Source organism: Magnolia sinica, chromosome 3 (assembly GCF_029962835.1).
Source record: "Magnolia sinica isolate HGM2019 chromosome 3, MsV1, whole genome shotgun sequence".
Taxonomy (NCBI): Eukaryota; Viridiplantae; Streptophyta; class Magnoliopsida; order Magnoliales; family Magnoliaceae; genus Magnolia; species Magnolia sinica.
In genome coordinates, this window is record NC_080575.1 from 30,353,298 (window position 1) to 30,425,386 (window position 72,089).

A 72,089-nucleotide genomic window follows, 5' to 3' on the forward strand; every position below is an offset into this window, starting at 1 on the left:
CGTTGTTCTTGATAAACTGCACCACGTGGGATGTTGTGATGGTAATGTAGGATGCTGACTCTACCTATTCATGAAGCAGTTGGACTGTCACAAGTATGTACTCATGACCGTTGGATGTCTTTGGGTTTACTTCTCCAATGATTTCGATACCCCACATGGAGAATGGCTAAAGCGTTTGTTGGGTTGTAGAGTTTATAAGCAGGCACATGGATCCAATTGATGTGCTATTGAAAGAAGTCTTTGTTTAGGATACTGCTCTTGAAACAGCATATCAATGTCCATAAATAAATATTATTAAAATAAAAATGGAGCTCAAGTATGACATGGCGATAGAACCTTAGTAATGTACGTACGAGCTCTCCAACCTTTGGTACGACAGCAAAGTTCTCACCATGCTGCACGAAGGGACCGCTGCACCATCTCCAGCTGCATGGACAGCATCCCTGAATTTGAGCCACATCGTCCCATTTCTTTCTGGTGAAAGCTACTACCAACAGGTTCATGTCAATGACACAGTAACTTCAGGCCCACACAATTTCAAGGGTGCGTTTGGTCACACTATTTCACAATCATCAAGCCAATTTGGTGTAAGATTTTATGATATTTCATTAAATTTGGTGCAACAAAATGCACCCCAATAAAAGACAATGAAATCTCAAAGATCATTCAGTTGGATCATCGAGTCGTTGCTCCAGAATATATCCGATGTGTCCTTTATACAATAATCCATTGAAAGAGCACATGTGGGCTGCTGCTCAGACAAGGCTCTGTCCAATGAATCAGCCAAACTTGCCTCCCAGAAACCCAATCTGCAGACCCTCCTATATGCTTCGTAGCCTGCTGCTTTTAGCCCTTCCGAGATCATCTCCCGTAGAGCACTCACACCAACTGCTCCAGAAGAACCCTGCATGTCCTTGAGGAATGACTCAGCAGAACCTGGCCTCTGGAAAACCACAACAGCACTGCTCTTGTCCACCAAGCGCACCTCAAAGTCCTCAGAAAATGCTTTGTGAGTTCCATAAAGAAGGCCTTTCAGCAATCTGGTGGAAATCCCACTCCTAAATCCCCACAAAAAAACCAAGTTCTCAGTACTCAGTTTCTTCGCAGGATATGCCGCCGCCCATGCTCCAACATCTCCATCCAATGGGTCAAGGCTAGAAGAACAGCAGGGATAGAATACGTTCGCATAGTCTTCCAAAGCTGCAGTGCGATGGCTAGCCACAGTTTCACAAGCAGGAGTGATCTTCAGTATAGAACAGAGCTTGGCAAATAGATGTGTTATCTTTAGAAGATTATGGTTCTTTCCTAGATTCCCTTGGTGTGCTGGTACACACGAAAGCAACATTAGTATAGAAAGAAAATTATAATTATAAAACAGAACAGAAGCAAGTAACTAGTAAGAACATCATCTTGCCTTGGTGTGGAATTTCCATATCCAAGGGTATGAAGAACTGTCTCTTCAAGTAGCTAACAGCAGCAGGCAAATTTTTTGCCTTTTTCAGAGGGCCAACTTCCTTCAACAAATGGTTAAGATCCAGGATGTTGGAGAAAACCATGCGTAAGGAGCACATGAACTCTTCCACGCTTGGAGGCAGGGGAGCGATAAATTTCGAATGAATGAATGTGAACTCTGCAACAGTAACGGGCCAATGCAAATATAAAATAAAAATAAAGCTTTGACATGGAACATGTCACTTTTTTGAAATGGTATCATGTTGACACATGTCAATTTGTGTACCACACATGAGAACACAGCTCACAGTAACTAATTTTTAGGTTTATTTAATACTATTTTACTCATCACCATCATCAATATTTAATCATTATTTTCTTTAGATTTTTTCTTTTTCTTATGAAGAACAGCACTTTATCGAAGAACAAGAAGTATTACATCAAGTAGGGGGATCAAGGGGATCAAGTCCACAATACAAAGGATATCCTTCAATCATTTCTATTAGCTAGCAAGTCCATGATGCCATTTCCATTCTATTAAAGTGGCAAGGTGAAACATTAGCCAAGAAGAGAACGGTATACTAATAAAATAATTGAATAATTCAACGTTTTACTATTTTCCCTTCTTTTTTTGTTTTCACATGCACTCATGCACACACGCATATTGACGATGATGGCACCAACTTCTCGAACCATCCACCTCAAACCATGTAAATCCATTACATGAAACCATCTAACTATAAAAATAATTTTTATAATCATGTACATGTGTAGGGCAAGAGGCTTCTAGAAGCCTGGTTCCAAACATTCCATACCTATCTATGCCTGACCAAATTACATAGAGTAGAAGGGAGGGATGTAATGCTAGAAGACAAGAGTATGTAATCACCAGTAAGGCAGTTGTAGGCAACAACTGGCTTGCATGAAGCCGTAATCACATCTATGACTTCTCGAAAACCGCGCACTTGCTTATCTTGTTCCTCTTCGAGATGCTGAAGCTCACTCTATAAAGGAGAAAATAATTGGGTACCAATGAAAAGTTGAGGTGAAGCTAATCTGATTACATTCCACGTGATACGCAAAGTCGTTACCTTGAGAAGATTCCTGTCCTCCTCTGAACTTGTCAGCACAACTCGTACTGCCTTAGGTTCCCCGCCCTTGTCTGGGATCATTAAAGGTACAAGGTCATCAGAGAATTCACTCAAGATCTGCAACCAACCAAAGCAATAAACTCCATAGTTTTATGATGAAAACCCACATAAATAATCATTCTGGAGATACAACTGCCCTTCAAAACTTCTCTAAACCGCTGCTTGGGGTTAAGGATTTTGGGCAGGGATGTTGTGAAATCCACGGATTTAAAATCTCCCCTCTTTGTTTCATTGTTGAGGATTTGTCAAATTTGTGGATATCCCAAATCCCCCCTCCCCCCACAACATAAATCCATGGATTTGGGGCAAATCCAAATCGCTAAAAGAACTTAAAGACTTTACAAATCCACAAAATGAGAGACTTGCTTAATAGCAACAAAATTATTCCATGCAAAAAATGCTCTGACATTGCCAATGCTACCAAACAATCCAAGGATTTGTAGCTTGATTCCAAAAGAGTGGACTTTGGTATTTGCCAAATCCAAATCCATGAATTTGAATTTATATAATCCATAGTCTCATTTCCCTGATCCCAAAAAAGGGCCTAAGTGACTTCATGAGCTTGTCAGTTTCCACTGTTATATGTGCATATGCAGACACATGACTGAGAGTGCATATGCAGTGCCTTGTGCAAGCGCATGTGCTTGAGATCTTGAACATATCAGAAATAAGTAATGAACATAAAAGAATCTGTACTTTAAAGGTGAAATTCTTCAAAAGGTCATTGACTAAAGGCAAACTAAAAATTGTGTTGCGTGTGAAGTCATACATCACCTCGTGTGTATGTGTGCGTATTACATGGGAGTTGTCTATCAATCTATATATCCAACCACAGGATCCAAATAAAGCAAATCACATACCTCTGCAACCAGAAGCACTTGGCGATCAGTAGAAACATCTATATTCATGCACGGCCTTGATCCATAGAATTCACCTCCCAAAATAAGTTTCCTCAGGGATCTCACTAAAGCCTCTGAAAATCACAGTAGGTATTCTAAATCGTGAAAATGAGATATTTTCATGGCCCCAGCAACAATGCAGTGCTTACCATCGGTCGTCTTGGTTGAGTCTTTACAAGCATCTCTCCAGTGCTGTACTCGTGACTTAATCCTTTTCATGAAAATTGAATCAGCCACAGATGGACTTGAAGAGGATTTCATTGTACAGATACTAGGGATTGGATTTTGAATCCGACCTTTTGCTGCGGATTCCTGCACCCTGGATAGGTACGAAATGCCTGTCAACCAAAAAACCATTTGAGCATTGAGAATTTCCATATTAGCAGTAGCACCAAAGTTTCCAACTCAAAGCCTCAATGTCATGACATGATTATCGACAACAATATGTTTCTTCTGGTCAAATGCATCATCTAAAACAGGATATCATCAATGCCCTCCAAATCAATGCTCACCATCATATATGCAGGCGTTGAAATCAAAACCTTCTCGTGCCATTGATGTCAAACATGATGTTTGACATGAAAAGCTGTACGACGGCATGCCTATATTCAGCTCATCTCTGGGGAACAAATGAAAATTGTACCTGTAAAACGGTGAATTTAACAGTTACCCATCAAACATACTTGAAACTTTAAGCAAATCAACAAATTGTTTGTAGGTAATAAGCAAAATAGTTAGTTGACTTTTAACAAATAGCAAGCAGCATGAAAGCATATTTACTACTCGTCGATGACTTACCAAATTGGTACGAGGCTTACATGATGATGATGATTGAGGACTTACCAAGGTCTATGATGCAGGTGCATTGAGTCCTCCAAATTCAGTCCACAGTGCACCCCACTACTTCCTGCTCAAAAATCAAGCAATTATTTAAGGTCGAATTGGGCTTTGGGGCCCACTGATCCAATGGGATGGACATATGATTGTCCAATTGAACTGTGGGATCCATAAAGTCAGCCAGATGGCTATAAACACCAAATGGTTAGACTGTGGGGTGTACTAGTCAAACCAGGTGCTACTGAAGGCTACTGAAGGACTTATAAACCAATCGGTTACTGGTTTGAGACTTTATACAAACCATGCAACCAGTATACTGTATACACAATATGGTTGTATATACACAGCCCATAGGATTGGTATATAAGTAATTTTAGCAAGATTAGAAGCCTTTATTTAATTCTATTTATTGCTTTTATTATTTACTTTCCTTTAACATCTTTCTTTTCATTGCAAGTTTGAGACGATTTCGGAAGGTGTTATGCATGGACCAATTGGCCTCAAGCCTTGGTTTCTTTGATTCCAAGTAGGATCATAAAGAAAAGCGTAGATAATGATGAGGAATGTAAAGTAAAACACATGTATGGAAAGCATGTCTGGATAAGATCCTAACCATTGATCATTTGAGAACAGGTGTATGTCAATGCCTAATATGTGCTTCATGTGTTAAGTTGTGATGACTGTGAAACCATTTGCTGATCCATTGGTCAATGGTTTCCAAAGTTTGGGCAGCAATTTTGAGGAGATTTCAGGTATTGTGGGCTTCCCAAGATCTATCATTGGAGTCGTCAGTGGTTGGTCAGTGAATGGGTAGGATTCAGTTCGCCGGACTCTTTGGGAAAAGGCAATTTTTGCAGTGTTGTGGACTCTGTGGATCAAAAGGAATAGGCTCATCTTCAATGGCGAAAGTAAACAGGTCTCAAATCAGCAAGGTATTCCAGATGATCAGAGAATGAGCAAAGACATATGGAGAAGATGATATTGAGATTGAAGAAGTACAAGAAGAAGATGCTTGACCATTAGATGTGGATGAGCAACTTGTGCGGACAGATGATGAAGAAAAGAAGAAGATGAAGTGTACGTTGAAGAAGGAGATAACTCTTATGATGATGATGATGATGATGATGGTAATGGTAATGGTAATGGTGGTGATGTGCCACAATGGGAGAGGAAACAATATATATAGTAAATCTATAGTTTGTACTTTGTATATTTTGTTTATCAATAAAAGTAAGTTTCTATTAATAAGTTGTTGACTTGTTAATTTTTAGTTATTAATAACTTAAGAGTTAGATAGTAATAGTATAGGTAATATTACACAAATTAGTTTGAAAATTTATTTTTTTTCAAAAGCAACTGAAACTTCATTAAAAGAAAGAAAGGAGAACCAACAGAGACGAAAGAAACAAAGGGAAAACAACAAAGCAAAGGAAAGAGGGGCACAACTGCTGAGATAGCAGACAGTCCCTAACAGCCTAGAAAACTAAAGTCAAAAGACCTAAGATCCTTTACATTAGAAGCCCATTCAATCACTAGCTTTTTAGCCCTAGATCCGACCACCGAAACAGACGAGGAGACATCATTAAAACAGCGATCATTCCTTTCCTCCCAGACAGCCCACCAGATAACAATAATGGCCATGCGCCAAATGATTGACTTGACCTTCCCTAATTTGAGCCCATTCCAAGAAGAGAGCAAGCTAGCGGTTGATCCTGGAACACACAAGAGCACAGAAAAAATCTGACAGAAGTCGGCCCGAATCTTAGACATAAAGGAGCAGTGAATCAACAGATGGTTGACCGATTCAGCATCACTCATATAGCACGAACAAATGTTCACAATCTGCATTCCTCGCTTGATCAGATTATCAACCGTTAGAATTCTGTTGCAACCTGCTAGCCAAGCGAAGCAGATAAACTTCGGAGGGATTGGGTACTTCCAAATGAACGGAGAAGCCTCCTGCACATGATGGAGCACTGGACACGAAGCGGCGTAGAGGGACTTAAAGGAAAAGAGGCCCGATTTCTCTAACAGCCAGACAAGCCTATCAGGATGATTACTGTGGGGGGCAGATCTTAGAATGCACTCCATGAGGGCTTCAAACTCCGTAGCTTCGCTGTCCGAGAGGTTTCTAGAGGTTCTGATGTCCCAGACAATTTGGGAAGACGAAAAGGAGTAGCAGTTGCTGATGGGGATGTCTTTCTTGGGGGACAGCCGGTAGATGAGCGGAAATTGGAACTTAAGGGGCCTCTCCCCAATCCACGGATCTTCCCAAAAATGAATTGAAGCACCATTTCCCAATTCGAAAGAACTGTTCTGAATAACTGGATCTTTCACTTTAAGGATCCCTTTCCAAATATGGGAAGCCTTATAGTAGGACGAATCTTTAGGCCACCAATCCCCATAAGAAGAGCCATACTTTCCTTTGATAATCATCGCCCACAGAGCCTCCTTTTCAGTAGCTAGTCTCCAAACCCATTTCCCTAACAACGCAAAGTTCATCGATTTCAGGTTCTTCACATTAGCCCCACCTTCCCTGAATATCTTATAGACTTCGCTCCAGTCAAGTAAGTGGAACTTCTTCTGGTTTTTTGTACCGAACCACAGAAAATCTCTTCTGATTTTATCAATTCCCTTGAGCACCCGCCCGGGACACTTGAATGGCGACATGAAATAGAGAGGGAGGCTAGATAGAGCAGCTTTAATGAGCGTCAGGCGACAGCCCGGGGATAAGTACCGGCATTTCCAAGAGGCGAGAAACTTGTGGAATTTGGAAATGATCTTGTACCACATGGATATAGGCAGCCATCCCACAGAGAGAGGAAGACCCACAAAGGAGGTGGGGAACGACCTAACCTGATAGCCAAGAGAATTAGCGAAGGCCTGCAGCGAAGGAGAGGGAACATTAATGCCCAGCAATTTAGATTTGGACATGTTAATCTTCAAGCCAAAGACCGCTTCAAAGCATCGCAGGGCGGTGAGGAGGTTGTCAATGCAATCCGCAAAGACTTCCGAAAAGATGAGAGTGTCGTCCGCGAACTGGATGTAAGGGGATCGGGGAGCCCAGGCACTGCAATTCCACGCAGGAGACCATGCTCCTGCCCACAAGATATCATAGCCGAGAGCGCCTCAGCGACTATCAGGAAAAGGAAAGGAGAAGAGGGATCGCCCTGTCGCAGGCCTCTCGAGCTTTTAAAGAATCCTTTGGGGGATCCATTGAGGATGATTGAGAAGTGAGCGGAACCGATGCAGGCGGCAATCCACTTTCTCCACTTCGCCCCAAAGCCCATCCGGAGAAGCATGTAGTGCAGGAAATCCCAGTCAACATGATCATAGGCCTTAGCCATGTCCAACTTACAAAAAATGCCTGTAGATTTAGTCCTGTGACAAGAATGGAGGACTTCATTCGCGATCAGCGCTCCATCCGTAATCTGTCTACCCTTTATAAAAGCATTCTGATTGCGCGAGATCAGATTTCTGATGACTTTCGAGAGACGAGTGGATAGAATTTTGGCCAGAATTTTGTAGGGGCTCCCAATCAGAGTGATAGGTCTGAACTCAGAGAATGAATTGGCTCCAGCCACCTTGGGAATAAGAGAGATAAATGACGCTCCGAGCCCCTTTGATAATTTTCCCCGATTATGAAATTCCTGAACGAAAAGGAGGAGGTCAAGGCGGACCGACTCCCAGAATATCTGAAAGAAGCTAATCGGGAAGCCGTCAGGGCCTGGCGACTTGTCCCCCTCCCAAAGCATCAACAACTGCTTTGATCTCCTCCTCAATATATTGGGCTTCCAACAGGTCAGCATTGGTTGAGTTCAGAGAAGGGAGGGGGGCGTTGTCCAAGCGCGGTCTCACCCAATTCTCAGCCGATAGAAGATCTTTGAAGTGAGCAATGGCAAGATCTTCGATCTCCCTTTTATCGTCAACTCTGCTCCCTTTATCGAAGATGCTGAGAATGGCCTTCAAGCAAGCATGCATATTGGCCATGTTATGGAAGAACTTCGTATTCTTATCGCCCTCAGCAATCCATCTAGCTCTGGACTTGATTCTCCACGAAGCTTCTTCTTCCAGGGCTCTGTTTGAAAGAATCTGAATAATGGCGATTCGCCTGGAGAGAGAATCAGATGACAAAGGACTGACTTCCGCCGCAGAATCAATGAGCTGGAGTTCCTTCTGCAGAGCTTCGACCTCAGCTTCCCTTTTCATAACCTCCTGCTGGCGCCACTCCTTAATTTTGGATTTAAGAAGTCTGAGTTTACACATGATTTTGTGACCAGCGAAGCCCTCTACCTGGAAACCAGACCACCAATCTTTAATGTTCTGCCGCAGATCCTCGGACTGGAGCCACGAGGAGTTAAACCTGAAAGGTTTCGGGCCCCAGTTCTCCTCCTCCACCGAAAGGAAGATCGGACAATGATCGAAAGTAGTTCTCGGCAAGGCAACTTGTTGGACAGTCGGGAAGGCATCGATCCATTCAGGGGAGATGAGAAATCTGTCCAACCGAGATTGAATAGGAATCGCACGGCCATTAGTCTAGGTGAACCTAGCTCCCGAAAGCGGCAGGTCAATGAGTTGGTGAAGCTGGATCCAATCCGAGAACTGCAACATTGCGGGAGACGGTCTTCTGCTTTTGGAGTGATCTTCCGCATAGCAAGTGGCGTTGAAGTCTCCAACCACACAAGAAGGCCCTGAAAAGGAAAGACTAGCCTGGGTTAACTCCTCCCAAAACAAAGGTCTGGCAGAGTCAGTGTTGGGCCCATAAACTACTGAAAGAAGGCACTGGAAAGTAGAAAACTTATCTTTAAGTTTAACAATCACTGAATAATTCCCACGAGATGAGTCTAGGAGATCCCAATTGGAAGATTTCTAAGCAACCAGAATCCCTCTCGATGATCCATCCGCATCCAAGGTGAACCACTTCGCATCGTTCGCACCCCATAAGGAGTCCAGCAGGCTATTCTTGAAAGAAGAGACCTTGGTCTCTTGGAAGCACACTACATCCGGATTTTTCCTTGATATCATTGCTTTGATCATACTCCTTTTATGCTTGGAGCCGACCCCCCTTACATTCCAAGAGACTATCTTCATTGGATAACCATACCTCCCCAGTTACCCTGCCTCCTAGAGGAGGCTTTAGAGGCTGAAATGAACCCAGGGCTAGCTTCAAGACGCTGGAGCTCGCGGCTGCTAGATAATCTGGGTAGGTGTTTGATTGGCGATCTGCACCTTTCAATCGGCCTACCTCTGTTTTCTATACACTGGAATAAGGCTACATAATCTTCCAGCCGATCCCTGAAGGACGGACCTAGAGACCTCCCAACCTTCCCAATGGCCTCTTTAATCCATCTTTTGTTCTGAAGCTTGGATATGAGATCCGCTCTTACCTGACCTGAGGGCAAGGACTCTAGCTGAGGATCAGCTATCATTTGGAGAGGTTCCACCATTAGAACTTTGCCAGATAGGTTTTCATCGAATAACGTGATCGGACCCAACTCCATGGTGTCGACAGAGGGCGACCAAGAGAAGGAAGGAGAGATAGGAGATGACGGACAAGACTGATACTCAGATAGACTGCAGTTGGATGTGTCTCTCCCTCCCAAATCGTCTTTAGGATCCAAGAAAGGATTAGGATTGGACGATAGGAGAGGAGATAGGGAAAGGTTTAGGGTTTTCCAAATAGGGGCGGGAGATTCAAAGTGGAAGATAGGGGCAGAACAGGCAGGGAGAGAGATGTTGGGAGTGAGAGCGGGAACGAATGAGGAAGTGGATGAGAGCCGGGGATCAGTTTGAGTAGGGAGATTAACGGTAAAGGATATTTGAGCGAGGGTCGAGTCCAGACCCGAACTGGGATCGCACATGTGACGAGAGGGGGTAGGGGAATTCAGCTGCTCGACCACGTGTCCCACATGTGTCGCCAGATGACCAGCGGAGGACGACACGCATCTAACATTACGTGAAGGGGACGTCAAACGTCCTGCGGAAGACGACACGCGTCCAAGGTAACGTGAGAGAGAGAGAGAGAGAGAGAGAGAGAGACATCTGATGGGAATTAAGAAGTTCTGACGAGGTACTGTTGATAACCGCGTGGACCGAAGGATTCGTCGACTTATCCCCCGGATAAACCAGTCCCTTCTTGGACTTCGACCCCGAGGTCCGAGCCTACTCGCCACGTGTCTCCAGCGGGTCAGCTGAGATCAGCGCGCGTGACACTCGGGACGATACGTCTGCAGGGGAAGACGGCTGCAGTGACTGCAGTGCTCCACGTCTCTCCAAGTGGTCAGAGCTGCAGACCTGATGATGACTATCGACTGCACCCTTGGCAGGCTCTCGTGGAGGAGGTTCGTAGGAGCACTGGGCTTGTGCTCGCTCATCAATGGAGGAGGGGTGGGTCTCCGACGACGCTGGCGAAGGGCCTTCTCTAGTGCGCCAAAGGTCGCCCCACCTAGGAAATTGGTCGTCCGGCGATTCCTTAATCACTGGGAACTCGAGGGGCCGATCCTCAACGATGACCTTCAACAATGAGGGCGGCAGGACACCTTTCTTCCTTCTAACTCTGATTCTGATGACGCCAATCTCCTCCCCCAACTTCGTCTTCGAGTCCAATTCGAGATAGGAGCCGAGGTAAGCCGCCACAGAAATGAAGAACTCGTCGAACCAAAGCTCCAACGGGATTCCCCAAATCTGGAACCAGACATTCTCCATCCCAAAGATGGGGAAGTCTTCCCACTTCATTGCTCGGGCCACCGATCCACCTAAATGGAGGTGACCAGCCATCAGCAACATCTCCGAGTTGACACCCGAGCAGACGTTAACCCATAGCTCGTTGAAACCCAGGGGTTTAATTTGGTAATTACCCGGTCGGAAGCCCGTTGTCTCTGCAATCCAATCTCTCACCCGAGAAATAGAGGCCCCTTCCTTACACAGAATGACAATGGAGTCCTTGAAGTTTTCGTTGGCCCTGCGGAAATTCACCATATCAACAGCAATGGGGACGTCAAGTTTGGAAAAGGGTGAGTCGGGAAGAACAGGTTGAGGAGTCGAGCAGGGAGGGACGAAAGGGGAGGTAGGACGGCAAGGTAAAGGCAGAATAGGGTTCTGTTGGATGATGGCCTCCTTAAACGTAGGGGCCTCCGACGATTGAGGTAAAGTTTGGGGGGGGGGGGACGGGAGGTTTCGGTCGATAAGCCTTGATGGCAGCAGGGCGGGGTTTCTGGACATTGGCAAAAGTAGGGCCGAACCTCGCTCGTTGAACCAGCAATGGACAACCAGCGTACTTGACACCATGTAGCATTCCGACAGCTCGAGCTAACTCCTCGGATGACATTCGAACCAGTGCAAATCCTCCATACGCTCTGGATCCTCGATCGCGTGGCATAACGACGTCCATAACCGCTCCGGCACGGCTACAAGTTCGTTCTATGTTGATCGGAAGCCACCCCTTCAGGAAACCTTTGACAAACAAGGTAGGAAGGGAACTCGATTCCTTGCTGAAGAAGGTTCCGTAGACACTTTCCGACGAGAGGCCACCTGCCAAACCTTATCACCCTGGGTTGCAAGCTCCTCCTCAACCGGTGCAGAGTCTCCTGTCGAAGCATTTATCAAGACTTTGCTGACTGTTCCTCTTCCAGGGCCGTTGGACTTGCTTGAGTCGTCAGTGGAGTCCCCCCAGCGACATGGAAGATGACTGTTGCTCGTTGTCATTCACCACAGGAGTCCCGCCAGCGATGTCGGAAAGTGTCTACCAACGACGTGGAAGATGACCGCTGCTCGTCATCATTCACCGCGACGTCAGAGATTTGGCATCTGTTGTGGTGAATGACGAGTCCCCCGAGCAACGGACAATATTAAATGATTCATGACAACTATTGAAACACAAGAGTCCCAACTTTGAATTCTTGTTTGGATAGCAAGTGAAAATCTCATATTCTTCTATCAAGAATTCAATATAATGATTACTCCGTGGAATTCACTCTTTCTTTTGAAAATTGGTGGGAGTAGTATAGTAAAATCTTTACGGGAAAAAAAACAGATTTTTCCCTTTTTTTTTATTTTTAAAATTTTTCAAAAAAAAAAGTTATGTGATTGCATAAGCGATCACACTAGTTGGATGGCATACAATCGCCTATGCAATTTAACAACATTGCGCACTATTGTCTAGTCCAAAAAGGATTCCTCCACCGACAGTCATCCCTAGAAACATATCTCACTGGAGAAGCTTTGTACAACACCGGCTCTCCACAAGCAACCGCCCTGCACTGCCAAATCTTGCCAAAAATCAGTTTCGATCAAGTTTTTGGTGCTAGATCTGCACAAGAAGCAATACAACACTAAATCTCATCGGAATCCACCCGTCCCCCCACAAGTCATTGAAAATCATATCTGAACTGATTTTAGGGGCCAGAACTCCATCGTGAGCAGTCCAGCGTCGCCAAAAGTCGTCGAAATCCCCTCCAAAGCACTATTTTGGTGCCGAAAATTGTTCATGGAATAGTCCGGGGTTACTGAAAATCACCACAAACCCTTTCCCTTCATGGACCAGATTCCAAGCCAAGAGCTTCTATCACTGCCAAAAGCACCCTGTGGACCGCCTATTGGTGTCCGATTAGAAGCTCGGACCATCTCCAAACCCTTGGACCACTCATTCCTTCTAGATCTACCAAGCCGGAATTCCTCCTCATGTGGATTGTTGATAGATACTGAGAGGCTACTTCGAACTACTGTTATTCCACACTTTTCTTTCTTTTTCTCTTCCTTTTGTTAAATGGGAGAAAATAAACAGGTTCGGATTCCATCTGGACATATGGACAACCCTGGTCTTGAAATAACTACAGTAAAACTAGATGGCATAAATTATTTAGTTCCCAAGCTGTTCGAATATATATTGGAGCACCAAAAAGACTGGGATACATTACAAGAACCAAGAAACAGCCCAATCACGATGATTCCACCTATGATGAATGGGAGGGTGAAAACTAAATTGTGATGTCTTTGTTGTTAAATTCAATGCAACCCAATCTCAGTCATGGTCTTTATCTCTTGAAAACTATAAAGAATGTATTGAATAAAGTAGCCAAAATATACTCCCAGCAGGAATACTTGGCCCGCCTTTATCAACTCTACATAGAAATTAACAATCTCGAACAAGGAAATGGACAAGAATATTTTGCTAACTTGAACCAAAAAGAAATGAATTGGATACTTGTCAAGCCACTATTCTAGAATTGGAAAATCGGAAAAATCAAATACAACATCTGCGAATCTTTAAATTTCTCTCTGGTCTCCTTCAGATTTCGAACCTCAATGTATACAGATTCTTGTGAGAGAATCTCTTCCTACACTCAAATCTATATATAATTACATACGAAGATAGGCCCGATGGCTAAATATATCCCACGCTATCCTTCCAGAACAGTTAGCCTTGATTACAAACTTTAAAACTGCTAAGGGTAAGGAACTGGACAAGGAAACATGGACAAAGATAAACTCAGATGCAAACTGGCAAAAAACAACATTAAAAAGAATATTGTTGGGTTATTCATCCTCATCTTCAGCCAAAGGACATCAAAACAAAATCTTCTGCTAGTATGAGCACCGCTGACAAAACTTTCGCCCAAAGTTACCAAGACCTAAAGGACAAAACCGTCAATGAGCTATAACAAGTGGCAGCTCTCCAAGCATCCATCTTTGTTGCTAACCAAATAAGGAAATTAGGTACTACTACAAATGTGAACCACATCTCTCTTCAAACAACCTTAATCATTAATTCAAGAGCATCCAATTACATGAAGGTACGACCGATGGATATAGTTCCTAGCCTCCTATCTCCAGCAATATTAGACTGGCTAATGATCCCTCTCTAAAGCCTTTGGAAAGGAACTTTCCATCTTTCTGATTCCCTATTATCTCTTCTGTAGTCCATGTCCGTCCCACATTTCCTTCTAATCTTCTTTCTGTAAGCTCCTTAATCAAACAATTGAATTGTTGCATCATTTTGTATCCATCTCATTGTGTTATCAAATATTTGCCAACGAAGAAGGTGATTGGTGGTGGTCATGAGGATCGGGGGCTTTACCTCCTCAACCGAGAACAATCTGATTCTACTCATGTTTCAACTTCCGTCATTGAAAATAAAAATTGGGTGATCCTCTAGCACACCCATGTAGGTCATATACCTTTGCAATCATTGTCTTTTATTTTCTGCAAAGTTCAATAAAAGTACTAACTTATAATGTGAAACTTGTCAGTTATCCAAGCATAGTCGAACTACTTTTCCCTCGGGTAATACAAAGACATTGCATACATTTCAATTTATTCATTCAAACATACGCGGGACCTGCTCCATTAGTCTCTATATTTGGTTTCAAAAAATTCATATCATTTATTGATGACTTCTCCCGATATACATGGACTTACGTCCTAAAGAGTCGTGAAGAAGTCCTGTTGATTATAAAAATGTTTCATCAAATAGTTTCTACCCAGTAAAATACCAAAATTAAAACATTTCAATCTAACAATGCCTGAGAATATTTACACCATGATTTAGAGAAATATTTTGTAGATCATAGCATATAATTTCAATCCTCGTGCACATATAACACAACAAAACAAAGTGGTTGAACGTAAAAATCGACACTTACTAGAAATCACCAGGTCATTATTGATAAGCATGTCAGTGCCTAAAACATATTGGGATGAAGCCAGTCTTCTCGCAACACATAATCAATCAGATTTTACCAATGTCCTTAAGGGTAACTATTTATTACAAGTCTTGCAACCCCATGCATCACTATTCACCCTGCCACTAAAAGTGTTTGGGTGCACCTGCTTTGTCCACATTCTTAGACCATCTTGCACCAAGCTAAGACTAACAATCAATAAAATGTATGTTCTAAGGGTACTCAAACTCTTAGAAATGATACAAATGGTATTGTCCTGTAAATCGAAAAAGTAAAGTTTCTAAGGATGTTATATTCTTTGAAAATGTGCATTATTTCAATTCATAAGACAATCCACACATTGCACCTCTTCCACTTCTTGTCATTGATGCGACTCAAGTTGACGATAAACCAAGCTCCATCCCAACCAAAGAACTCAAGCTCAACTCTTGGAGAAAGAAAACCCCTACTCTTCCCAAGCACCACCACTATTCAACGATTGAACCAAAACTGGTGAATCTCCCAATTGCCCTCCGCATAGGAAGCCGATCATGTACACGTCATCCCATTGGTAATTGTCTCATAAAAAAATCCATCCCTCTTATCAAGCATACCTTAACCAAGATTGCAAATGCCCTTGACAACCCTAAATGGAAAGCAGCTATGGTAGAAGAGATGATTGCCCTTGAAAAATAGAATATTTGGGAAGTAGTCACTCTCCTACCAGGCAAACATACCATCGGGTGCAAATAAGTGTTTAACATTAAATACAAGGCAGATGGATCAATAGACAGATACAAAGCATAACTAGCTATCAAGGGCTTCACCCAAAAGTATGGTGAAGAATATGATGAAACATTTGCTCCAATAGCAAAATTAAACGTTGTGTGCATCCAATTGTCTACTGTTGTATATCGTAATTGGCCTCTGCAACAATTAGATATTAAAAATGTGTTTTTGCAACGCGATCTTCATGAAAAAATATGTATGGCCCTTCCTCCTAGTTTTCAACCTAAGAGGGAGACTGGTGAAGTTGGTTGTCTTCGAAAAGATTGTGAATCATGTTGTCTATTTTCATAAACCACAATTGGCCTTGCATGAATTAAATGTTAAAAGTACATTTCTGCATCACGATCTTCATGAAGAAATATATATATATATGGCCCTTCCTCCCATTTTCAACTTTAGGGAGAGACTAGAAAAGTTTGTCGTCTTTGAAAAGCTTCGTACAACCTCAAACAGTCTCCTCTGGCCTGGTTTGAAAAGCTTGAAAATACGATTTTTTGAGAGAGAGAGAGAGAGAGAGAGAGAGAGAGAGAGAGAGAGAGAGAGAGAGATAACAGCCACATTGGGTATACAATTTCCAACATCGGATTTAAAAGCACCTTTGATCACTCTTTTGTTTATAAAAGACGTAGATGGCAACACAACAACTCTTGTTGTATATGTTGATGACATCATTCTAATTGGCACAAGCATAACTGAGAGTCTGAGATTTAAATTTTAAAAAAAAAAAAAAAAAAATTTGTTAAGAAATTCCTCACCATGTCCTTCAAAATGGACTTTGAATTACTGAAGTACTTCCTCAAAATTGAAGTGGCTCACTCGAAACCTGGAATCTTCTTATCCCAACATAAGTATGTGCTTTATCTTCTAACCAAAGTGAGTATACTTTGCTCACCCCGTCGACATATCTATTGAAGTAAACCATAACTGGCATGAGAGACAATCTGAAGAAACTAATAATCCAAGTATGTATCTTCGACTAGTGGGCTATCTAATTTATCTCAGCTCTACTCATCCAGATATCTCTTATATTGTTGAAATTGTAAGTCGGTTTATATAACAACCTTATCAACATCATCTTGAAGCAGTCTAACAAATACTTTGTTACACGAAAGTTGCACCTAGTCATAGTCTTCTTTACTCAAATCTTGGTCATTTGAATATTACAGTTTCTGCGATATTGATTGGGTTGGCTCCTCTGATCAACGCTCCACTATAGAATATTACACGTTCATAGAAGGAAATCTAGTTACTTGAAAAGGTAAGAAGCATTTCATTGTTGCTCACTCCTCTGTCGAGGCTGAATACCGTGAAATGGCGCATACAGCTTGTGTACTACTACAGGTGAAAGCAATCCTTCAAGATATGGGATTTACAACTTCTTCCCCAATTCCAATACATTGCAACAATCTAGAAGACATCCATATTGCATCTAACCCGGTCTTCCACGAACACATAAAGCACATTGAAGTCGACTGTCACTTCATTCAGGAAAAATTAGCCACCAATTACATATGCTTTTTGTTTGTTTAAGATCAATTAGCAAATATCTCCACCAAAGCCACATCAACATTTTACCTCAAAACCATCAGTATCGAGCTCAGCATGAATGATATCCACGAGTCGGCTTAAGAGGGAATGTTAGTGACCACAAACTCGTCTACACCTGAGGTCAGGTGTACACATTCCCGTGCACCTACAATGCACCTAATATAAGATTAGGCTTAAGAGGTTTCCTAATTATTTATGTTCTCTTGTTCTTTCAAGCGTCCTATTATAACTAGTGTTTATCTAATCTTCTACAAATAAAGGATTAAGGGATGGAGGGTAGATACGATTTTCACCCTTCTAATCTCCTCCTCTCTCTTTTCCTCTTCTACCTTCGCATGTTTCAAACCCAAACACGAACTCATAGCAGAAATCTCTCCCCTTCCGCCTAAATCAGATACCTCTGCAAATTTAGCTCAAAACATAGTAAACAATCAAAATAAGGGCGTGTTTGGGTGCCACTAATAATGAGTTTTAATGCATTTTTCTCCTGATTCGCGCTTGTCGGAAGCATACCAACAGCTAGATCTGAGTTTAAGGGGTCAATTGGAAACCTATAAAACCCTCTAGTTGTAAAGGGTTTACAGGTAAAGAGATTACAGACAATGTTAGGGCGCATGTGATTGCCTGAAAACACTTTACAGCCTATGAAGGATTTACATCTATCAGCCGCAATATGAAACCTAGCAAAATGACATGTTTCAGATTGCATGTGATGAGATTACAGGCTAGCAACTGTATTTTTGAAAAAATAGTACAAAGGGAGCACTGCAGGGAAGCTTCTCGACAACCAAAAAGGCCTTTGCACACCACCATAACCACCTTTGCAAGTTTTTTTTTTTAATTTTCTGTTCGGAGCGGTGTTGAAAGGATTCGCCCCCTTTTCGATTGGAGGACATGAAGAATGAAAGGGTAGTGTCCTCTCTTGTTGGAAAAGAAAAATGGTGCGTGCGCATTGTTTGTAGGGCCCATTGTTATTTGTATAGGCCATCCAATCGGTCTATTTTTAGGTCCCAAAAATCAGGCGGATCTCAAAATCAGGTGGACCACACTAACAATGTAGACAGTTTTAATGGTGGGTGAACCCGTCACAACCGACCCTTGTGGTGTGGCCCACCTAACTATTAAAACAGCCTAATTTTATGCATCACCAATCATACTAGTCAGTGGAACCATTTGACTGGACCAAATGGCATATACAGTTCACGGCGGGGCGCAAAAATAATCATACTTTTCTCCATCCCAACTGTTGCTTTTCGTGTGGCCCACTTGATCCTGGAATAGCCTGTTTAATGAAACATTATGTTTAAACATTTTGTCATTATTAATTTGCTAGTATTTGTGTCTAATTATTTATATTCAGTAGTTTATCTACATGAAAGGACATTTGAAATAGTGGGCCCACTTCTCTGGCCCTCTTGGTGCTTGGTTTAGCCAAATGAGACTTTATCAAGATGGGATCAACACAATGGCAAATCTTATATCAAGCTTTTTTATGTGATTTGAAGATTTAGGAGGATTTTACAGCTCCAAACTCTGTGTGATGTGAATATCTACTCTCTAACCTGTAAACACTTTACAGATTACCCAAACACAGGCAACTGTTTAACCATAAAACATTACAGCTTAAAGCCAAATAGATAATTGAAAACACTTCACACTTGAAACTCTCAGGTATAAACTGATTATAACTTATAACTTTACAAGCAACCAAATGACCCATGAGATTGTCGCCAATTCAGGTGCCCAATGGCCCTGAAATTTCAACAAAATAGGTTTTCTGTGATGCCAAGTTTGATGAACGGTTCGGATTTGCACATATGAACACATCTGTGAGAGATGGTCAATCCCCACTTCACCAACCACTTTTTTTTTTTTAATCCATGAATGGGGACAGTGGCTTTCTCCACAAAAGCCAGCCTCCGCAGATATAATGAGAAATGAAACATGGGTGGCATCCAAACACACCAAAAGACTATAAAACATTGCTCTATATAAACCTTCATACCAATGTTGGAAATTTATATATATTTTCACTTCAGCCGGACAAAATAAATCTAATAATTAAGCTTCAAGGAGAGAGAGAGAGAGAGAGAAATGTACGGAAAGGCGATGATCTTGGACCCTTGGATCCGAAAAGGGCAAACAGCAAACTGTAGAAGCTCAAACCGCTCAGCAGCATCTTTGGCCTTGAGATATGCGGTCTCGGGAGTGTCGAGGGGGAAGATGCGGTGACGCCATGGGGCAGCACCAGCAGCACCACTGCCCGAAGAGAAGGCTCCTCCTGTCTTCTGAGAGGAGACCGCGATGAAATGGGAATCGCGGATGTGTTCCTTTATCTCTTCAAGGGCAGCGGCGAAGTTGGCCTTGGTCACTTCTTTCATTACCGACACACTGCCACCGCCACCACCGCGTCGATGATGCTTTGCGCTGGCGGTGGCACTGGCAGTGGCAGTGGCGGTGGCGGTGTCAGTGGCGGTGGCGGTCGTGTAGAAGGAAGAGAGAAGCCGTCTTCTCCTCTGCAAGCTGCGCGCCATTGGTGAGGATGGATAGTGGTGCCGATACTGATACCGAAATAGATACAAGCTGCGCGTCATTGACGAAGAAGGATATCGGTACCGATACCGAAACAGATACAAGCTCCGCTTTTAAGAAGATGGGGATGCCGAACGGTCGGCTTGTCACTTATTTGAGGGTTCGCTACCATTTTGGGAATTTATGAGAGTAATATGATACTCAGGCTGCCCATGAAGCTTGATGCTCAGGCATTCAAAAATCGTATACGTGGCATTAATTTGCTCGAATAAAACCGACTAAACTGTGCTTCTCACTGGCGCGAAGTCACAAACTGAATACCAGATTGGTTAAAAAAATCCTAACCTCTGATTTATGGACACTCTTGTGCAAATACTGTTGGGCATTTTTCATTTTTGTCGTCCAATAAATGTACTCCAATCCGATAGTCACGGAATCGAATAAGTGAGCTTTTTTGTTCATGATACATCTACACCAGCTACCATAATTTGGACGGTTTAATTTGCTTACTTGCATGCCAGGCGTGCAATTTCCAAGGGGGCGTTTGGGCAGGGGTTTAAGTGGAATTTGGTTGATGTGGGTTACAGGATCTAACGGATCATTGCAGGGTGTGCTTGGGAATCACACAAGTATGGGTTGTCAAGGCCTTCTTTGGAAGAGCAAGAGTTTCTACCATCATACTTTGGATTTCATGTAGCTAATCGTCTGTGCTATGTGGACCCCACCATGATATATTTGTTTCATCCATGTCATCCATCTATTTTGAAATATAATTTTTGGGCTTCATCCCAAAAATGAGGTAGATATAAATCTAAGGTGGACCACACCATGGGAAAACAGTAGTGATTGAATTACACCATTAAAAACCTCATAGGGCTAACTGTACGGTCCACTTGAGGTTTGGATCAAACTTATTTTTGTGTTCATACCATAAAATGACTTGGAAGAATGGGTGGACGGCACGGATGAAACACATACATCATGGTGGGGACCACAGAGCACCGACCGGTATTAGCAAGATAGATGTCAATCCATTTCCCAAACACGGAGTGGGATGGCCTCAATCCATGAGATTAGGAGACAATCCCTGACACAATGTAATCATTACATTTCGATAATTCCATCCCACTTAAACTCATCTAATCCCAAAATCCAAACACCCCCTAGGTAATTTATACGTGCATGTGATCATCCATCACGCATAGGGGTGTACATCTAGTTGAACCGAGTCGAGTTGGCCTAAGCTTAATTTGGCCACTAGCTGACCTCACCTCGAACTCAGCTCGGCTCGGTCCTCGAGCCTGACTATCTGGCTCGGCTCGATTTGTTTAGCAGCTCAGGCCAATTCGAGCCGAGTTTGCCATTACAGCATTTTCACAAACACCTGTACTGCACCTTCAAAAGCTCACTATATTTGAGACAGCAGTAATGGTTTTACATGTATTTTATCAAACACTTTCTAAGCAACATAAGAATCAAGAAAAAAAGGGTGTTGGTTTCATATACATACCTTCCTTGCCACCGGCCACACTTATTTGAGTCATTTCATCAAACACTTGGTGAGCAACATCAATATCAAAGTAATCGAGTCACCGAACTAGTTCGATCCAAGTTCAATTCGAGCTGGGTTCGATCCAAGTTGAATCGAGCTAGGGCCAGCTCGAACTCATTTTCGAGCTCAAAAAATCAGCTCGACTCGGCAAACTTAGCTTCGAACCGAGTCAAATTGAGCTTTTTTCGAGTTGAGTCAAGCGAGCTAACCAAGCTAGCTCGGTTCGTGTATGAAAAAGCCGAGTTATATGTCCTGGGGGGGGGAATAGGACTATGCCAAATTAAAAAATAACAGCGGAATATAAATAAATTAAATACAGATAGCAATAGATAATCCCACAATGCTGAAATTAAAAACAACCTCAAATGTACGAGTATTGTGAGGTTGATACAGATGTTGTTCTAAGGACAACCTTACACCATAAAAACCAATGGTTTATGGCAGGACAACCTTACTAGAACGGTTTCTATATCAAAAACTCAAACTGATATAGAGGAATAAAGAAATAAATAGTAAGGAATGAAATCTAAGCTGTTACAACATTCTCCACACTTGCATAAAAGAAATTACAACATTTTCCACAATGCAAAAAAGGAAATTACAACCATCCACAAAATGAAATAAAACATTCAATCCACAAGACTTGAAATTATAGTGGTTCGCTTGTGTGTACACCAACTGTTTAGAAAAACAGCCACACAACTACTCCACTCCTAATATCCTCACACGGTGGATATTAGCGTTCACTATGAAAATAGGTTTTTCAAGGTTCACCTAAAACCCTCACAATTGTGTCTTTCAAGTGGGCTTACACAATTCAAAAACGCCACACTCTGAGTTTTCTAAATCACCTCAGACAAACCAAAACAATGAGATTTTTCTTGCACAATCTCAATGAAACCAAAACACAGAAATTTATAATAATGTAAAATACCGAGATATTCTCTTTTTGATGTAGCTCGGAAGAACTAAATCGGAGTAGAAGTTCAACGTTGAAGTTCAATGTCCAAAACTTACTTAAGAAATGGTTCTAGATTTTAAATTGATTTTAAATTAAATCAAGTTGGGCTAACTCTATTTGATTTTGATTCTAAGCAAAGGGCAAGACTCAATCCCTTCTTCAAATGTGATTGAAATAAAGAATACAAAATCAAATATAATAAAGCTAAATTAAGATAATATTAAATGAGCACAATATAGCTTTAAAAGATCACTAATTTATCTCTAAGAGTGGCGTATTGATTTAGCTCGAATTGAATACCAAACTCTGAAATTTGTGCTCTATTTATAGGTGGAGAAATCCTGTTCACAACTGGTCGTAGGGCCAACAGATTTTTAAAATTTTAAGCCTAATAAGATAAAGTTGTTTCACGACTGGTCGTAGGCCCTTTATGACCGGTCGAGGGACCTCCGCGACTGGTCGTGATTTGTCCACGACTGGTCGTGTGAAACCAAATTTAGTTGTTGAACTTTGAGTCAAGGCTGTAGGACTGGTCGAGAACAAGTCGAGCATTGTTCACACGACTGGTCGAGCAGTCTCCAGGACTAGTCAAGGCTTAATAAAAAATTTCAAAAATTTGTAACAAATTTAGGACTGGTCGAGGAATTTCTTGAACTGGTTGAGTCAGTGCTAGGACTAGTCGAACAGAGTCCATGACTAGTCGAGAAACAATCTATTCACTTATAAAATGAACCTATTAAATTATGTATTCAAAATGACCTACCCTATGGTCAATGTAGGGTCATTCATACCTTATACATTATGTATGAACATTGAAACTTCTTTTTCTTCAGTTGATAATCACTCTTTAAAGTTCACGAAGCTTGAGATCTTGTCATAGGATGAAGTTTGAACTTGAGTATCAAAATCTAGGAACGTTGTCTTGACTTGTACTCAGCTTTGAAAATCTTGAACTGAAGCTTGAAAGCTTGAATTCGAGTACAATTGCCTTTGAAGTTCTTGAACTAAAGACCATTGTCCTCGAGAGATGCACAGACTTCATTATGTAGATGAACTACACAAGACGGATTCCAAGAGAGGTTTTGGCACTACAAAATTTGACAATTATAGGAGCTAGAAACCATAGCACTTACAGTGTACACCTCTAATCACGCTCTTTCAGAGTACTCGGCTTGGGAGTTTTAGACACAGTTTGGCTGTTAATGGTTAGTGGTCGGTGCTCTATAAGCCCCACCATGATCTATGTGTTTTATCCATGTCGTTAATCTATCTTTACAGATCATTTTAGGGCTTGAAACCAAAAATGAGGCAAATCAAAATCTCATGTGGACCACATCACATGAAAACAATAGTGATTGAATGTCCACCGTTAAAAACTTCATTATCCTCATTGTAATGTTTATTCGACATCTAACCTAAGATTAGGTCATATAGAAATGGATGAAAATAAAATTAAAAAACAAATATCAACTTGATCCAAAACCTCAATCAACTTTTTGTAGTCTTCTTAAGATTTGGATCCATCCCTTCCATTCATTTTGGAGTTCATTTTAAGACATGCCACTGAAAATGAGGTGGATCCAAAACTCAACTAAGCCACATGGGAGAAAACGGTGGAGATTCAATTACTTCCATTGAAACATTTTTATGCCACAGAAGTTTCACATTAGGCTAAGTTTTCTTGTTTTTACTTCATTCCAGTGGGCATGACCTTGTACATGGTTTGGATGGCATATAAACATCGAGTGAGCCGGAAGGTTTCACTGTTATAAAACTCTTTTCACACTTTTCCCTATTATATGATGGCACACTTGAGTTGTGTATCCACCTCAATTTTCGGTCTCCTGTCTAAAATGAACTCACAAAATGAATAGAATGGTGAATTTCTCGTGAACATTAAAATGAGCTCACAAAATGGATAAATGGAGTGAATTTCTCACAAATATCACGGTAGTCCCACCTAGTACCCCAATACATGCCAAAGTGAAACATGTCTGGGAATGCGGATTTCCTGCCAAAGCCTTTCACAACACTAGGATGCTAGGTGGAGCCCACCATGATGTTTGAGCAAAATCCACCCCATCCATCTATTTTTTGAGCTCATTTGTGGGCATGAGACCAAAAATGAGGTGAATCCAAAACTCAAGTGGTCCACGCTAGAGGAAATAATGAGGATTCAGTGACCACCGTTGAAATATTCTGATGTTCATAGAAGTTTCATATCAGGTAAATTTTCTTTTATTTAACTTCAGCCTCATGGAAATGACCTTCTAAATAGTTTGAATGGCATATACGCATCAAGGTGGAACCAAGGAAGGTTCCAACGTGAAGAAACTTTTTCATTCATTTTCCTTCTCAAAAGGGCTACCTGCGTTTGTGATCCGCCTCTTTTTCGATCTTATGTATTAAAATAAGCTCACAAAACATACGGATGAGGTGAATTTCTCACAAACATCACAATAGGCCTCACCTAGCATCCCAGCACATGAACTTCCTGCTAAAGAAAATTATGGGTCCTTAGTTTGGTATAGGGGCATACATCGAGTCGTACCGAGTCGAGTTGGCCTCAACTCTACTCGGCTCGAACACTGGTTGACCTCAGCTTGAACTCGGCTCGGCTCGATCCTCGAGCATGACTGGCCAGCTCGAGCCAAGTTCGCTATTGAGGCATTTCCACAAACACCTGAACTGCAACTTAAAAAACCCGCTTGAGTTTGCGACTAGCTGTGATGACCACTACAGCTACTGCCCCCACAACTATCCTGTTTGCAACCTCGACGCAGAGACCTGCTTAACTAGCAAGAACAACCCGCTGGGTGTGAAGATGCTGAAGCGGACTCCTGCCAAACCTTACTGGGCTTACTCAAGTGCCGTTGGCAAGAAGAACAGTGCTTAAACGGTGCGTTGTTGTTTCGGGCCCCAGAAGAACATGTAGTATGAGGTGCTCTTAGGGATAAGTTGGAATAATAGCACAGCTTCGCTGCTCTTCTTAGGTTTTTGGGGTGAGATGATTGATGATTGGGATGAATGATATTGTACATAGCATCCTCTGCACTTGTTATTTGAACGAATTTGATATTTACTAATTAAAACTAGCTTTTACTCTCTGTTGTTAAAAAAAAAAAAAAGTAATATAAAAACCAAAAAAAAAAAAAAAGGAAGAGAAAAAAGGTATTTGTTTAATGTACATACCTTGCTTGCCACCGGCCAAACTTTCCTTGCCACCAGCCAAACCTTCCTTGCCACCAGCCACATTTCATTGAGTCATTTTATCAAACAGTTGGTGAGCAACATCAATGGCAAAGTAACCGAGTCACCAAACGGGTTTGATCTGAGTTCGATTCGAGCTGGGTTCTATCTGAGTCAACTCGGCTCATACTCATTTTTGAGCTAAAAAAATCAGCTCAACTCGGCTCGAACTCAGCTTCGAGTCGAGTCGAGCGAGCTAACCAAGCTAGCTTAGTTCGTGTACACCCCTAGTTTGATAAGAACACGAATTAGTACTGACAGGTTGAGCAGCAAGATTAGCCACTGAAGTGATGTCACCAAGTTCTATGGGCCCTACCATGATATATGTTTTATATCCACGTCTTCCACCCATTTGGAAAGATCATTTTAGGGCAAGAGCCAAAGAATGAGGTAGATAAAAAGCTGTAGTAAACTCCACCACATAGTCTTCCACCCATTTGTAAAGATCATTTTAGGGCAAGAGCCAAAGAATGAGGTAGATAAAAAGTTGTAGTAGACTCCACCACATAAAACAGTGGGAAGAGTGACGTCCACCATTAAAAACTTCTAAGGGCCACAAAAGTTTTTGATCAAGCAAATATTTGTGTTTTGCCTTCTTTCATGTCTGTGTTAACTTGTGAACAGTTTGGATTTCAAATAAACATGATGGTGGGCCTTAGGAAGGTTGCAATGGTGGGAATCACTCTCTCCACTGTTTTCTATGGTGGGGTCCACTACAGCTTCGTATCTACCTCATTCTTTGGCTATTGCCCTAAAATGATCTCTCCAAATGAATGGACGGCGTGGATACAAAACATACATCATGGTAGGGCCCACAGAACTTAGTGATGTTACTTCAGTAGCAAGTCTCGCTACTCATCCTATCAGTAGGTAATCCGCGTCAGTTTGGCAGTAGGGATGCGGATTTCCTGCCAAAGCCTTTCGTAGCGTTGGATGCTACGTGGAGGCCACCGCAATGTTTAAGTGAAATCCACCGGTTCATCTGTTTTGCGAGCTCATTTGACAGTATGCGACCAAAAATGAGGTGGATCCAAAACTCAAGTGATCCACATTAGGAGCCTATTTGGATAATGGTATTAAGCCGTAATAGATTGAATTGTATTACTAATCATACTTTAAAATTTAGGATGGCATGTTCAGGGAGTGTGAGATGGGATTAAATTTAGCTTTGCAGGTTTTGAAAAACAAACATTGTTTTGGAAATGTTAATGAGAAATGTATCTCAAAATTCAACCAGCTTTCCAAATCCATCAGAAATTCAAAACATACTGAGTCTGGATCCTGCCCAGCACTTTGTGAATTACAGGGAATAAGTGTGGGATCCACATCAGTAAGCTTTGTGAGTCCCATCATGATGTGTGGGATATATCCAGACCATCCATCCATTTTCTGAGATCATATTAGGGCATGGATCCAAAAATCAAGCAGATCCAAATCTCAAATGGACCACACCATAGAAAGCAATGGGGATTGAACACATACCATTGAAAACTTCTTGGGAGCCACTGAAGTTTTGGATCAATATGATATTTGTATTTTTCCTTCATCCAGTTCTGTGTGACCTCATGAATAGGTTGGATGGCAAATAAACATCACGGTGGGCCATAAGAAGGTTTCAATGGTGGATGTCACTATCCCCACTGCTCTCCAGTGTGGTCCACATAAGCTCTAGATCTGTCTCATTTTTGGGCCCATGCCACAAAATGATCTTGAAAAAAGGATGGACGGCACGGATATAACATATACATCACAATGGGGTCTAAAAACATGTTGACATCAACACATTACGAAAGCTAGGCCGGTGGCTGGTGATATTTAAAAAAAACATGTCTCCTCGGATGGTGGATTTTTGTTCAATCCAAACACAATTTGAAAGTAAATCTTAGGATTTTTTTTTTTTTTTTTTTTTAATACTTACATTCCAAACATAGCATTAGAAAACATGGAATAAACCTAATCCATGGAGAATACCTTACACATGCATTTATTGCAACATGTGCAATTCCATCCACCTTAATCCCACCTAATACAGCTGGCCAAGCAAGCCCCACAGGAAATAGCGGGGATTCGGTGACACTATTGAAACATTCCAATGGCCACAAAAGCTTCTTATCATGCTAAATCTTTTTTTTTCTTTTCATTTCATCCCCGTGGGAAATGACCTTATAAACGGTTTATATGGCATATAAACATCAAGTTGGAGCCCATGAAGGTTTCAACAGTAGAAAACTCTTTCCTCAGTTTTTCTTCTCATATGACCCACTTGAGTTTTGGATCCACTTCATTTTCATCCCATGTCCTAAAATGAGCTCACAAAACGGATGAACGAGGTGAATTTCTCACATATGTCACTGTAGGCCCCACCTAGCATCCCCAGGAACTTCTTGCCAAATCAAAATATGTGTCCTCAACTTGGTAGTGATGTGGATTTTGGGGTACCGGGATGCTAGCCAAAGCCTCTTGCAGCACTGGGATTTTAGGTGGATCCCACCATGATGTTTATAAGAAATCCACCCTGTTCATTCATCTGTGAGCTCATTTGAGGGTATGTGAACGGAAATGAGGTGGATCCAAAACTCAAGTAGTCCACACTAGAGGAAACAATGGGGATTCTATCACCACCACCGAAACATTTTAATGGCCACAAAAGTTTCTTATCATGCTAAATTTTCTTTTATTTCACTTAATCCTAATGAGAATGACCTTATAGACATTTGGATGGCATATAAACATTAAGGTGGAGCCCAGGAAGGATTCAACGGTAGGAAACTCTTTCCTCAGTTTTCCCTCTCATATGATGGCCCACTTGAGTTTTGGATCCACCTCTTTTTTCGGTCTCATGTCCTAAAATGAGCTCACAAGATGGATGGACAGGATAAATTTCTCACTAACATCACAATAGGCCTCACCTAGCATCCTACACAGTAACTTCCTATCAAAGTAAAATATACCTTCTCAGCTTGGTAGGGGATGCGATTTCCAGCCAATGCCTTTCGCGGCACTGGGATGCTAGGTGGAGCCCAACATAACGTTTTGAGAGAAATCCACCTCATTCATCCATTACGTGAGCTCATTCGAGGGCATGTGACCAAAATTGAAGTGGATCCAAACTCAAGTGGTCCACACTAGAGGAAACAGTGGGGACTCAGTGACCACCGTTGAAACATTCTGATGGCCACAAAAGTTTCTTATCTAGCTAAATATCTCTCTCTCTCTCTCTCTCTCTCTCTCTCTCTCTCTTTCATTTCACTTCATCCTAGTGGGAATGACCCTATAAACGGTTTGGATGGCATGTAAACATCAAGGTGGAGCCCAAGAAGGTTTCAACTGCAAGAAACTCTTTCCTCAGCTTTCCCTCTCCTATGGCCCACTTGAGTTTTGGATTCACCTCATTTTTGGTCTCATGTCTTAAAATGAGCTCACAAAACATATGAACAAGATGAATTTCTCACAAACATCATGGTAGGCCCCACCTAGCATCCCAACATATGAACTTCCTACCAAAGCAAAATTTATGTCATTAGCTTGGCACGGACATGGATTTCTTGCCAAAGTCTTTCGCAGCACTGAGATACTAGGTGGAGACCACCATGATACTGATAAGAAATCCACCATGTCCATTCATTTTGCGAGCTCATTTGAGGGTACTATGTGACCAAAAATGAGGTGGATCCAAAACTCAAGTGATCCACACTAGAGGAAAAAGTGGGGATTCAGTGACCATCGTTGAAACATTCTGATGGCCACAAAAGTTTCTTATTAGGCTAAATCGATTTTTATTTCACTTTGTCCTAATGAGAATGACCTTATAAATAGTTTGAATGCCATATAAACATCAAGGTGGAGCCCAGGAAGGTTTCAACGATAGGAAACTCTTTCCCCAATTTTCCCTCTCATGTGGCCCACTTGAGTTTTGGATCCACCTCATTTTTGGTTGATGTCCTAAAATGATCTCTAAAAATAAATGGATGGGGTGGATTTCTCACAAACATCATGGTGGGCCCCACCTAGCATCCCAATGTTGGAATTTTCCCTGAAAGGCTTTTACAGGAAATCCACATCCATTGCTAGGTGTGTCCTTGGACGCGGTTTGGCCAATAGCACTGTCAATGGCTAGTAGTTAGTTCTCTGTGGGCCTCACCATAATACATGTGCTTTATCCATGCCGTCCATCCATTTTTTTCATATCATTTTAGGGGTTGAACAAAAAATTAAGACAAATTTAAATGTCAGATGAACCACACTACAAGAAAACATTAGTGATTGAATGTCTATAATTAAAAATTGTTAGTGCACTGATTTATGCCCCTTATTTGTCAATCACGAGAGTCCTTGTGTCATGTAGTCAGTTGAGTTCCTGAAAGCAGAATACCGAATACATAAGTGAAGGTGGAGCATCAAGGAGCAAAAAATGGGTACATGAGGTGCCTTGGTGACCCTAACCCTTGACCCAAAACAATAACCTTTGAACCTCTAGATGATCATTAACCTTATAGGTAAGCCTTATTGATTATCCATTTACCATATGAGTTTAAATTGATTATCCTAAGACTGCCTTTAGAGGTCAAAACGGTCAAAATCAGGCAAAAAGAAAACAAACGATCCTGAAATTTTCGACCTATGCATGGACCATTTCGACAGGTTAAAGGTCAAGTTCAACCGATAAAAAATAAGGGTTGACATATCAAAAGTGCCAAAATCTAGGTAGCAAGAAATACCATGTTTCACTTAATATTTCGACAGGTCAAAGCCTTAGGTTGACAAGTCGAAGGTCAGGTTCGACCGATCGAAAATAAGAGTCGAAAGATCGAAAGTAGCAAAAATTAGACAATAAGAAATATCATGTGCCGCTGAATTTTTCAACAAGTTGAAGCCTCAAGTCAACAGGTCAAAGGACCTTTTGACCGGTCAAAGCCTCGGGTCGACAGGTCAAGAGCTAGCCATTTTTGTCCATTTTATAATCGTTGAAACTCGATTCCTTTATATAGAAGATCTGATCTTTGGGCAATTTGACGGGTTTTTGGTGCAAGAGAAGCATAGGTGATTCCATGATCATATCATCATCCCAAGTCTCTAATATAATGAGTTATAAGTCATATTCCTTAAGATTAATGCTCTAATCAGGATTCTAATTTCTACCTTAAAGATAAGCTTGAATTCCACCACTTTATAGAGATTAGACTTAACCTCTATAGGCATACCATTGTCTAAATCCTCTATAAGACTCATCTAGGTGAATCTCCTATGAATTACAACTTCTCATTAGTTGTAAGAGATTCTATCAACCTCCCATCACCTTAATCACATCCAAGGAGCATCACATGCAAGGTGGTTGATCATTAGAGTTGAAGCATTGCCAACACATTGAGATAATGATTAGGAGAGCAAAGAGGAGCTGATTGAAGCACATGAGAGCATCAATCATGCAACCCAAGATGGTTCCAGAAAAGGGGCTCAATCTGACGAGTTGTCATGTATAAGAGTTTGTATACACTCATTTATTGTGTAGGATTGAGTGTAAGAGTTTGAATTGCTAAACTCAACTAAATTCTTGTGTAGGACCTTGGCTCTTGTGTAAGGCATAAATCAAAGTCATTGTGTAAGTCACCGAACACGGGTGTATACATGCTAGTCTCTGAATGAGCCTCCAATGAGATTAAATGTAAGTCATTAGATTAGAACCGATGTTGTTAGTTAGCTTATAAAAAACCAACTAAAGTCTCTTACAGGAGCACACTCTGAGACTATACGCTAGGGTCCTTATATAGGGTTGTAAAGGTTAGAAGTGAACTTGATTTAAAACCTCTAATAGTAAATCCGGTACACTCATGGTTTGAGTGCGTTTGCTGGGAGTGGAGTAGAGAAACCAAATCAGTACACATGCTTGTGTTTGAGATTGTATTTGAGAACTTGTTTAATCATGCTTATGTGATGAATGTCTAATTTAATGTATTCATGATTAGATGAATGTTATAAGTTAATAGGTAGCACATCTCACACACACACACACACACACAATCTTATTATAGGCTAATTACTTAATTGCCACATTCTTTATTGTCCATGTGATTGGACCCTCCACTAGCTTGGAAGCCTTATAGTTAATTGCCTTACTTAGTTTAATTTGTACTATAGTTTAAATTGACAATTGAATTTAATTGGCTAAAATTTTATTTGGTCATAATCACCCCCCCTCTAGGACATAGTCATTATTCCTTAGCTCTGTCAAGCTTCCGCGCATATATTCATGATATCTTATTCCACGCAATTTCAAAAACCTCATAGGACCCACTGTAATGTTTATTTGACATCTAAGCTATTGATTAGGTCGTACAAATCTAAATTATGGAAACAAAAAATAGATATCAACTTGATCCAAAACTTTTATAACCCCCAAGAAAATTTTAATGGTGGGCATTCAATCAACACTATTTCCTGTGACGTGGTTGACTTGCGATTTGGATCTACCTCATTTTTTGGGGTCATGCATTAAAATGATCTACAAAAATAGATGGACCGTGTGGATGAAACACACATATTACGATAGGGCCCACAGAGCACCGACCAATGGCCATTGGTTAATCTGCATCCTGTGTCGGTGGTTAGTGGTCAATGTTATGTGGACCCCACCATGATGTTTGTATTTTATCCATGCCATCTATCCATTTTTCCATATCATTTCAAAGCTTTATCGAAAAAAAATGAAGGGATCTAAATCCATGTGGACCACACCACAAGAAAATAATAGTGACTGAATGTCCACAGTTAAAAACTTCCACGGGCCTAGTGTAATGTTTACTTGACATGTAACCTATTAATTAGGTCATACGTACATGGATGAAGGTAAAAAAAAAAAAAAAAAAACAAATATCAGCTTGATCCAAAACTTTTGTGGCTCCCAACAAGTTTTTAATGATGAGCTATTTCCTATGACATGGTTCACTTGAGATTTAGATCTACCTCATTTTTTGGGATCATACCATGTGGATCGCATGGATGAAACACATACATCATCATGGGGCTCACAGAGCACCGACCACTCACTAGCCAAACCGAGTCTAGTGATAGGGACCATTGGTGTGACGAATCCCCTTTGGGTGACCCATTAACTGAAATGCTTCCATATCGTGTGATCTTGGCCCATAAAACATGGAGATTTTTGTTCCTCACTTGAATGGAGTCCTTTGCTAACACATTTTGTAGCTATTGTATTAGTCTACCATCCACGATTGACTGTCACATCAACGATTTAGATCACTAAACCATGGCCCTATGAACACTGGAAATCTGGTGCCCACACTGATCTGGCGATATTTTTGAAGTGGTTTAATGTCCTTTGAGGGTGTGTGTAGGGGGGTGTGTGATGTCAGTTTGAAGTCGCCACTAACCACTTAATCTTAGAATCCCGCAGTTGGCTAGAACCTGAGGAATACTCAAGGTTGGAGAAATTCAAAGATTCTCCTACCTTAGATTCACTCCTGGTCTGCAGTCCTGGATTCCTGGTAAGGGGCCTCGGTTACAAAGAGGGAAGGTGTTAGGCACCCTCTCTGCCCGTACAAATGTACGGTCTCTACCTAGTGTGGTAAGACAATCTCAAAGGTTGGATGATGTGGTCAAAATAGGACTAGGCATATGTGGATTTTTGATGCGATAAGATTCGAAATTTCGGCAAGCCACAGAGCATACGTCCAACAATGCGTTTAGAGAGCGGATGTGATGATGCTTATGTAAAAAGGTAAAGAAAAATAGACTAGATCACTAGGAATTTCTGATGTGACAGGATCCGGTGTATGACAAGTCACAGAGCATACGTTCACTAGAGATCTAGAAAAGTAGGAGGGTTAAGAAGAGAATAGATGTCATGATGAATGCTTAGATGTAAAATGAAAAGATCTTTGGCTCGATCTTAAGTAGGCTAAGACATGGATTACGCCATGATCAACCCGGGCTAGGCCTGTGGGGTTGGGAAGGCTGGGAGGAGGCTAAGGGATAGCTGAAAAATCTGAACTTGGAGGCTTTGGAGCTCCTTCTCACTCTCACTCTCTTCCTTTCTCTCCCTCTCTCCTTTGAAATTAGAAGAGTGTTTTTTTCTTTCTCTTGGAATTGTTGTCTTTAAATGTGAAGAGGAGAGGGTTATTTATAGCCTTTTGTGATGGCATTGTTGTAATTGTTGGGTTTTTAAAGGGTAAAAGCTAACATGACAGCTTGGGATTGGTTGAGGAGAGAGGGATGCCACATGGCGTGCTCTCATTGGCTCTTGGGGTTGGTAAAACAGTAAATAAGGTAGGCTAGGAAGGTAAACTCATATGAAAGTTGACTTTGGGACGAGTAACAGCTGTTGCTCAGAGGAGACACATGTCTCGCACTGGACGATAGTCGGAGTACCGCCTGCGGTTGTCCAACTACCACTTGGGCCTAGTTTGGCCCGGGATTTAGTCGGTGGGCTTTGTTTAGTGCTCTGGCTCATCCGAGAATCTCCTTTCAGGCTTTTGGGCTCAAATGGATGTGTTTCTGTATTGATTTGTATGCTTTGGTTTTAATGGTGTTTTTGGGATTCGGATTAGGGTTTAGGCTATGGTTGAACTAGGTTTAGGATTTGAGGCTAAGGTTTGGATTAGGGTCTGGTTTGGGGTTTGGTTCGGATCAAGGTTAGGGTTCGGATCAGGGTTTGGGTTTGGGTTCGGATCAAGGTTCAGGTTCGAGTTCAGATATGATCATGGTTCTCAGATTGTCTTTGCCTTCTCAAGATATTAGCCTGGGTGGGGTGTCTACTGTTACGCCCCAAACTCGGAAACCGGGCTCACAAAATTCCCGATCGCCGAATCCAGCGCCGACAACCTCCGTAGTACCCCATTCTCAACTCCTAGCGCCCATTCTTCAGGTTCTGATCCTGGGATGCTACGAGGAGGATTTTCAACATTAATTTGATTCATTATAAGCATAATCAAAGGCATAACCCATAAGCAATAACCAAAAACTCCATCACATTTCCACTATGATAAAAAACTTTATAAGTACAATGAGCATAAAGGGAAATACAATGATACTAGACAAAAGCTCCAAGATGATCTGCGATGCGCTCCTGCCTCAGCGCTCCGCGGTCCAACGTCACCTGCTCGCAACAATTGTGCATAAGCTTATGGAGAGCTTAAAGGGTGGTGAAAGTGTGTGTGCAAGGTAGTAATGCAATTATGCAGTATCAAAGTAATGTGGAACATGCTGATAAATCCATGAATACCATTAGCCGTACCAAGGCTATGCGATGCAAGGCATGAATGATGTCGGCCATACCAAGGCCATGCGATGCAAGATGCAACTCAAGCATACAAATCCTCATCTAAGTCCACATATCAATACAGTTCAACTCTGGAATATAACCGGGGTCTAGTGTACTCGAAACTAGATGTCGCCCCATCGCGTGCAATAAGGTGAGTGGAAGAGACCTCACTATCCGCCTGCCAATATCGGGCTCGGCTCGTCGATAGCGGACCCATTCCTCGAGCTGGTCAAACTCAGCCTAGCTTTGCCCCCTCCTCTTGGGCGGACAAGGCCGCACCCCCTCCCAACTGACCACGACACAGTGGAAAGCGCGGCCTTCTGGTAATCGGCACTCGGCGCTCATGCACCCACTCGGTCTAGATGTTGGAGCAACCTCCTAGAACCATAAGGGTTTAAGGACTTTCACCCAGGGATATATATAGCACCCCATGTAGAATAAAATTTTCGGTAACCAATCCTGCAACCACGATACACCTATGGAGGTTACGGTCCTGAGGTCACTAGGGCGTACAATAACCATGTCACACAATGCAAGATGCATGAATCACGCAATCCAGTCATACAGCAAACATGTGCGTACCGCGCACTCGTGCGGGCAACTTCCCTTACCAAGAAGTCCATAACAATATGCCCAATGGCATGTGCTATGATCAATCACTCATCTCATTGTAAGCATGCAGATGATGCGTATGGACGTGTATCATGATGTTATGTTGTCATATACTCATAATCGGAATCGAAATCGCATACGGCGAATGGGGCCCACTTATTTGGGTTAACCCACGAAGAGAATGGGCTTAACAAGGCCTAGGGAAGGTCACAATGAGGACATCTAACCATCATTGCCCATCAATGTGGACGTCTAATCAACATTGCTCCTAAGGAGTGGCTTACATAAAGAATTCATACACAATGTAACGGCCACATATACATCACATTGGGCCTCGCTCATGGGCCTCACATACATCGTACCGGGCCGATTCGAATGAGCCGATTCAAATGGGCCGACCAAGTGGGCTGAATCAAATTGGCCGATTCAAATAGGCCGATAAAATGGGTCAAATCAATTAAGCCGAATTGAATGGGCCGAATCAATTGGGCCACACCAAAGGGCCAAATGTATGTCAAATTGGGCCCACCCTTATGTATTTTGAGATCCGACCTATTCATAAGTTAGCATAGAGATAGATGAAGTGAAAACCAAATATTAGCTTGGGTGGGAACAATTGTGGCTCGTAAGAAATTTTAAATAGTGGATGTCACTGTACCCCATTATTATTGCAAATGGTGGGGTCCACTTGAACTTTGGATCTTACTCATTTATCCCATGCCATAAAATGATCTCACAAGTGGTTGGACTGTTTGGATACAACACATGCGTCATGGTGGGCCCCACCGTTCAAACAGTGGACGGTGTCGATAAGACACATACATCAATGCAGGTTTGCGGGCTTGCTGCCAACAAAGGGGCAGCTAGATAGCTGCTGTACAGGCAGCTGGCTACACTAGGAGGGCAAAGGTGGGTCCCACGTAGGGCCCACCATCATGTATATATGATGTATAAAATATATATAATATAATATAATATATATATATATATATAATGTATCTAACGTCCTTAGTAGTGGGACCCACAGAACTTGCTCTTGTCAGATGGCAGTGGGTCCCACCATAAAAAACAAATGGACGGCACGTGTAAAACACATACATCATGTGGGACCTGCAACATGTGCAGCGTACGTGGCCGCCTCTTCCTTTCTCTTTCTTTTTTTTTTGGTAAATAGAGGTGGGTCCCACGTAGGGCCTACCCTTATGTAATTGTAAAATATATAATATATTTAAAGTATAGCTGCTGCCAATGCAACTTTATGCATTAAAGGGAGAGGTGGGTCCCACGTAGGGCCCACCATCTTATATTATATATATATATATGAAATGCTGACGTCTAGGCCCTAGACAGTCACATACATCAAGGAGGGCCCCACACGTGGGGTGGGTCCCACCGTCCAAGGACGGTGGACACCACACATACATGATGGTGTGGCCCACCCCAATGGATAGACGGCGTGGATGGGTCCCACGTCAGATCACACTTCACTGCTAGCCACCTGCACCAGGGAATTAATGCCAAGACCCCAGCGTTGAAAGGAGGTATCTTTTACTCAGCCTACCACTGGAGCTATGGATCTGGACGTGGATAACCTGTCAAGAAGGGCCCCACACGGACGTGGGTCGCACCGTCCAGGGGTTGTGGACAGTTGGATAAGACACATACACTATGGTGTGGCCCCACACGTGGGGTGGAGGGCATGGATGGGTCCCATGGACGACGTGGATGGGCCCCTTGGGCCCCACCGTCGATCCACACTTCACTGTCAGTCTCCCGTACAAGGGAAGACCTCAACATTGAAAGGAGGTCCTTGGATGCTGGACTGTGGATATAACACAGGCATCACGGTGGGTCCCACATGGATGTGGCCTACCGGATTTGGATCAACCTAATATTTGTGTTTCTCCTACATCCAGGCCCACCCAAAGATGGTCAGAAAGGTGGGCCCTATGGATGGGACGGCGTGGATCATACATCATAGTGAGGTTCACAATACATGAGAAAGAGAGAGAGAGATAGAGACATCACCGAGGATGGAGGGGCCCCGCCAGTATGGGCCCCTCTTTGATACAAAGCCTACATCAAGGTGGGTCCCACCATAAGTGAACCCTTACATCACAAAAAAGGATAAAGAAATGGAGATCCAAGATCACCCACCATCTTCTTCTTGTTCCCTAGGCTCTCCTTGCTCCTTAGCTTCGATCCTAATGGAAGAGATGGAGTTTGGATGGTTAAGATGGAAGATGAGAGGGTAGGAAGTGGGCCACACACAAAGCTCTCTTGGAGGGTGAAAGAGCTTGGACGTGTGATTTTTTTTTTGGGTTGCTTGGAAAGTGGTTTGAAAATGAGAGAGAGAGTGTTGTAAAGAGAGAGAGAGAGATGTGTGATGGATGTGGTAAGTGATGGGTGTGTAAGAGCCTTTTTTGATTTTAGGGGTAAATGGTGTAAGAAAGGTATGGGCTTGTGTAAGAACTTTTTGACTTTGGGGTTGCTTGGGAATGGGTGAAAGGTGATGTGTACTTGACATGAGATGTGATGTGGTTGATTAATTGATGGGATTGATTTGACATTTTATAGAGATTCTCTCGGTATTTGCACGCGCGGTGTTTCCCTTGAACTGAATGCGGGCCCACATCTCTTTGCCTGGGTATCGCCTCGGCGCGCGAGACGCGACATCGGAACAGCAGCGACGACGCAGTTCCTAGGGTACAAGTCTCGGGTTGAGTGGACTTGGGTTGACGGGACTCGGCTTAGGATTGTGCGCAAACATCGGATAAAGGTCGAAAGTTGCCGAAATTCGACAGGGAGGATCGCGGTAACTTAAGAAATGGTACGGTCTAGGATACGGATCTTACAGCTCTCCCCTCCTAATAAAAATTTCGTCCTCAAAATTTACACAATCATCGCAACTAGACATAACTTATGAGAAATAAGAAACATAACATCATTATATAAAATCAGAGATAACATACAAAATACAACACATAATCAATCATAAAAAAGATGGGGATAATACTCTCGAATCTCGGCCTCGCGCTCCCAAGAAGCCTCCTCAACAGAATGGTGACCCCACTGAACCTTCACTAATGGAATAACCTTGGTCCGAAGGACCTGCTCCTTCCAATCAAGGATACGAACTGGCTACTTAATGTAGGAAGCGTCCTCATAAACCTTTAATGGCTGCCAATCAATAACAGGAACGATATCTGACCCACACTTCCTCAACATAAAGACATGAAAAACGTTGTGGACGCCAGACAACTAAGATGGCAAGGCAAGCCGATAGGCCACGACACCAACGTGCCTAGTGATCTCGAAAGATCCTATGAATCTCAGAGCAAGCTTGCCCTTTGCTCCAAATCAAACTACGCCTTCATGGGTGAGACCTTGAGATACACATGGTCCCCTACATCAAATTCCAAGGGATGATGCCAGCGATCAGCAAAACTATTCTGCCGACTCTGAGCTGTGCGCATCCTCTGCCTGATGATATCGATAGCCTCTGATGTCTCCTGCACAAGCTCGGGACCTAGGAGACAGATCTCTTCAACCTCGGTCCAACAACTCGGTGATCTATATGGCCTGCTATATAGTACCTCAAAAGGAGTCATGCTGATGGTCACCTGGTAGCCGTTGTTGTATGTGAACTCAGCCAATTCCAGATGCTCATCCCAGCTACCCCCAAAATCAATCGGGTAGGCCCAAAGTATATCCTCAAGGATCTGGTTGACCCTCTTGGTTTGACCATCGGTCTACGGATGGTATGCGGTGTCGAGCTGTAAATCAGTCCCCATCACTCTCTGGAAGCTCCCCCAAAATTGAGACGTGAACCTCGGGTCTCAGTCAGAAACGATCGAGACTGGAATGCCGTGCAGTCTCACAATCTCCTCAATGAATAACCTCGCAAGCCGGTCCAAAGGCTAAGTCGCACGAATCACAAAAAAATGTGCCAACTTTGTCAGACAATCAACGACAACCCAGATGGCGTCATGACCACGCTGAGTCCTTAGCAAGCCCATAATGAAATCTGTTGACACGTGCCCCCATTTCGATATCGGGATGCTCAACGGCTGTAATAGACCAAGGGGTCTCTGATGATTGGCCTTGACACGCTGGCATGTGTTACACTCGGCCACAAAACTGGTGATCTGACGCTTCATCCCTGCCCAAAAATAATGTCGCCTCATGTCACGGTACATCTTCGTCGAGCTAGGGTGGATAGAAAACCACGATCGATGTGCCTCGGTCATAAGATCTCTGCGCAACTCAGGGATATTCGGGACACATAATCGGCCTCTAAAGTGAAGTCCACCGTTTGTACCAATTGCCAATCTACCTGATTCTCGGATGCCGCCTCAGTCATATAACTCTGGAACGACTCATCAACCTGCTAAGCCTCGATCACCCTTGCGATAAGAGAGGGTTGAATCAACAGACTCGATAACTGCACGATAGAAGACTGTAGGCCGAATTCAAAATCATACTCTACGATATCCTCGAGCATCTCCCACTCGCAGACTGTCATATGCGCCACTAGACCACGTGGTTGACGGCTGAGGGCATCTGCCACCACGTTCGCCTTACCCGTGTGATATTAAAGATCGAAATCATAGTCCTTCAGGAGCTCTATCTAGCGCATCTGCCTCATGTTCAACTCGGACTGCGAGAAGAAGTACTTCAAGCTCTTGTGATTGGAGAAGAGCTCGAACCTAACCCCATAGAGATAGTGCCTCCACACCTTTAGTGCGAAGACAACTGCAGCCAGCTCTAAATCATGCGTGGGGTAGTTCAACTCATGGACCTTGAGCTGACGAGATGCGAAGGCCACTGGTCTCCCTTGCTGTATGAGGACAACACCCATACTAATATGCGAGGCATCAGTAAATATGATAAATCCATCATTCCCAGAGGGAAGAGTGAGGACAGAGCGAATGTGAGACGGTCCTTTAACTCCATAAATGCTCGCTCACAGGAGTCACTCCAAATAAACTCTGCGCCCTTCCGAGTCAACCTGGTCATTGGGGCTGCAATACGAGAGAAGCCCTCAATGAAACGCCAGTAGTAGCCCGCCAAACTAAGGAAACTGCGGATCTCGGATGCGTTCGTGGGCTGGCCTCACTGACACACTGCCTCAACCTTCGAGGGGTTCATTGTGACGCCCTCCCTTGTCACCACGTGACTGAGGAACTTCACCTCCTCATGCCAGAACTCGCACTTCTCCAGCTTCGCATATAGTTGGTGTGCGTGAAGGATCTGCAATGCAACCTCCAAATGCTGCTCGTGCTCCTCACGAGTCCTCGAATAAATCAGGATATCGTCGATGAACACCACAACAAACTGATCGAGATATAGACGAAAGACCTCGTTTATCAACTGCATGAAGATCGCGGGTGCATTGGTCAGTCCGAAGGACATGACCTGAAACTCAAAATGACCATAACGTGTCCTAAATGCTGTCTTCGGAATGTCCTCCTCTTGGACCTGAATCTGATGATAACCGAAATGCAGGTCAATCTTAAAAAAGAACTGTGCACCTTGCAGCTGATCAAACAAATCATTAATCCTTGGGAGCGGATACTTGTTCTTGATTGTGACCTTGTTGAGCTCACGGTAGTCTATGTAGAGCCTCAACGAGCCATCCTTCTTCTTCACGAAGAGTACCGGCGCTCCCCACGATGAACTGCTTGGACGGATAAAGCCTAACTCGCGCAACTCGTCCAACTACTTCTGGAGTTCCTGCAACTCCAAGGACGGTAGACATCACACATACATGATGGTGTGGCCCACCCCAATGGATGGACGGCGTGGATGGGTCCCACGTCAGATCACACTTCACTACTAGCCACTTGCACCAGGGAATTAATACCAAGACCCCAGCGTCGAAAGGAGGTATCTTTTACTCAGCCTGCCATTGGAGCTATGGATTTGGGCGTGGATAACCTGTCAAGAAGGGCCCCACATGGACGTGGGTCGCATCGTCCAGGGGTGGTGGACGGTTGGATAAGACACATACACTATGGTGTGGCCCAACACGTGGGGTGGAGGGCTGGATGGGTCCCATGGACCCCACTGTTAGCACACACTTCACTGTGGTGCACTCACTATCAGTCCACACTTCACTGTAGTGCACACCCCACGTCAGTTCGCACTTCACTTGGTGCACATCCAGCGTCCCTGGACGCTGGACTGGCACTTCACTGTGGTGCACATCTAGCGTCCCTGGACGCTGGACTGTGGATACAACACAGGCATCATGGTGGGTCCCACATGGACGTGGCCCACCGAATTTGGATTAACCTAATATTTATGTTTCTTCTACATCCAGGCCCACCCAAAGATGGTCAGCAAGGTGGGCCTTACAGATGGGACGACGTGGATCATACATCATGGTCCATAATACATGAGAAAGAGAGAGAGATAGAGACATCGTCGAGGGTGGAGGGGCCCCACCACTATGGGCCTCTCTTTGATACAAAGCCTACATCAAGGTGGGTCCCACCATAAGTGGGCCCTTACATCACAAAAAAAAGATAAAGAAATGGAGATCCAAGATCACCCACCGTCTTCTTCTTGCTCCCTAGGCTCTCCTTGTTCCTTGGCTTCGATCCCAACGGAAGAGATGAAGTTTGGATGGTTGAGATAGGAGATGAGAGGGTAGGAAGTGGGCTACACACAAAGCTCTCTTTGAGGGTGAAAGAGCTTAGACGTGTGATTTTTTTTGGGTTGCTTGGAAAGTGGTTTAAGAATGAGAGAGAGATTGTTGTAAAGAGAGAGAGATGTGGAGAGTGATGGGTGTCTAAGAGCCTTTTTTGACTTTAGGGGTAAATGGTGTAAGAAAGGTATGGGCTTGTGTCAGAACTTTTTGACTTTAGGGTTGCTTGGGAATGGGTGAAAGGTGATGTGTACTTGACATGAGATGTGATGTGGTTGATTGATTGATGGGATTGATTTGACATGTTATAGAGATTCTCTCGGTATTCGCATGCGCGATGTTTTCATCAAACTGAATGCGGGCCCACATCTCCTGGCCTGGGTATCGCCTCGGTGCACAAGATGCAGCATCAGAACCGCGGTGACGACGCGGTCGCTAGGGTACAAGTCTCAGGTTGAGTCGACTCGAGTTGACAGGACTCGGCTTAGAATTGTGCACAAACGTCGGATAAAGGTCAAAGGTAACCGAAATTCGACAGGGAGGATCACGGTAACTTACAGAATGGTACGGTCTAGGATACGAGTCTTACATCTACAGATACCCCTCTTTGGCCGAGGTTGTGAGCAACCGAGCACCAAAGCGAGTGGACTCCCCACCCTTCTGGTCAGAAAAGGTAGTGGTTCGAATATGTTGCTTGCCATTATATCATTGTCAATTGATTGTTTAGAAAAGAAATGACTCGCACATGTCATGAGGGTCGAGAAAAATATTGTGATTGTTCCTATGCATTGATGCTGCATTACAGGTCACCAATCATAAACCTTTCCCATCAGATTGTTAATAGCATTGGAGGGTAAGTCTGAAAAGTAGGGCCTCTGCGCGTCGATGCGGCTTTACAAGGATTCCCATACTGTTTGATCCGTCGTTTCCTTTGTTACATAGTCACCCTAGGAGTATTCGTTCTGTTTGATTGTCAAAGTGGTTAGCTGCCCTGCACGTGGATGCGGCCTTACAGGGAACCCACTGCACCGACTTGGACTCAATCAAACTTTCTGAACATCCTGGACTAGGTATGTGCAGGTAATCTTTTGCCATGCAGTCTGTTAATTTTGTTACTTTGGTTACAATGGATTGTTGTCACTTTGAGTTTGATTATTCTTTCCAGAGATATATCCAATCATTTCTTTACTTGCATTCATCTCGTACGATTGTCTAGATATGGAGATCAGGACAATCGTACCTGCATCATGAATGGATTTGACCGTCCCGGGAAAACCGGAAAGGATCGAATCTTATTTTGTTGTTTGCACTGACCGTAACTAGAGAATATAGAAGATTCTTCAGTGTACTGTGCGTCGCGTGTGTTTTCAAAATCCTCCTCGGAACTAGACTCCTTGGGGATTTTATTTAAAAATATTTTGGATTTTTTGAAAAATATTCGTTCAATTTCGCGGGTGGGCGTCATCGTCCAGTTTTTATTGTACAGTCTGGATTGAATAACCAGATGGCCTCCACTAATAAATTAATGGGGCATTAAACATGATTTATTGTAATTTTGTATAATTTCCCTTATATATTCATATTTTTCAGCAGTTTATCACCCTATTTGACAAGATTCCCACTTTCTCTCGAGATTTTGAATTTCTCACGAGATAATGGGTTCTTATGAGAGGAATCCATTTTTCTCCTTTTTGGCTTTTATCCAACGATTTCAATGGTGATTCGATCGTCCCATCAACTCAAGAGAGATGGGCGGACTGTCCCAAAAGATTCTGGGCATGGGCGGCAGTCCGTTTTCCACTCGTCACCCGTTTGTCCAATGGTTCGGTGAGGGCACTGGTCCGGCCACGGTGTCTTTCTTTCCTATATCAACTTCTTCTCAATCTGTCCAGGGACCATTGCCACTCCCTGAAAGGTTTTGGGTGGTGATTTTTACTCCTCTTGTGGTCCTCATTTTGCTCCATCTCCTCCTTCATTTTTCTAGGTGCATGGTGGAAGATCTCCTGTTGAGTTTGCTGGAATTTTGGTTGAATCATGTTTGTGGCATGTTTGGAGGATCCATTGATGGTTCTAGATCTTCCTCTTTGGGCCTAGAGGGGCCATGATCGGGACTGTTGATTGCCTTGGCTGAATTTTCAGCCATTAGATCTTGCTGAAAAATTATATTTTGGGCAGAGGATTGCCATATTTTTTTTTGTTTTTATGTTAGAGTGGGGTATGATAAGAAAGAGAGCTTCACTCTCATGATCATTTTTGTTTTTATGGTGTTTTATATATATATATATATATATATTTTTTGTGATGATCTGGACCATAGGATGGTGGATGGGATGGACAATCTGGGGCTCGCTTGAGTGTTCCGCTGGTGTGGATCTTGATGGTGGGCCATCACTTGTGGAGTGGATCACACTCCTTGTCATGGTTTTTGGCCTTATATGGATTGAATTTCAAGAGTGGGCCCTAGATCATGGATTAGTAAAAATAGACCTAATTTGGACATGTGGACCTTATGGGCTTTATTTTGGGCTTTGTGGGCTTGGACTTTGGGCCTTGAACTTGTGGGCTTGGACTTTGACTTTAGGCCTTGAACTTGTGGGCTTTGTGGGCTTGGACTTTGACTTTGGGCCTCGTGGGCTTAGACTTTGTCATTAGGCCTTGTAGGCTTGGACTTTGATTTGGGCCTTGAATTGTGGGCTTGGACTTTGACTTTGGGCCTTATGGTGAGAAGGGTATTTACTTGTGAACCTTTTACTTGTGCAACGTGCCTCAACGCAGCCGTAATGAGGCTGGTCCTTCTCACCATTCTGATGATCCATGCTTTGTACCTCGGAAAAGTCAGCATTTGTCCGAGATTGCTCGTGAGGGAGGTGCTCCTGCGGTTTTGAGGGGGCGTGGGGTCAAAAACCAATGGCTGGATTGGTTCAGGGATCCCCAGCCTTTGGTTTTCAAGGTGTTGGAGCACACTCCTCTTGCTAGTTTCTTTCAAATCCACCTGGGCAAGACAACATGTCTTTGCTATCTGTGCTAGCTGAGCATTGGCATGCGGGGACCCACACCTTTCATATGTCCTTCGGGGAATGGGGGGTCACTCCTTATGATATTTACATCCAGTTGGGTCTCTGATACGAGGGAGGGTCCATCCCATTCAAGGACGACCTTCTGGTACCTTCTGTCGATGACTGGATGAGTTTGTTAGGTATGATGCTGGATCCCTTAGATTTTTTGGGCCTACGGTTCAAGTTGCTCTGGCTGTCTGCAAACTTCGCCCGACGTATTCCAGAGACCGAGGCTCAGGTGATTGTGAAGGCCCGTGCTTTGATTTTATACACCATGGGAACGATGATATTTTGTCATGAGAATGAGTTGGTGAGTTCCTGTTTGTTGTCGTTTGTAGCTGATATCACTTTTCCCATGCCATATAACTGGAATGCGGCCCTTCTCGCCCACTTGTATGAGGGGTTGGATAAAGTCAGTCGTTGTGACAACATGTCTTTGACTGGCTTCTACCCGGTCGTTGAGGTGCGTGCCCAAATCCTCTTTTTCTTATGTCATTCCCTTGTATGATTGATGCGATTTCTAATGATGACTTTATGCAGGCCTATTTCTTCGACCATTTTCCTCACTTGGCCCCTACTCTAATCAACTGTGTTACCTCCTTTTCCTCGCATGATGCGATGGTATAAGGATAATCGTAGCCGTACGCGCTTGTTCCTTGATCTCACCTGGACATCGAATGTTGACGCCCCTGTCCTTGATGATATAAGTGATTATCTTGTCCTTATTGTTTCGTTTGTTTGCCCTTTGTCTCTGACTTGCCTATCCTCTGCAGTTCCATACCAGGCCGTATCTTCGGTCTCCTGCTGCTCTCACCCTTGCGGCTCAAGAGGCTTTCCAGGCCTCACGTCGGCGTCGTATTTTGGAGGATCCGTGGGTGACGAAATGGTACTTAGGTGAGAGGCTTTTCTGGTAGCTGACGGGTACCCCTTTTGTTCCGTTCATTCATCCATCTGGCCCGTCGGATTGGAGGGCGGTGCCCGAGCAGGAACTGGCCGCTGCTTTGGAGGGCTTTGATGTCAGTGCCTTCGTCGACCAAGCGAGGGAGTACAGCTCATGGTGCGAGCAGTCCGGTATCAGTTCGATCCTGCAGCACTTGTATGCTCCTGGCGACGGTGCTCGTTTTGCTGGAGGGAGTCTTCTAGGGCCACATGTTCGGTAGAAGGATACGGATGACTATATTCCCGACGATGATTAGTTCTTTTGTATCATATGACCGTGTAACACCAGTTGTATAATCTCCCACATATATAGAACTTTCAATTGCTCAATGTCGCCTTTCTGCTTGTCTTTGTAGAATGTTGATAGAAGATTGGTGTCCTGGGGCATCTTAAGTGCGATCTGTCCTTGATTTCCGGGGAAAGTGGGCCCGGGCGGTAGTTGGACTATCGCCCGTTGACCTTTTTCGCCCGTTCTACTTCTGTCAGGTGTGGTAGGCCTGCAGGAATGACAGAGACCTGTAGGCGGTACTTGGAGTACCGCGGGCGGTAATCCGATTACCGCTCCCGTTCATCTTTTGTTCCAGCAAAAGTCCTTCTCTGTCCATTTTCCAGCACTTCCTTTGGATATTTCCTTCCTTTCCAGACCTCCTGATCATTCTGTTTGTCCCTTTTTCTCCTTCCCCCCCCCCCCTCTGTCCTCCTCTCTCCTTTATCTTTTATTCCCTTGTCTTTATTATGGCTGGTCATGGAGGGAATGTTAGTGGGTCCAACATCAATGATAAAGTGGTAGGTGAAGCATCTTCTTTTATTTATGATGGTATGGTAGGTGGCGGTTCATTTATGGGTTTTGATGGTGGATTGATGGAGGTTAATGGTGGTGTAATGGGCCCTCTTGGAGAAGTCAATGCCATTTATGGCATTGCTCCTACTACCATTAATGGTGGACATGAGGTGAGATTGGATGGATTAGATGGATTTGATGGTTCCATGCTTGGTGGGTCATCGGATGGTGTGGATGTTGGTAGGATGGGTATGGTTGGGCCATTGGGTGGTGTGGATAGCATTAGGGTATGGTAGATGGTCCGGATCTTGGTGGGTCACACTTGGATGGTGGAGATGTCGTGTTGATGGGATTTGATGGTGTGGATCAGTTCTGGATGGGTAGTGGCCCACCTTTTGGTGGTTTAGATTTGGCAGGCGATGGGCCCGTTGCAGATGGTCTGAGTCAAATTTTTGGCACGGATCTTGAGGTGGTAATGGGACAGGCAACCATTGTCAGGGATCAGGATGCTGGTCCAGTTAACTACTGGAGTGGTTTGAGTGTTGCAGCTCTCGGGGCCTGTACTTTCCAGATTACTCCTGACATGGCGATTGTCGGCGGCTCAGGCCCATCTGTCGCTGCTTTTTAGGACACACTTCGGGCCGCAAAGGGCGAGTCGAGTTTCTTTCGACACCATGAGGTTGATCTTTTGGACGAGGGCATGCCCATTTTCAACGATTCTCCTGTTGACTCGAGACTTCGGGTTGTAGAGGGTGTGCCTGTTCGGACCTGTCGCCTGTAGCCTCGTAGTACGTATTCCGAGAGGTTACATGTCTGGACTGAGAGTTTGACAGACTCTGAGGTCTTTGAGCTGGGCTCTTTGGGCCTTTGGGAGGTTCTTCATTTTTACAGAGTTCGCCTCGATTAGCGACTGTTGAGTGCAGCTTCATATGATTGGGTTCTAACGTTGAACCTGTTTGCTTTCAATAATTTGGAGCTAGGCCCATCTTTAGGGGAGTTTGCTCATCTGTCTAGTCTTCCCCTCACTTGGGAGTTGCAGATCCCATTATCCGTCCCGGTTTGTCCTGCTGATTTAGGCATATGGTTTGGATTCTCAGCCGCTTTTCCCACTACAGAGGGTAGAGCTGATGAGTTCTCACTCAAGCTTTTATATGACCGTTGTTCGACTACTCGAGGAGGGCCGGAATCGGATCGCCAGCTTCAGTGTCTGAATGCACTGATCTTCTGTGTCTTGGCTGAGCTGCTTTTTTTTGGGCTAGCGCCGGTCATCCTTGACGGCCTTGTTCGATGTTTTCCACCACGTACTAGGCCATCGGAGTGTCGTCTCCATAGTGTTGGTTGAGCTGTTCCTGGGTTTGTCTGAGTGTTCACTCGGGCAAACTCGTATCCTCTGGGGCTGCTGCTCATTTCTTCAGGTATTTTCGTTCCGTCCCTTTTTCTTCTTTCCCGCTCTCTTGTTCACTTTTGCCTCATCTTTTGATCGCGCCTCTCTCTAGGTATGGCTATGGAAGCATTTGTACATGACTCTGCTTATGTGTCCTAATTCCCGCCGTGGTGATGTACTGTCTTTACTGCTTGACGGCCTTCCTCTTATTGCTGAGGCCACGAAATCGCTTTATAGCCGCATGTTTTCTCAGCTCCGATGATGGGAGGTTAGTTAGGAAGTGTAACGTCTCATACTTTGAAATACTAGGGTGTTATTGTGGAGATCTAATTTAGTAACATAAACCTAGTTCATTGAACATTTACCTTCATTAGGCTAAACCTAACCATTATCTTAGGCTTTGAAGCATGAATCAATGGGGCGACGACATCTTGTCCCTTGACACATGGCTTGGTCACACTAATAGGGCTCCCTAGAGGTCTTTCACCATAATTAGGTCCGCAATGTTTCAATGATCGATCTAATGATCGACTTTCCTAAATCAACCATCGGATTATAAAATCAACCATAAACCTTTAGAGTAGCGTGTGCACATGACTTGATATGGAACTATTCAAATCATTTATGACTTTGATTAAAGGCAGATCTTATAAGAAAAATTAAATAGATAAATAAACAAAATAAGTATTTAGGAATACACATATAATAGTGATGCATACAATATGTAGTATAATAATATGAATAATATCATTGGAAGGATTTTAATAACAATAATGGTACTATCAACACATAGAATGGGTGGGTCCGAACACACAAATGATCCTAAAAGTCTATTGATTGTTGATATCCAAATTAGAATCGATCCAACCGTAGAGTCATGGAGACCCTACCATTTAACCTGACCAGGTTGTCGCGTCATTAGACTGCCATGGACCTTTACTTAGCTGCCCAAACCCTTTGGACACTTGATAATTTGAATTTAGGATTAATCTAACCATAAATCAACGAAGTGAAATCGTTTAACGACTTGATCATTCAGTGTGAAGTAAAATAAATATATAAATAAAATGAACATTAACAATAACATTAAACGATATTTTAGTAAGAAAAATATATAGAAAATGCCACCTGGACATTCCTAGTAATTATTAAGACCATCAATAGACTCCTAGTATAGAAGTAGGGCCTCTTTAGACCATTGATTTTTGATAGTATGGCAATTTGACTATTAGAGCAACAGGAATTGATTTTTATAGACTGTAATCCATTGGCATGGCCCACTCGAGCTTTGGACCCACCCGATCTTGGGTCAAAGCCCATGTTTGGGCCCACCAAGTGTAATGAATGGAGTGGATTTCCCACAAGCATCGCCATGGGCCCCACCTTGACATGCATGTGCACCAGTGCCAAAGCACCCGCGGTGCACTGAACCTTCAGCACGTTCAAACCGGGCGCTGACCCGCGTTTTCCCGCAAATGGGAGGAGACTTCCCTCTCTCTGTTTCTCGTTAGCAGATGGACGATGTCCGTGTTGTCGATGGTGGCCCACAAGCCAGGGCTCACGTCCATGATCAGAGCCGTCCATCTTAAGTGGACGGCGTTTCTGACTAAAATCCACTTGATCCCACAGCTGGGATCACGCATGCATATGCATGAATTTTACTGTAAGCGGGTCCTACAAGCACCCCATTTCCAGAAACAGAAACTGCCAGCTGGCACGATCTGCGTGAGCCCTCCTCCCTCAATCTTAGCCATCCACGTGGCCTAATCCTAGCCCTATAAAGCTAGGGTTTCACGCAAAGAAGAGGGAGAGACCTTAGTAGCCGCACCACTCCTTGTTTTCCAGAAATCGGCCGAGAGCTTCCCCTCTCGAACCCACCACCCAAATACCCATATAGCTTCCTTTTTCTCATTCTCCAAGCTTCATAAGACAGGTCTTGATCCTCCAAAGATGCCGTTTTGGTGAGATATCCATCGAATCCTGATTTTCCATTAACGGTAGATCATCTTCCTCGGCAAGGAGCTGCATCGAGTCATCTCAACTCGGGCCGAAATCGGTCGATCCGTGGGCTCTGTCAGGCCTCTGAAATACAGAAAGAAGAAGAAAGAAGAGGAGATGAGAGAACGTGGCTGTTGCACCGCACTAGCGACTGTCATGCCCCATTTACTGACCCGACCGAGTTCGGTTTTAGTCAGCATTCTCGCTGATAGAGATGTAGAAATGGAAAGAAGGAAAGGAAGAAAAGAGAAAGAAAAGAGAGAAAGAGGAGAGAAGAAAAGGAAGGAGAAAGAAAGAAGAAAGAGGGAGGTGAAGTTGCTGCTATTGCTACCGCTGTTGACTCAGTTGCTGACTCAGTATTTAAGTTGCTGGATAGAGTCCAGCCACACCATTTGGTCAGGAGAAGGAAAGAGAAGAAGAGGAAAGAAGGTAAGAAAGAAAGGAGAAGAAAGAAGAAGAAGGAAAGGGAAAGTGAGGGTGCATGGCTGCATCAGCCCGAACCGAGTTAGCCTGCTGACCCATTGGTTGGGTCGAGTCTAGGGATTGTTGGACCTCCAGCAGGAAAAATGAGAGGAAGGAAAGAGAGGAGAGAGAAAAAAGAGGAGGATGAGTGCAAGGTGCCGAGTTGCGACTCGTTGGGGCAACTCGCTGAGTTACACCATTTGTGGGCCCAGCCTCAGCACTGTTGCTTGACAATGGTGGAAAGAAGAAAGAAAAAGAGATGGAGAGAGAGAGATAGAGAAGATGGACGATTGTGTTGGGCCGAGTCAACTCGGTTCGAACCGAGTCATCAAGGTGAGTCAACCTTTCCTCCCCATTCTAGCCTTGTTTCGATGCACTGTTACCATTCGTTACCATTGTTATTATTATGATTATTAATATTAGCCATAGTTAGCCATTAGTAGATCATTATGCTAGAACTAGTTATTACAAACAAATTGCAATTATTAAGTGGTAATATTTTATTTATCATCCTAGATATTTATTTTGGATAGTAGATTGTACTAATGACTATTATTGCCATGATTAGCTAATGTTAATTCTATCAGTAATATTAATAATTATGTTATAGTTATAAATTAACATGATAATTGATTTTACATAAATTAGCATTCAAATCCTACGATCTAAGATTAGAGCCAAACTCTGGGAAGAAACCCTGAACCTAGGCAATCCAAACCCTAGGTTAAGACCTTAACCATGATTAACCATTAATGACTACTTACGCTAATATTAGCTATATTAAACAGAGTTGTAATTACTAGAAATTTATATCCATTACTCTTAAATATTATTATAATAGTAGATCATAATATTAACTATCATCATAATGGTTACTATTAACATGTTACGCTGATATTAATTATTATAAATGAAACTACCTTTAATGATATTAGCATGGTATCCATCATTTAAAAATATTATCTTTAATAATAGGTTATACTATTTTACTCAATTGTAATACTGATTAATACCATGGTCACAAATAATAGTTATATCATTAACGTTAAATGGTAACTAATACACCAGCTAGAATTCAAATCCTAGAAACTAAATTTAAGACTAAACCCTAAGATAAATAATTCAAATCCTAGGCCAGGATCTTAAACCTAAGTAGTGAGTAGAACTTGAACCTAATTGTACAAATTCATGATTTGTGGTAGGATACAAATCCTAAGGGCACACGCACCTCCTAGCAATAACGTAGGCGGTTCAAGACATAAGGTGATGATTCTTCCCCTTGAGCTTTCCATCTTCTCATTAGCTTAAGTTACAGTTTGTATTTTAAATTTATAATTGATATCTCCATTCTATAACCACATGTGTTAGCTAGTGGAAATTAAATTGCTATATTACATGCTTAAATGTTCATCCTGTAAATTTATTCATACTTGTGGATTATTTGTGGATTACTTATGGAACGTAAACTGGTACATTAGTGGAAAACCCCCACTTATAAATGTACACCCATACTTGGGATGTAACTCGATTGATGGTGATCAAAATGGACCTTCGATCTAGTGGTTATTGAGTGGTGGTCTAGATGGATCATTGATGCGGGCCTACCATCTAGGGTTGTTGTGTCTAAGTGGTTTTCAAGGATGGTCTTTTATCGCATGGTTTTGATTATTTGCCCTATGTGTCCTATTTTGAAAATTGCACTATGTGGCTTGTTTTGATATCGCCCTATGTGGCTTTGTTTTGGGTATTTTTCCTATATGGGTTCGATGTTTTATACTGTGCAACCATGCGATGGTAAGCCCCATATACTGTAATATGATTGGCTACTAGTCGATGAATTTCCATTAAACATCCCAAGATGGCAGCCTCATGAGTCGGGGATGCTGGTCATGGAACACTATGCCTGAGATGTCGGCCTGCGCTGGGCTCTGAGCTCCCCGTAGTGACCTTTGAGTTTATTAAACCTGCTGGTTGTAAATGGATTAATAATGGTTTGGCTAATCATGAATATATGGCATAGACCAACATCTATTGCTATCGTACGTGATGTACGTATTGGTCCGACTGGATGATTTTTCCCAGGTTTAATGATTGCATGAGTGACGAACCCATTGTCCGCACGGATGAGTATCCCTGGGGCGATGATTGTATACTTCTGCATCCATGCATCTAATAAGACCTGCATCATGTATTGTTTTGTATGTTTTGATTTATAACTATGCTTACCTAAAGCGGCGGTATATAATCTTAAGAGAAATTCACACTGAGTTGGCCACTCATCCATCAAATATATAACCGTACAGGTATAACAGGTGGCCCAGGTGATATTCAGTTTCAGGCTGATGAGGAGCCGGGTGCAAGTGCCAGGTTTGCATGACTCTATCTACCTTGAGAAGTTAAGGGGTCTTACGGCTCAAATTTACTTGCATTCTACTATTTCTCATGTATTGGATCATGTAATTCTTGTATTTGTTAATTTTAGAGACATTTGTTTATATAAGTCATTATGGGCAGCTTCTTGTATAATTGAATGATAATGAAATTTTCCTTTATGTCGATTTGTTCATACTACGCTCATCTACTTACTCTGATAATTTTAAAAAAAAATGTACACTCGAATTTGACCATCCTTTAAGGTTAACACTCGGGTTTTTGGGACACGGGTCATAGACTCGGGTCCTGAAAAGTCGGGGCGTTACAGGAAGCCTCCTGGCTTGGTCGCACGCCATTAATCTGTAGTGCTACTCGTACTCCTTTGTTGTTGCTGAGCTTTCGAGGGTACTGTTCTTACCATCCGGTGCGGTTTCTTCAGCAGTTTGGCTTTTGGCAGGATATTCCCGACTTTGCCTTCTCTGGGTTCGGGCATGCTATAAGTGCTATGGTCTCATGCTCCTTTGATTGTCAAATTTTGTAGTGTCAAAACCACAATTTGTGTCTTCTGTAGCACATTGATATATGTGTTCAAGGCAATGCATCACATGTACAAGGACTATGCTTCAAGACAAGAACAAGATCTACTTCAAAGAAATGCAAGATCAAGTACATTGTTCACTCCTTCAAGCTTCAAAGCTCAATGTCTTAAAGCGACATCGAAAGACAAGTGAATTGTTCATACTCTAGACTCAAGATGAAGTACAATTCAAGTACTACAAAATCAAGCTTCAAAAGATCACAAGTTCAAGCTTCATTATGTGTCGCGATATCAAGCTTCATGAACTTCAAAGATCGTCTATCATCTGAAGAAAAGAAGGTTCAATGTTCATACGTCATGTTTAAGGTATGAAAGACCTTAAATTGACCTTAGGGTAGGTCATTTCAGATACATAACTCAAATTGAATCATTTTATAAGTGTTTGGTCTGTTCTTAGACTAGTCCTGGACACTGTTCGACTAGTCCTAGCACTGGCTCGACCAGTCCAAGAAATTTCAAGACCAGTCCTAAGTTTGTTGCAAATTTTCAAAATTTTTTATTGAGCCGCAACCAGTCCTGGAGACTACTCGACCGGTCGTGTGAACAGTGCACAACTCGTCCTCGATCAGTCCTGCAGCTACGACTCGAACTTCAGCGACTATTTCAGCACTGCAAGACTAGTCGTGGACAGGTCACAACCAGTCGTGGAGGTCCCTCGATCGGTCGTGGATGGCCTATGACTAGTCGTGGAATGGTTTTATCCAATCGCGCTCAAAATTTTAAAAATCTGTTGGTCCTACGACTAGTTGTGGTGTCCACAGGACCAGTCGTGAACGTGACTTCTACACTTATAAATAGAGCACGATTTTCAGAGTTTGATATTCAATTCACCTAAAATCAAGGCATCACTCTAAGAGATAAGTTTGTAAACTTCTTAAGCTATATTGTGCTCATTTAATATTCTCTTTTATTAGCTTTTTATATTTGATTTTGTATTCTGCATTCCAATTTGATTTGAAAGAGGGATTGAAGAGTTCCCACTTCTTGGAATCAAAATCAAATAGAGCTAGCCCAACTTGATTTAATTTAAAATCAATTTAGAATCTAGAAACATTTCAATTGTGAGTGTGGACATTGAAATTTTATTCGAACTTCTACTTCGATTTAGTTCTTCTGGGCTGCAATAAAAGGAGAATATCCAGGTATTTTGCATTTGTGTAAATCTTCTGTTTTTGGTTTTTTTGAGATTGAGCCAGAAAAATCTCATTATTTTAGTTATTTGAGGAGATCTAGAAAACTCATAGTGTGGGGTTTTTGAATTGTGTTAGCCCATTTGAAAGACACAATTGTGAGGGTTTTAGGTGAACTTGGAAAAACCTATTTTGATAGTGAACGCTAATATCCACTATGTGAGGATATTAGGAGTGGAGTAGCCGTGTGGCTGTTATTTAGCAGTTGGTGTACACACAGGCGAACCACTATAATTGTTTGTGTTTAGATGTGTGGTTTATTTTCTATATCTTTTATCGTTCAAGTTTGTGGGATGTATTTGTGGATGTGAATATTGTAATCATTTGCATTTCAAGCAATGTGGTGAATGTTGTAATAGCTTATATTTTCTTTCAAGCTATTTCCTTTTTATTCCTCTTCAGTTTGCGTTTTTGATACACAAACTGTTCTAGTATGGTTGTCCTGCCATAAACCCTTAATTTTTATGGTGTAAGGTTGTCCTTAGAACAACATTGGTATCAACCTCTCAATACTAGAATTTTGAGGTTGCTTTACATTTTTGTATTGTGATTGTTTAAAGTGCTATCTTTCCTTTAATTAATTAAATTCTGCTGTTATCATTTTAATTTAGCATAGTCTTATTCACCCCCCCTTTAGGACATGTAGCTCGGCCTTTTCAAGTGGTATCAAAGCCTAATAGCTCATTTTAATTGTTATTTCTTTTTGGATTAATTTCCTGAGCTAATCGATCTAAACTTTTTATAAGATGTCAAATTTTGATAGCCTTTCAATCACTAGGCCTCCACCATTTGATGGCTCTAATTATGCCTATTGGAAAGCCAGGATGAGAATTTTCTTAAAATCCATGGATGAGAGCGTGTGGCAAGCCACAGTGACTGAATGGACCCATCCTACCTCTGAAGTGACTGGTATCGATGGATCAAAATCTATGAGAGTAACACCTTATTTCTTATGGACCACTCTTCAGAAAAATGAGAGTAATGCCAATGCAAAAGCACTAAATGCAATTACTTATGCACTATTACCGGATGAATTCAAAAGAATTATATCCTGTGACATGCAAAGCAAGCTTGGGATATTTTAGAAATGACACACGAGGGTACATCAATTGTTAAGAAATCTAAAGTCCAAATCCTCATAACCAAATTTAAGGAAATATATATGGAAGAAAATGAAATGTTCATGGACTTCTATACAAGATTAAATGACATTGTGAACTCTATGTGGGGTCTTGGCGATTAAATCCCAGAAAGTAAAGTGTGTGCAAAGATACTACGCTCACTTCCTGAACGGTTCAATTCTAAGGTAACTGCGATCCAGGAACTTCGTGATACGGACAATATAAAGGTAGAAGAATTAGTTGGTTCTTTACAGACTTACGAGTTAACTTTTAAAGCTCCTAAAGGTAAGCCCTTAAATCTTCTAAATGTTTTTCTCAAGAAAATTATAGTAATTCTGATTTAGAAAATTCTGAAGATGATATGGCTTTTTTAGCTAAAAAGTTTTACAAAATTTTCAAAAGTAAAAGAGGGTTGATTTTCAAAAATCTAATGATAAGAAAAGATCCAAATCTAAAACTTGAAAATATTTAAAAGCTAGTCAATGTTACAACTGTCAAGAATATGGGTATTTAGCAAACAAGTGTCCTAATAAGGGCAAACCTAAAAAGAAAGGTATGTTGGCTACTTGGAATCTTCTGGCACTAAAGCCTCTTCTGAATCAGAAGTTTCTAAAACCGAGTCGGGTAATAAAGTCAAAGCCCTTATGACTCTAGCCAAGTTCACTTTTTCAGATCATGATGATTCAACTAGTGAAGAAAATCTGAATAGTGATCATGAAAATGAAGAAGATCTTCAAGACACTTACAATGCCTTATACAAGGAAAGTTGTAAAATTGCTTCTAAACTAAAACTTCAAAAAGAAAAGTTTTTAAAACTTAAAGAAAATTTTGATTCTCTTGTTTTAGAAAAATCTCACATTTCAGATTGTTTTGAAAAATCGAAATGCGATTTATATTTCAAAACCTTCCTTATTGAAAATCTTAAATCTGAAAATGAAAAACTTAAACTTGAAGTCTCTTTACTTTTGAGTTTAAAGGATAGATGAAGGTATGCCCAAGGTGATCCAAAGTTAGAAAAGCTTTTATCTGGATCAAGAAAATGTGGCGACTGGTCTGGTTTGGGCTACAATAAAAATGTTCCTCCTAAACAGAAGTATACTCCTCCTAAGTTTGTGAAAGGAGAATCTTCAAACTCAAAAGGGAATAGTTCAAATCAAAATTTTTCTAAAAATGCTAAAACTTTTCAATCTTTAAAACCCAGATGCAACCATATCAACTATAAAAATCAGAACGGAAACTCTTTAGCTGAGAAAATAGTTGATTTACTTAAGGAGCTTTTAAAATTTAACTTAGTAGGTCATTCTTACAACAACTACAAATACAAGAAGATCAACTATACTCCTAAACCTGAAACAGTTATGAAATGGGTTCTTAAGGTTACTTGCTTGGTTGCCCACATGGCTTTCAAAGCATCAAGCCATTCAAAGTGGTACCTAGACAGTGAATGCTCCAGGCATATGACTGGTGACAAAGGTTTGTTCACCACTCTTAAAGACATGACTAATGGATCAGTCACATTTGGTGATGGTAGCAACTGCAGGATTATTGGCCAAGGTACGGTTCAACTTTCTAACCTCCCTTTATTTGAGAATGTCTTATATGTAGAAGGGTTAAAACACAACTTGTTAAGCATTTCTCAAATATGCGTTAAAAATCATAGCGTAAAATTTTCTAACCTAGGGTGTGAAATTTTAAATAAAAATGGTGCAGTAATATTAACTTGGCGTAGAACTTCTGAAAACTACTACATTGTAAGTGATTCTAGCTCATTTAATCAATCGTGTTACATGATCCATACTGATGAAACTGTGTTATGGCATAAACACCTTGGACATGTACACTACCGCAATTTGTATAGATTGAGCAAAAGAGAACTGATAAGAGGTCTACCTAAATTACATAAAGTAGACAAAATATGTGGTGAATGCCATATTGACAAGTAAACTAGGAGTACTCATAAAAAGGTGGACTCCAATGCCACATCAAAACCGCTGGAACTCATCCACATGGATCTTATAGGACCAACCAGGACAGAGAGTCGAGGTGACAAAAAATACATACTGGTAATCGTGGATGATTTTATCAAATTCACTTGGGTAGCCTTCTTAAGGGATAAATCGGAAACCCTTGATGAAGTAAAAAGGATTCTCAGATGGATTCAAACGGAAAAAGGTTCTCAAGTCAGTAAGATTCGTAGTGATCATTGATTAGAATTTGAGAATAGGAGTTTTGAGAAATTCTATTACGATCAGGGAATACTACATGAATTCTCTGCACCCAAAACACCACAATAAAATGGAATTGTTGAAAGAAAAAATAGAGTGCTTCAAGAAATGGTAAATGTAATGTTGAATAGTATGAAGCTCCCTAAAAATCATGGGCTGAAGCTGTAAATACTGCCTGCTATATAATCAACCGGGTTTATACAAGTAAGTCAAACAATAAAACGGCTTATGAAATGTGGTTTAATAAGAAGCCTACTATCAAATACTATTGAGTTTTTGGCAGCAAGTGCTATATTTTACGTGACCGTGAAAATCTGGATAAGTTTGACACCAAAAGTGATGAAGGGATCTTTTTAGGATATGCTTTGAACAGTCGAGCATATCGAATACTGAATAAGAGGACCGGTGTAATTCAAGAGTCCATCAATGTGGTCATTGGCGATCACTTGAATACACCTGCCTCAAGTTCAGATAATGATGAAGTTCTTCTAATTGACAAACCAGATACTTCATCAAGTCAAAATAACTTTGAACTGAGGGCTGTCAAAGATCATCCAACCACTCAGATTCTTGGAAACCCTCTCACTGGTGTGCGCACTCATAGACAACTAGAAGATATATGTAATTATGTGTGCTTTATATCTCAGATCGAACCGGCAAATGTAAAAGAAGCTCTTACTGACGAAAACTGGATAGTTGTGATGCAAGATGAGCTTAATCAATTTATTAGAAATGATGTATGGTATCTTGTTCCTAGACCTAAAAATAAACATATTATCGGAACTAAGTGGATTTTCAAAAATAAGTCTGATGAACTTGGTAATATAATTCGAAACAAGGCTAGACTGGTTGTACAAGGGTACACTCAAATTGAAGGCATCGATTATGAAGAAACCTTTGCCCCAGTAGCTCATCTTGAATCAATCAGACTATTTATATCCATTGTGTGCTTTAAAAAGATCAAAATATATCAAATGGATGTAAAGAGTGCTTTCTTAAATGGCGATCTGCATGAAGAAGTGTATGTTGAACAACCAACGGGTTTTGAAGACCCTAAGAATACTAATCATGTCTATCGCCTAAAAAAGACTCTCTATGGTTTGAAACAAGCTCCCAGGGCATGGTACGAAAAATTGACTAAGTTTCTACTAAGTCATAGTTTTCTAATAGGAAGTGTTGATAAGACTCTTTTTATTAAGAAACATAACGATCATATCTTAATGGTGCAGATCTATGTTGATGATTTTATTTATGGATCTACCTGTACTAACATGACTGTTGAGTTTGCAGATCTTATGAAATCTAAATTCGAAATGAGCATGGTTGGGGAATTGAATTATTTCTTAGGGTTGCAAGTAAAACAACAACCTGATGGTATCTTTATTTCTCATACCAAATATGCTCTGAACTTAATTTAAAAGTTCGGATTTGAGAATGGAAAAAATTTTGATACTTCTATGAGTACAACATTAAGACTTACAAAAGACTCTATAGGTAAAAGTGTAGATCCTAAATTATATTGTAGTATGATTGACAGTTTACTTTATTTAACTGCAAGTAGACCTGATATTATTTTTAGCGTTGAAATTTGTGCTAGATATCAATCTAACCCTAAAGAGTCTCATTTAACCGCTGTTAAGTAGCTTATGCGATATGTCGCAAGTTCAGCTAATCTGGGTCTTTGGTACCCACATGATACTAGTGTTCAATTGGCTGGTTATACAGATGCTGATTGGGCTGGTAATATCGATGATAGAAAATCAACCAGTGGTGGTTGTTTCTATATTGGAAACTATTTAGTATCTTGGTTTAGGAAGAAACAAAGTTCCATATCGCTCTCAACTGCTGAGGCTGAATACATCGCAACTAGAAATGTATGTACTCAGCTTGTATGGATGAATAGAATGTTAAGCGATTACGGAATTGCACAGGATTCAATGGTTTTATATTGTGATAATTCTAGTGTAATTAATATATCTAAAAATCCAATCCAGCATTCACGAACCAAGCACATTGACATTAGATATCACTACATTCGTGAATTAGTGGAAGAAAAGACAATTTCATTGGAATACATTCTGACCGAGACTCAACTTGCTGACATTTTCACTAAACCGCTCGACAAAAGCAGGTTTAATAAATTAAAATTTGATCTTGGAATGTTCAATTTAAATTGATTATTCATGCATTTCTGTATTATAATTTATATATTTGTTAATTTATTTGTTTAAATTTCAAATTTATGAGAAAAATGCAAGTTTTTGTCTATGCACGACCAGTCGAGGACGTACTTGACCAGTTATGGCATGACCGTCGAGGATGTCCCACGATTAGTTAAGGACATCACACAACCAGTCGTGTAGCGCGCTGGTGCTTTTAATTTTAGAAAAAATTCATTTTTCCCTCATTTGCTCTTCTTCTCCAACGAGCCTATGCCCGACCAGTCGTACCCACCTTCTTAAATCTTCAAGGTTTGTGCATTATTTGCATTTTTCTTGTAGATTCAAGTCCATATCACTTCATTTTCACTCTTGGAGTGATTTATTTTGTGATTCATTAAGGTTTTTGGGGTTTTCTTTTGTAAAATCTGATCTAGTAAAACCCCACTCTACATCCTTTGTAATCTCTTGATTTTTTGTATTCTTAGTTGCAAATGGATGCTAGAGTTAAGAAGAAAAGTTCTCGTGGTACATCAACATCTAGATCGACACCTATCACACGGCGCCACTTTCGGTCACCCGAAGATGATCCCTCCTATGTGCGGGATTTGCGGTTGAGTAATGTGATAGTTGAGCGACCTGTAGATGTTGCACATCTTGCTCATTTTGATCTCTTTCCTCTTTTTCAATCTATAGGATGGGATAACATTCTACATTGGGGTGGGCCGACATACCAGTCTATTGCACAGGCTATGTTCGCATGCATTTCTGATTTCTCTACAGAAAATTTAACTTTTAAAATTGCTACTAGAGAAGGTCCATTTGAAGTTGATCATCATCTGATATCTGGCCTAATGGACTTACTTGTCAATGATGAGGGTATTCCTATTAGTTCTCTAGTTGAGAAACCATCTGAATCAGAAAAACGTATGCTTACTAGAGCATTATACAATATAGATGCGCAATGGAGTCAGAATGAGAATGCGCTTGCTTCAAGGTACTTATTACCCAGATACAGAGTCCTTCACAGGATTTTTATTTTAAATGTCTATCCTCGGTCTGGTAACAAAACCGAACTCACTTCTTTCATGGTTCGAAATTTGCGTTCCATCATATCTGGTGTTAATGTCTGTCTTCCTTCATTAATTTGTCATTCCATTATTCAATTCCGTCTCCATCCTGGCCACAACGATATTCCTTTTGCATACCTTATGATTGTGTTGGCCACCAATATGTTAGTGGCTATGGTTGTTGGAGAGGCACCCTTTCAACACCTTATCTTCAACAACAGAAATATAAACAAGATGAATTTGAGATTGACTGATGGCCAAGTGAATGTGGGTGGTGGTGGAGCTAAAGCAGTGAATGAAGAAGAAGGCGGTTTACCTGATGATGTGAACATGGATGATATATTTGATGAGCTCAAATCAAATTCTGAGGCTGACCCTGACTATCGGCCTTCTGATTTTGCTGAGAGGTTGCATTCTCTTGAGAAACAGGTGGCTCAGATTCGAGCAACCTAAGATTCTCAATTTGCTTATATGCGCAAATATATGAGGCACATTAACAAGGGTTTACACTAAATTGATCCATTTATTCCTACTCTCCTCTGGATTTGATTAAGTATTTTTTCATATGGCCTGTAATAACTCTTATGATACTTTATGGGACTGACTTTAGATGAACTAGATTCTTGTTGGTTTCTTATATATGCACAATATTTGCTTATATCTTGACTAGCTTGATATCTTATTCCTCTTTTATTTATTTTTCCTCTTCCATATCTTGATTCCTTCCTTTGTCATATTGTGACAAAAAGGGGGAGAAGTTTGGCATGCCTAATATATGGAGAATGTGGTGATTTATGGTATATATGTTTGGCATGTGAAATATGTGGATTATATATGGATTGTGGATATGTAGTTTCTTATTTGTGAAAGGGAGAGGAGTTAAGTAAGGGGGAGTAGTGTTGATGGAAGTTAATGATAACTGGTGCATGATTCTTTAACCAGGCTAATGAAAATAAACCACACATCAAAACACAAAGAATTATAGTGGTTCGCCTGTGTGTACACCAACTGCTAAACAATAGCCACACAGCTACTCCACTCCTAATATCCTCACATAGTGGATATTAGCGTTCACTATCAAAATAGGCTTTTTCAGGTTCACCTAAAACCCTTAGAATTGTGTCTTTCAAATGGGCTTACACAATTAAAAAACCCCTTACTCTGAGTTTTTTGGATCTCCTCAGACAACCAAAACAATGAGATTTTTTTGGCTTAATCTCAAAAGAAACAAAAAATAGAAGATTTACACAAATGTAAAATACCTGGATATTCTCCTTTTGTTGCAGCCTAGAAGAACCAAATCGGGGTAGAAGTTTGCATAGAATTTCAATTTTCACACTCACAATTGAAATGGTTCTAGATTATAAATTGATTTTAAATTAAATCAAGTTGGGCTAGCTCTATTTGATTTTGATTCCAAGAAGTGGGAACTCTTCAATCCCTCTTTCAAATCAGATTAGAATGCAGAACACAAAATCACATATAAAAGCTAATAAAAGAGAATATTAAATGAGCACAATATAGCTTAAGAAGTTTACAAACTTATCTCTCAGAGTGATGCCTTGATTTTACTTGAATTGAATATCAAACTCTGAAAATTGTGCTCTATTTATAAGTGCAGAAGTCACATTCACGACTGGTCCTGTGGACACCACGACTAGTCGTAGGACTAACAGATTTTTAAAATTTTAAGTGCGATCGGATAAAACCGTTCCACGACTAGTCGTAGGCCATCCATGACCGGTCAAGGGACCTCCACGACTGGTCGTGACCTGTCCACGACTGGTCGTGCGATGCTGAAATAGTTGCTGGAGCTTGAGTCGTAGCTGCAAGACTGGTCGAGGACGAGTCGTGCACTGTTCACACGACCGGTCAAGCAGTCTCCAGTATTGGTCGTGGCTCAACAAAAAATTTTAAAAATTTACAACAAACTTAGGACTGGTCTTGAAATTTCTTGGATTGGTCAAGCCAGTGCTAGGATTAGTCAAACAGTGTCCAGGACTAGTCTAAGAATAGACCAAACACTTATAAAATGATTCAATTTGAGTTATGTATCCGAAATGACCTACCCTAAGGTCAATCTAAGGTCTTTCATACCTTTAACATGACGTATGAACATTGAACATTCTTTTCTTCAGATGATAGACGATCTTTGAAGTTCATGAAGCTTGATATCGCGACACATAATGAAGCTTGAACTTGTGATCTTTTGAAGCTTGATATTGTAGTACTTGAGTTGTACTTCATCTTGAGTCTTGAGTATGAATAGTTCAGTTGTCTTTCGATTTCGCTTTATGACATTGAGCTTTGAAGCTTAAATGAGTGAATAATGTACTTGATCTTGCATTTCTTTGAAGTAGATCTTGTTCTTGTCTTGAAACATTGTCCTTGTACATGTATGCATTGCCTTGAACATATATATCAATGTGCTACACAAGACACAGATTGTGGTTTTGGCACTACAAAATTTGACAGTCAAAGGAGCATGAGACCATAGCACTTACAATCTCCCCCTTTGTCAAATTTGTGACAAAACACACTACACAATAAACATAACCAATATACACACAAAGAATCATGCACCAGTTATTAAAAGAAACCAGTTACAGCCTGGTTAAAGAATCATGCACCAGTTATCATCAACTTGCATCAATACTACTCCACCTTACTTAACTACTCCCCCTTTCACAAATAAAAAACTATAAATCCATAATCCATATATAATCCACATATTCCACATGCGAGTTTGATATTCAATTCAAGTAAAATCAAGGCATCACTCTGAGAGATAAGTTTGTAAACTTCTTAAGCTATATTGTGCTCATTTAATATTCTCTTTTATTAGCTTTTTAAATTTGATTTGGTATTCTGCATTCCAATCTGATTTGAAAGAGGGATTGAAGAGTTCCCACTTCTTGGAATCAAAATCAAATAGAGCTAGCCCAACTTGATATAATTTAAAATCAATTTAGAATCTATAACCATTTCAATTGTGAGTGTGGACATTGAAATTCTATTCGAACTTCTACTCTGATTTGGTTCTTCCGAGCTGCAACAAAAGGAAAATATCCAGGTATTTTGCACTTGTGTAAATTTTCTGTTTTTGGTTTCTTTTGAGATTGAGCCAGAAAAATCTCATTATTTTGGTTATCTGAGGAGATCCAAAAAACTCAGAGTGTAGAGTTTTTGAAATGTGTAAGCCCATTTGAAAGACACAATTGTGAGGGTTTTAGGTGAACCTGGATATACCTATTTGGATAGTGGATGCTAATATCCACTGTGTGAGGATATTATGAGTGGAGTAGCTGTGTGGCTGTTGTTTAGCAGTTGGTGTACACCCAGGCGAACCACTATAATTCTTTGTGTTTGGATATGTGATTTATTTTCTATATCTTTTATCATTCACGTTTGTGGGATGTATTTGTGGATGTGAATATTGTAATCGTTTACATTTCAAGCATTGTGGTGAGTGTTGTAATAACTTATATTTCCTTTCAAGCTATTTCCTTTTTATTCCTCTTCAGTTTGAGTTTTTGATACACAAACTATTCTAGTAAGGTTGTCCTGCCATAAACTCTTGGTTTTTATGGTGTAAGGTTGTCCTTAGAACAACATTGGTATCAACCTCTCAATACTAGAATTTTGAGGTTGCTTTACATTTCCGTATTGTGATTGTTTAAAGTGTTATCTTTCCTTTAATTGATTAAATTCTGCTGTTATCATTTTAATTTGGTATAGTCCTATTCATCACCCCTCTAGGACATATAGCTCGGCCTTTTCACATGCTCCTTTTCCTTTCGGCCTAATTGCTTTATATCGCCCAGTCTGGACTTCTTGGTAGGGTTGCTTGAATGCGGCGGCTTTGGAGTTCGAGTCTTAGGCTCCTCCTCTGGTGACAGTCCCATACTAGTGATGGGTGGTGAAGCAGTCTCTTTATCGTCAGGTTCCTAGTTGGCACTTGGCGAATGAGGTGGATGATGGGGATATTGTTGGCAATACTGCTTCGTCCTCTTCAGGTGTTGATGATTCATTTAGGGCGTTCGAGGAGCGGCCCTTCATTGACCCATCATTCCTACTTGCGATGCATGGCCATCTTATATCTAAGCTTGCCGTTCTTCATCACACATGCAAGGATATGGCCCGTCGATTGGCGATGAGGCGGTGATATGATGAGAGCATGATTGCTTCACGCCGCTTGAAGAGGGACGAAGTCTTCTACCTGCGCATGGAGATAGAGCGACTTAGGCAGAGATTGTCGATGTACGAGGGATAGGATGGAGGCTTACCTTTTGATCCTTGTCTTTCTCAGCTGCTTGTCCTGTATGTGTGTGGCCGGTTTGGTTTTTATTTTGTAAGGAAAGGAAAACAATGTAAAAGAAGACTTCTTGAAAGGAATAAAAATTTTGTTGGTGCCAACTTTGTCAGTGTCTGCTTATGTTTGGATTTATGCTTTGGATGATTAGGATCAGAATGTTGGACTCAGCCCACGTTATGTTCGGTAGTCTGAGTTGTGTACTAGAGATCTTGGTTCCCCGAGAGTGTGCATTTGGGATCGTGCCCTTTGGATTTGGGTAGAGTCTGATAGAATTCTAATCCGGGATCGGTCCTCTCCTTACATCTCTTTATTTCATTCGTTGCCTTGGCTTCTTCTATACTTGAAATTTTTTTTCTTTCTTGTTGTTCTTGCCCATAGCGCCCTTCAGGTTTTCACTACGACTAGTATTCTTATCATTTTTGCCCGTTGCATCCTTTCGAATTTTCACTACATACCAGGTTTTTGTCCTTGCCCGTCCCTTGGCAGTTTGTGCTTTTTATTACCCTTTGTGCCCTTTTGGATTTTCACCAAGTCCGCTACATGCCCGCTGTTTTTACTTAAGCCGCCTTTTCGGGTTTTCAACTTGCCCTTTTTGCTTAGGATTTTTTTAAGTGCCGAGAGAGGCAGAGAAACTTCCTTCATAGCCGACCAATTAGTTACCCTCTCATCCTTATTTTTTATTACAGTCGTAGGCTGTTTTGTGTTAGTCGGATTATTTAGGGATTTGCGATAGTCTTACTTCTCCCATTTTGCCTTTCTTTTGAGGTTTTCTGTCTTTTCTCTTCTTTTCTTCTTCTTTTTTGTATTTTCTGTGGGAGAACTGTTTTTCTCTTCTTTTTTCATTTTTTTTATTTTTTTATTTTTTTCTCCTTTTTTTTTTGTATTTTCTGTGGGAGAAATGATGGGTACTCTTTTTTTAAAATTGATCACAGCTTTGTGATTGTAGTCATTGACAAAGTTAGGCATGGTTACCCGTAATAGATTTTCATATTGTTGGCGTTGATGGGCTCGGGAAGATCTTCTCCTCTCAGACTGGTGAGCAAGAGGGCACCTCTTGGGAGTACCTCTCAAATGATCAGCGGTCCATCTTACAAGGGTTTGAACTTTCCTCTAGGATTTGGTGGATGCGGTGGTAGGATATGTTTTATGACCATGTCACCTACTTTGAAGCTCCTCTTCCGGAACCTCTCGTTGTAAGCCCGTGCAATCCTTCTTTGGTAGCATTGCGAGTGACTTAGCACACGCATGCGCTTTTCGTTTGTCAGATGCAGTTAATTGTATCTTGCTTGTTGTCACTCGCCCTCCTCGACTTTGCTTTCCAGCAGTATTTGGAATGATGGGATCTTGATCTCGACTGGCAGCACCGCTTCCATTCTGTATACGAGTTCGTATGGAGTTGCGCTTGTAGCAGATTGTGCAGACGTCCGATAAGCCAAGAGTGCGTATGGGAGCATTTTTGACTTGTCGTGATATGTCTTGACCATTTTCTCTAGTATGCGGATGATAGTCTTGTTTACAGCTTCGACCCCACCATTCATTTGAGGATGGTAGGGGCTTGATCGATGACGCCTGATCTTGAATTTATCGAGGAAATCACCCATCCTTTTATTGACGAATGGAGTCTTGTTGTCTGTAATGATGGCCTGAGGAATCCCATATCGGCTGATGATATTGTTCTTTATGAACTTAATCACATGAGATGCTGTGATGGCAGTGTAGAAAGCTGCCTCTATCCATTTTGTGAAGTAGTCTACTGCCACCATGAAAGTGTTATGTTGATAAACCCTAAGTATTATTAAATTTTGGTGTGACAAACCAATTCAAGTTTGTATCTTGATTTGTATCAATCTTGTGCATTTGTTCACATTGAATCTTCGATGTTCATTTTGTTCATGCTAAATCTATCTTGCCGATATCTATAACGAACTTACCGAGATCTTCAAACTAGAAGAAAGTGAAGACTTTCATATATTGAGTAAAGACTTAGTTTTCAAGAACATTGCGGTTCAAGATCTGGAACCAGAAAAGTCCAAGAACTCAAGACCTAGTTGAAGATTATGTTTAGTATGTCAAATTCAAGCTTTGAAGATCACAAGAATTAAAGCTACTGAAGTGATCAATAGATTAAGTATTCATATGTTCTATCTCACAAGGTATGATTGACCTAGATTGACCTTAGATCATAATTAGATCATTTCATACTTTCGATCGGTCATTTTGGTTATTTTATAAGTGTAAAATTCTGTTATTTTGATTAGCCTTAACACTGGCTCTACCAGTCCTAGTATTTCCTCGACCAGTCCAAGATTTGTTATGAATTTTTAAAAATTTTCTGTTGGTCTACGACCAGTCCTGGAAACTGCTCTACTAGTCATGTGAATAGTGCTCGACCAGTTGTGAAGTGCTCGACTCGTTTTCCAGCGTGTAATCTGGACTCACACGACTAGTCATGTAGTGTCCACGACCAGTCGAGCAGGCCACTCGACCAGTCGTGGGACCCACAAGGCCAGTGGTGCGAACCAATTTTTCACCTATAAATAGTGCTCAAATTTCAGAGTTTCCTATTCAATTCTTATCATTCTTAAACAATCACTCTAAGATAATTTTAAGTACATTCTAAGTTATTTTGTGCATATTTAAGATTCTTTAAAGTAGCTCTTATAATTTGATTTTGAATCTCTATTCCATTCTTATATTGAAAAGGGATATTTGATTTACCCTTTCTTGAGATCAAGATCAATACAAAGCCTTTGCTGATTTAATTAAAAATCATCTAAACTTAGAACCCTATACACTTATGAGATTGAACGTTGAACATCTACGTCGTCATCAAGTTGGTTCTACCGGGCTACTTCAGAATCTTTATACTGATAAGTATTTTGCTTTTTCTGTAATTCAATTTCTTTTTGGTTTGAAGATTGTTCCAGAAAATCTCTATTTTGGTTTTGTCTAAGGTGATCCAGAAAATCTCAGAGAGAGGGGTTTTTGAATTGTGTAAGCCCATCTAAAGACACAATTGTGAAGGTTTTAAGTGAACCTTGAAAAACCTATTTTGATTAGTGAACTCTAATATCTCGAGGGAGTGGATATTAGGAGTGGAGTAGTTGTGTGGCTGTTGTTTAACAGTTGGTGTACACACAAGTGAACTACCATAATTCTGGGTTTGGTGGATGTGTGATTTATTTCTTTATCTTTTATGGTTTAAGATTGTGGGATGTATTTATGAATGTGAATGTTGTGATCTTTATATTTCAACATTGTGTGGTGAATGTTGTAATATATTAGTTTTTATTTCTTTCATATCCTCTTGAGTTTGAGTTTTTGTTACTCACCCACGTTCTAGTAAGGTTGTCCTGCCATAAACCATTGGTTTTTGGTGTTAGGTTGTACTTAGAACCAAGTTTGTATCAACCTCCCAATACTTAATTTTTGAGGTTGTTATTTCCTTTTGTTATTTGCATTCTTTTTTGCTATCTATTGTTTATATTCCACTTATTAATTTTTATTTGGCATAGTCCTATTCACCCCCCTTTTAGGACATATAGCTCGGCCTTTTCACACCAGGATGTGTTCATACCCGTTTGAAGCTTTGGGGTTGACTTTGCCAATGATATCAAGTCCCCATATAGAGAAGGGCCATGGCGTTGTCAGATTGTATAGCTCAGAAGCAAGCGCATGAATCTAGTTCACATGTTCCTGATACTTGAATCACTTCTTGACGCGTTTGCAGCAATTTGTCTCCATCGTTAGCCAATAATAACCGAGCCATAGGAGCTTCTTTGCCATCATATGTTCGTTCATGTGTGAGCTGCATAATCCTTTGTGGATTTCTGACATGATTTGAGCTGCTTCTGTTTCATCCACGCAATGGAGAAGGACTTGATTGAAGGATCACTTATAGAGGATGCCCCCGGTGATCATGAACTGGGCCGCTAGCCGTTGGATAGTGCGTCGATCGGTTGATGTTGCTCATTTTAGGTACTTCTGATGCTCAAGGTATTCCTTAATGTTGGTGTACCATGGCTGATTGTTCGAGGAAGTTTTGACTTCATCGATCTGTAGGCAGAACGCGGGTTCCTCTTGGAGCTCGACGATGAGTTCCCATTCAGCAATCCCTTTTGGGATCTCCAGCATTGAAGCGAGGGTAGCCAAATCATTTGCAAATTGATTCTTGGCTCGGGGCATGTAAGAGAATGTGATCTCTTCAAATTACTCGATCAGATTCTCCAGATAGATGTGATAAGGGATCAACTTTTCATCTTTGGTCTTCTAGTTGCTATTCGTCTGATTGATGATGAGCTGTGAGTCTCCGAAAACTCGCAACCTCTTCACGTTGAGGATGATGGCTTCTCTTAGACTGGTGATACATGCTTCATATTCAGCCACGTTGTTGGTGCAATGGAATGCTAACCACTTGAAGATGGGGATTGAGATGTCGTTGGGAGAGTAGAGTATTGCTCCAACTCCACTCCGTTTTGAGTTCGTGGCTCCGTCGAAGAAGAATGTCCATTCCCCTACCTTTCTTTCTTCTTCTTCCTCGATTAAGAGGATGTCCTCCTCAGGAAAGAAGGTCTTTAGTGGTTGATAATCAGGCAGAGAGTGTGTTGTTAAATGGTCGGCCAGTGCTTGCCCCTTGATTGCTTTCTAAGTGACATAGGTGATGTCGAACTCGGAAAGCAGCAGTTGCCGTTTTCCAATCCTGCCCGTTAGTGCTGGTTTCTTGAACAAGTACTTTAACGGGTCCATGCGAATGAACAGAAGGATTGGGTGAGCGATCATATATTGTTATAACTGTTGCATTGTTCAGACCAGGGTAAGGCACGTTTTCTCTAAGTTGGAGTATTTGGCTTCATAACTTGTGAACCGTCGGCTTAGATAGTAGATCGCTTACTCTTTCTTCCTGTATCGTTGTGTTGGCCGAGGACGCATCCGATTGCTTCTGCTGCGATAAAAATGTACAACAGTAGTGGCCTACCTGGTGTAGGCAGCATGAGCACCAGAGGGTTTAACAGATACTTCTTGATCTTGTCGAAGGCCACTTGATAATCATCATTCCATTCCTTTGGCGAGTTCTTTCTTAGAAGCTTGAATATGGGCTCACAAATAGGTGTGAGCTGTGCGATGAATCGACCAATGTATTGGATCCTTCCAAGAAAACCCCAAACCTCATTTTTGGTGCTGGGTAATGGCATCTCGATGATTGCTTTAGTCTTGGTCTCATCCACCTGGATGCCATCTTTGTTGATGATGAAGCCTAGCAGTTTGCTTTCATTTGCACTGAAGACGCACTTTTGCGGGTTAAGGCAGAGCTTGAACTTTTCCAACGTGTCAAAGAGCTTCTTGAGGTCTTCAAAATGTCCTTTGATCATACGAATTTGACGATCATGTCATCCACATAAACTTCCATTTCCTTGTTTATCATGTCGTGGAACAAGGCAGTCATGGCTCACTGATATGTAGCTCCCGCATTCTTCAGCCCGAAGGGCATGACTCGATAACAGAAAGTTCCCCATGGTGTGATGAAAGAAGTCTTCTCATGATCTTTGACGACCATCTTGATCTGATTGTATCCGGAGAAGCCGTCTATGAATGAGAAGATCTTATGTCCAGCAGTATTATTTACCTGTGTATCGATGTGAGGTAGAGGGAAATCGTCTTTAAGACTTGCTTTGTTGAGGTCCCTAAAGTTGATGCACATCCTGACCTTGCCATCCTTCTTTAGAATTGGTATGATATTTACAAGTCATTCCAAATAGTTGGAGATTATCAAGAACCCCACATTGAATTGCTTGATGACTTCATCACGGACCTTCAGAGCCCATTCTGGTTTAATTCTTCGGAGCTTCTGCTTGACAGGCTTCATTTTCGGCTTTGTTGGCAAGTAGTGTACCACCATTTCTTCATCAAGCCTTGGCATGTCTTCGTAAGAGAATGCGAAGTTGGACAACCTCGACTTCAAGAATTCCATCATTCTCTGCTTGTATTCCGGAGGCAGTAATCTACCGATGCGCACTTCCCTAGGGAGTTCCAGCGATCCTAAGTTCACAACTTAGAAATTTTCTACCACAACGTTGGCCTTAGTTTCGAACCTTTTGAGGGAATCCTCAAGTTCGAGACCCGTATCATCATTTCCCTCATCCTAGGCTTCATCCAAACCCATGAGTTCGAAGTCCAATTCTATATCGAAATCGTATGAGTCGACCTCAAACTCTGGTGCTGTGTGATGTGTTTGGCATAGTGAATTTTGAG

The 72,089-nt window shown here is 41.6% G+C and overlaps 1 protein-coding gene across 2 annotated transcripts; it reads right to left on the reverse strand.

The window, feature by feature from the left end:
- Positions 1 to 581: 581 nt before the first annotated feature.
- LOC131239770 (poly(A)-specific ribonuclease PARN-like) lies at positions 582 to 20,030 on the reverse strand. Of its 2 annotated transcripts, XM_058237634.1 has the most exons (9): positions 19,435 to 19,659; positions 4,346 to 4,409; positions 4,015 to 4,145; positions 3,652 to 3,840; positions 3,464 to 3,576; positions 2,544 to 2,660; positions 2,342 to 2,456; positions 1,415 to 1,630; positions 582 to 1,323 (listed from the first exon to the last, which is right to left on the reverse strand). In XM_058237634.1, exons 1-9 carry the CDS (start codon positions 19,511 to 19,513, stop codon positions 656 to 658), a joined length of 1,692 nt encoding a protein of 563 aa, XP_058093617.1. In that variant the 5' UTR covers positions 19,514 to 19,659; the 3' UTR covers positions 582 to 655. The 2 variants fall into 2 exon arrangements, with proteins under 2 accessions (XP_058093617.1, XP_058093616.1); XM_058237633.1 differs by lacking the exon at positions 4,346 to 4,409 and having other exon boundaries at positions 19,435 to 20,030.
- Between the last annotated feature and the right edge of the window lie 52,059 nt (positions 20,031 to 72,089).

Excerpts from the sequence above, each read along its gene's own strand:
- LOC131239770 (XM_058237633.1), bottom strand. The coding sequence starts at position 19,928 with ATGACGCGCAGCTTGTATCTATTTCGGTATCAGTATCGGCACCACTAT. Across the intron at positions 4,146-19,434 it reads TCCAAGATCATCGCCTTTCC|GTACAATTTTCATTTGTTCC; the intron begins GTACATTTCTCT and ends ACCGTTTTACAG. Across the intron at positions 2,457-2,543 it reads AGGACAGGAATCTTCTCAAG|AGTGAGCTTCAGCATCTCGA; the intron begins GTAACGACTTTG and ends TCTCCTTTATAG.